The sequence below is a fragment of the Oncorhynchus keta genome, chromosome 8 (assembly GCF_023373465.1).
Source record: "Oncorhynchus keta strain PuntledgeMale-10-30-2019 chromosome 8, Oket_V2, whole genome shotgun sequence".
In the NCBI taxonomy this organism is placed as follows: Eukaryota; Metazoa; Chordata; class Actinopteri; order Salmoniformes; family Salmonidae; genus Oncorhynchus; species Oncorhynchus keta.
Genome location: NC_068428.1, coordinates 22,974,666 through 23,046,754, shown reverse-complemented (window position 1 = coordinate 23,046,754; position 72,089 = coordinate 22,974,666). Strand labels below are relative to the sequence as shown.

The 72,089-nt window shown below is 41.6% G+C and overlaps 1 protein-coding gene and 1 long non-coding RNA gene across 6 annotated transcripts; one reads left to right on the top strand and one right to left on the bottom strand.

Annotated features, from left to right (window-relative positions):
* The first annotated feature begins 34,243 nt into the window (after window positions 1-34,243).
* On the top strand, window positions 34,244-38,907 carry LOC118387204 (uncharacterized). 2 transcript variants are annotated; one of them, XR_004826371.2, is made up of 6 exons: window positions 34,244-34,343; window positions 35,566-35,908; window positions 36,205-36,258; window positions 36,484-36,564; window positions 36,719-36,793; window positions 37,369-38,907. It is a non-coding gene; the product is annotated as an uncharacterized LOC118387204 (long non-coding RNA). The 2 variants fall into 2 exon arrangements; XR_004826370.2 differs by lacking the exon at window positions 34,244-34,343 and adding an exon at window positions 34,352-35,036 and having other exon boundaries at window positions 37,369-38,905.
* Window positions 38,908-41,326: 2,419 nt separating this feature from the next.
* Window positions 41,327-53,890, bottom strand: acp1 (acid phosphatase 1). Of its 4 annotated transcripts, none has more exons than XM_035775130.1 (6): window positions 53,621-53,890; window positions 52,446-52,519; window positions 51,093-51,206; window positions 47,981-48,042; window positions 45,994-46,099; window positions 41,327-41,639 (listed from the first exon to the last, which is right to left on the bottom strand). In XM_035775130.1, exons 1-6 carry the CDS (start codon window positions 53,661-53,663, stop codon window positions 41,562-41,564), a joined length of 477 nt encoding a protein of 158 aa, XP_035631023.1. In that variant the 5' UTR covers window positions 53,664-53,890; the 3' UTR covers window positions 41,327-41,561. The 4 variants fall into 4 exon arrangements, with proteins under 4 accessions (XP_035631023.1, XP_035631024.1, XP_035631026.1 ...); XM_035775131.2 differs by lacking the exon at window positions 51,093-51,206 and adding an exon at window positions 51,275-51,388 and having other exon boundaries at window positions 53,621-53,823; XM_035775133.2 differs by lacking the exon at window positions 51,093-51,206 and adding an exon at window positions 51,275-51,388 and having other exon boundaries at window positions 53,549-53,660.
* Between the last annotated feature and the right edge of the window lie 18,199 nt (window positions 53,891-72,089).

Genomic DNA, 72,089 nt, shown 5'->3' with positions numbered 1-72,089 from the left:
GAGTCAGGAAGCAGGTGCAGTTAGTGAGTTTAACTTCTGATCATTTACAGTGCCTTGCGAAAGTATTCGGCCCCCTTGAACTTTGCAACCTTTTGCCACATTTCAGGCTTCAAACATAAAGATATAAAACTGTATATTTTTGTGAAGAATCAACAACAAGTGGGACACAATCATGAAGTGGAACGACATTTATTGGATATTTCAAACTTTTTTAACAAATCAAAAACTGAAAAATTGGGCGTGCAAAATTATTCAGCCCCTTTACTTTCAGTGCAGCAAACTCTCTCCAGAAGTTCAGTGAGGATCTCTGAATGATCCAATGTTGACCTAAATGACTAATGATGATAAATACAATCCACCTGTGTGTAATCAAGTCTCCGTATAAATGCACCTACACTGTGATAGTCTCAGAGGTCCGTTAAAAGCGCAGAGAGCATCATGAAGAACAAGGAACACACCAGGCAGGTCCGAGATACTGTTGTGAAGAAGTTTAAAGCCGGATTTGGATACAAAAAGATTTCCCAAGCTTTAAACATCCCAAGGAGCACTGTGCAAGCGATAATATTGAAATGGAAGGAGTATGAGACCACTGCAAATCTACCAAGACCTGGCCGTCCCTCTAAACTTTCAGCTCATACAAGGAGAAGACTGATCAGAGATGCAGCCAAGAGGCCCATGATCACTCTGGATGGACTGCAGAGATCTACAGCTGAGGTGGGAGACTCTGTCCATAGGACAACAATCAGTCAAATATTGCACAAATCTGGCCTTTATGGAAGAGTGGCAAGAAGAAAGCCATTTCTTAAAGATATCCATAAAAAGTGTTGTTTAAAGTTTGCCACAAGCCACCTGGGAGACACACCAAACATGTGGAAGAAGGTGCTCTGGTCAGATTAAACCAAAATTGAACTTTTTGGCAATAATGCAAAACGTTATGTTTGGCGTAAAAGCAACACCCTGAACACACCATCCCCACTGTCAAACATGGTGGTGGCAGCATCATGGTTTGGGCCTGCTTTTCTTCAGCAGGGACAGGGAAGATGGTACAGAAGAAGAAGATACAGGACCATTCTGGAAGAAAACCTGCAAAACACCTGAGACTGGGACGGAGATTTGTCTTCCAACAAGACAATGATCCAAAACATCAAGCAAAATCTACAATGGAATGGTTCAAAAATAAACATATCCAGGTGTTAGAATGGCCAAGTCAAAGTCCAGACCTGAATCCAATCGAGAATCCGTGGAATGAACTGAAAACTGCTGTTCACAAATGCTCTCCATCCAACCTCCCTGAGCTCGAGCTGTTTTGCAAGGAGGAATGGGAAAAAACTTCAGTCTCTCGATGTGCAAAACTGATAGAGACATACCCCAAGCGACTTACAGCTGTCATCGCAGCAAAAGGTGGCGCTACAAAGTATTAACTAAAGGTGAAATAAAAAAAATAAAAAAATATGGCTGGGGGGCAGTATTGAGTAGCTTGGATTAATAAATTGCCCAAAGTAAACGGCCTGCTCCTCTGTCTCAGTTGCTAATATATGCATATTATTATTAGTATTGGATAGAAAACACTAAACACTCTAAAGTTTTTAAAACTGTTTGAATGATGTCTGTGAGTATAACAGAACTCATATGGCAGGCAAAATCCTGAGTTGAAATCAAAACAGGAAGTGAGAAATATGAGCTTTGTATGTATTCACCAGAGTCCCCAATGAAATCCCCTTGAGATATTAATGATGTTGCACTGCCTAGGGGTTCCACTAGATGTCAACCATCAATAGACATTTTAATGAGACTTCTATGGTGTTGTGGGAGTGAATGATAGCAGAATCTATCAGATGTCTGGCAGTCAGCCATTTTCTGATCACGCGCATTCCTCATGGTATTCACTTGCGTTCCATTGCTCAAGAAGACAAGAAGGAATACTCCGGTTGGAACTTTATTGAAGCTATATGTTAAAAACATCCTAATGATTGATTCTGTACTTAGTTTGAAATGTTTCTTCGACCTGTAATTTAATGATAACAAACAAAACAAGAAAAGCGTCTGACATGGAAACACAAACAATACTACCTGATGACTGACAAAACAGAGTGCTAGATAAATGACCAGGGACGCTAAGGAATGGGAAGGGGAAAGAATTTCGTAGAGACAGAACAGGGCATCGGCTTTGATGTATGTTTTACCTGGGTGATAAGTCATTGTGAAATCGAATCTGGTGAAGAAAAGGGCCTACCTGGCTTGGTGCAGGTTCAGTCACATCGCTGTCCAAACGTACTCCAGGTTGAGTCCTGGGCACCCTACAGCCAGTGTCTCTTCACCGCCAACTTCACCGCCAGGAGCTCCCGATCGCCAACATCATAGTTCCTCTCTGCAGGAGACAGCTTTTTAGAGTAAATGGATACAATTCCTGTGCATTACCCTTGACGTTGGGACAGGACAGCCCCCACACCTACTTCTGAAATGTCCACACCTATTTCTGAAGTGCCCACCTCCACCGCGAAGAGCAGCGTAGGATCTGTATGTTTGAGCAAGAGGAAGTTGGGGTGGAATCCTGCAGCTGACGAAGCCTACCACCTACTGAAGGGTCAGGATTCCACCCCAACTTCCGGAGACCATCCTTGAGGAGATGCGATAGAGCTAAAGTTCTTATTGAATCAGCGGGTGGAAGTTGGCAAATCTCCAAAAATGATGTAACCCCTTTATGGTGGTTGGGACTGGCCATGACCTGACAGCATCCACCTTCTTCTCATCCATTATGACTATTTGCGGGCATATCTGGTAAACCAACATGGCATTTCCTCACTTTGACGTACAGGTGGTTGGCCAGGAGGGGGTTCCAGGAGTCCTCGGACGTGAGCGACCTGATCCTCCAAGGTAGTCGAGTAGACCAGGATGTCATCGATATACACGACCACCTGGCGTCCAAGCATGTCCCAGAAGACCTCATTGACGAATGCCTGGAACACTGATGGAGCACCGGCTAATCCAAAAGGTATCACCATGTACAAGTAGTGACCTGACATTGTGCTGAAGGCTATCTTCCATTCATCCCCCTCCCAGATGCGGATCAAATTGTAGGCACTCCCCAGGTCCAACTTGGTAAAAAACAAACTGGTCCAGCAGAGTTGTTTGATCGTGGCCGTCACCAACGGGAGAGGGTAACAGTACTTCTTGGTAATGGAATTAAGATTTCTGTCATCGATGCACGGGCGCAACCCTCCATCCTTCTTGGCCACGAAGAAGAAGCCTGCCGAAGCAGGGTAGGTATACGTGCAAATCAAATCATGCTGGAGAGTCTCCTCGATGTAGTCCTCCATAGCCTTGGTTTCAGCCACCAACAGAGGGTAGATGCGGAGGCGTAGAGCCTGCAAGCAGGTCGATGGCACAATCCCAGGGGAGATGAGGAGGGAGACAGGTGGCACTGGTCTTGGGAAAAAAACTCCCGAAGAGCCTAGTATACCTCTGGGATGTTGGGATGAAGCCCAACCACAGGACTCTCGACCGACGTGGAACCACAGGGAAAGGAAAAGACGTTCTTGCGGCATTCGGGTGCCCAGTCCGTGATTTACATCCTCGGCCATGAGATGGTGGGGATGATCTTATGTACGGGTGCACTGATGAAGAGGAAGGGAAGGCTTTCTTGATGTATGGATTCCACGGTGAGGGTGAGTGGTGCTGTGATGTATGTGATTGTCCTGGATCCTACTGGTTGACTATCCAGTGCTGATGATAGGGTGCAGGTGTGCGTAATGATGGTTGCCAGGTATGCGTAAAGATGGGTTGCCAGGACCAGTGGTTAGTGGACAGGTATGTGGAGCGGGAGAGCAGGAGTAGACGTAACATAAGCTGTCTCTCATACACTGTTCTACTGTCCTGTTTGAACTTGACATCTTCCAGCTAGTGTCCAGTGAAAATCTAACTTTTAAAAGCTCATCATGTTAACTTACACCCAAATAATGTTGTTGACTCATCCTATACTTGTATTTGTGGCCAAAGCATACATTTCACTCATATTGTAATTAATTATAGGTTCAATTTCAAAGAAATCTGGAAACACTGGACAGTTACTTTAAGCTCCTGTCTTGTGCTCCCCTCTCATCCTGTATGGGGAGTACTGTATTCAGTGCAACCAGGGTGGTGTTGTGTCTAGATCCAGCCCAAACAGCTGCAGGATGGAGGGGTCTCTATGTTTACCGTCTAACCCCCCTGTGGACATCACCCCTGGGTCTCCAACGTGATCGAAGAGCACCAACACCACCCTTCAAAACTTCCACCCATCCACTCATCGCAGCACAATAATCGCAGACTGTCCCCAGACAGGACCTGTTACAATGACATTTGCTCCCACTCAGGATGGGCCTATGAATCATGGTGTATCCAGAAGACAAGCAGCTTGTCGAGTTAAAAACCAGTGTAATGTAGATGTCTTGTTTTGCTCATTGGTAGTGTTTGTTTGAAATAACAGGGGTGTCACATTAATTGGTTGGAGAATGGTGCTACTGGTGTCTTGGCAGTGAGCTTGTTCTCTGTGGAGACTATGAGACTTGTAGGGACCTCGACACAAGCCAATGCTAGCTAAATAACTCAAATACAATGAAAGTAGTAATGTCTTGCATGCTTAGAAAGTTATCTGTTCAAACAAAGATAGATTGAATCATCCCTCAAAAACAAAAGTCAATATTTCAAACATCATCGTGACACCTAGATTGATGTAGTATGCATTATTATCAGTACCAGGGAGGGTACAGAGGGTAAGGAGAGATATGTCTAAAGTGAATGATATGGGCTTCTCTCACTCCCTCCACCTCTGACTGGACCATGAGGAAATGACACGCACAGAGGAAATTAGTCGTATCTGATCTGAACGGACAGGGTTCCATAACTCCTCACAATCTGAGGAATGAGTCGTGCGTTTCAGACACAAGCCCAAATTGGCGTAAGTAGAGGCACAGACTCTCACTCTCAAGTAGACAAAGTGTCCAGACCGACACAAATGTGTTGGAATGGAGACTAACAAGCTTATTTCATTCAGCAAACCTGTCACTCTATTTTTTACTTTTCTGTCTTCCGGTTCCCTTAACTTAACCTTCATGCTTTTCAAACAAGCATGACTGGTGATACGATCGTTCACTGAGTTTCCCTGTTGAGAATAAACTCAGATAGACTTTAGAGTACACAATGTACAGCATTTAAATGTAAACTTACTAAGTATTCAGTTTGTCTCGTAACTTATTTGTCGCCATCTACAGTATTTAGTAAGAACAACAACTGGAGACCTGAACAGATTTAAGTGGGGTTGCTATAAGTTAGTCAAGCAATTCTCCCAGGCAAGATAAAGGTAACGGATGAGCCCAGAGTCAGACATAATATTGTGTGAGGTAAGGGTGTAAGTGTCTGTGATTAATGGCTCACGCCTCACAGACATGTTTGATTCAGTGAGTTCTGTGATCTGATCTGGGTCGGAATTGAATACACTCCCTTTTGAAACACATCCAACACAAATGTTGATTTGTCTGCATCATTACGTGTCAGGGGCACTCTTCAACACCCAGGAGAAAAACTTTTATGTGCTTTTGTATTTTGAAGTATTTAATTTATCATATTTTTACACTGACTTCTGTTCTTATCGCCGACTTGAGATGTATCACACAATCCAGCTATCCCTCCATCTGTTTGTCTTCTGACCCATGGGAGATAGGAACCTGGCCAAATTCACATGGAGCTACGCAACTCTGTACGCATACCCGTCTGGGATTGTCCTGAAACCACACCCAGGCAAGAAAAACACCCCATTGCACACCCTTAATTAAATGTAAAAAAAAAAGGTTTTACCTCTCTCTTTCTCTATTCTCCTTTCTTTTTCTCTATTTCTCCTTTTCCATTGCTCTCTCTCTTCATCTCTCCCTTATCCTTCTCTTTCTTTCAAGCCATCTCTTTTTCCATCTCTCTCCCTTCATCTCCCTCTCTTCCTCTTTTTCTCTACCTCTCATGCTCTCTCTTTCCCTGTATACATCAATCTCCCCCTCTCTCTCCAACCATGACATATTTACCTCCCCTGCACTTCTTCTGAAGAGATCTATTTCTTGGCGTGAGACAACAGTGATCTTTCAGAACATTTTGTCCAGCCGTGATACAAACGTTTTTACAGATGTTATATGAGGAAACACTGGTTCTTCGAAAGCCAACCATATGAATTTGAAAGCCATCCAAGAATGAAAAGAGAGGGAGACAATTATAGCAGTAATCATATCTTTTTAAAGCAGCACCATGGTAGACTAATATAAAAATCAATTACTTGTTCCGTGGTGACACTTAATTGTTTTCATACAGCCCTCTTACCTTAGACATGAAAGCACTCAATACACTATAAGACTGGTCATCAGTGTTAGGACATTTCTAATTATTCTAAGTTTGATCTTTCACCTGCACCTATCAAACTAAGATGTTTACATTGTCACTGAAATATGCACATTTTCATAGAAAGACATCTCTATTAGACTAATGTGAATGAAACCAGTCTTGAAATCAATAGTTTGTGAGACTCATCATCGCGTGACAGTGACTCAGTGAGGGACTATACAAACACGAAGATCTATCAGCAAGCTCGTCACTGACATCACTGACATCGTCAACTTCTCACAATGCCCCTCTCCTTGTCTGAGGGAGACCAGCTACTGCTGACCTTTAGGATCACAGGGGGAGAGGGGGCGTCACAATTAGTCACCCTGCAGTGCCAATGACGCTATCGTTCACACACACACACACACACACACACACACACACACACACACACACACACACACACACACACACACACACACACACACACACACACACACACACACACACACACACACACACACACACACACACACACACACACTATTACAAAGTGAAACCATGTTTTTAGACAACAATATCATGTTTCCATAAGTAGTCACACCCCTGAGTCAATACATGTTGGAATCCCCTTTGGGTAAGTCTGGGTGAGTCATTAAGTGCTTTGCACACTTGGATTGTAAAATATTTGCACATTACTCTTTTTTAAATTCTTCAAGCTCTGCCAAGTTGGTTGTTGATCATTGTAAGACAGTCATTTTCAAGTCTTACCATAGATTTTCAAGTCGATTTATGTCAAAACTGTAACTCGGCCACTCAGGAATATTCAATGTCATCTTGGTAAGCAACTCCAGTGTATATTTGGCCTCGTGTTTTAGGTTATTATCCTGCTGTGAGGTGAATTTGTCTCCCAGAGTCTGTTGGAAATCAGACTGAACCAGGTTTTCCTCTAGGATTTTGCCTGTGCTTAGCATTCTGTTTATTTTTATCCCAGAAATATCCCTAGTCCTTGCTGATGACAAGCATACCCATAACATGATGCAGCCACCACCATGCTTGAAAATACATGTATGAACAGTGTACTTAGTGATGTGTTGTGTGTATTTGCGCCAAATATTACACTTTGTATTTAGGACATAAAGTTCATTTTTTGCAGTTTTATTTAGTGCCTTATTGCAAACAGGATGCATATTTTGAAATGTTTTATTCTGTAAAGTTTTCCTTCTTTTAACTCTGTCATTTAGGTTAGTATTGTGGAGTAACTACAATGTTGTTGATCCATCCTCAGTTTTCGCCTATCACAGCCATCAAACTCTGTAACTGTTTTAAAGTCACCAATGACCTCATGAGCGGTTTTCTTCCTCTCCCGCAACTGAGTTAGGAAGGACACTTGTATCTTTGTAGTAACTGGGTGTATTGATACACCACCCAACATGTCATTAATATTCAACGGCCTGCTTTTTTGTTTTTACCAATCTACCAATAGGTGCCCTTCTTTGCGAGCCATTGGAAAACCTCCATGATCTTTGGAGTTTAATCTGTGTTTGAAATTCACTGCTCTACATGAACCTTGTATGTGTGGGGTACAGAGATGAGCTAGTCATTCAAAAATCATAGTAAACATTATTATCGCACATAGAGGGAGTCCATGCAGCTCATTATGTGACTTGTTAAGCACATGTTTACTCCTGAACTTATTTAGGCCATAACAAAAGGGTTCAATACTTATTGACTCAAGACATTTCAGATTTTCATTTTTTATTAAGTTGTAAAACTTTTTGTAAAAACATAATTCCACTTTGACATTATTGAGTATTGTGTGTAGGCCAGTGACACAACATATCACATTTTATTCATTTTAAATGCAGGCTGTAACACAACAAAATGTAGAAAATGTCAAGGGTTGTGAATACTTTCTGAAGGCACTGTATCTCTAAATCTGTCTTTCTCTATGTTCCTTTATCCCCTTCCTTTATCCTTTATCTATAATCCTTCAACCTGCTACTGCTGACCTTTAGTATCACAGGGGGAGAGGATGTCACAATTAGTCACCCTGCAAAGCCATTGACGCTATCGTTCACACACACACACACTAACACACAGACAAACACAAGTGGAAGTGTGAAATGTTAAGGACATGAAGCATTTTAAAGTTTCCGCAAAGGAAGGATAGGGTGCTAATGGTCTCACCTGATAATAGGTGTGTTAAGACTCAGTGATCGACTGACATGAGGCTTGCTGTGGTGGGTTCTACTGATGTTTATTCATATTGTCAGGAACCAACTTTGATCAAAGCTATTATTGATGATCTCTGGGGTCATTGTTGATGTTGGTCACATCAGAGTCACAATGTTTTGTACTGTAGGTCATGCTATGATGTGCTTGTTTGTTATATTTTTACCTGAAGAATACAGCATTATACACTGAGTGTACAAAGCATTAGGAACACCCTCATCGGGGCATGGACTCAACAAGGTGACGAAAGCGTTCCACAACGATGCTGGCCCATGTTGACTCTAATGCTTCCCACATTTCAAATCAAACCAAAATGTATTGGTCACATACACATATTTAGCAGATGTTATTGCGGGTGTAGCGAAATGCTTGTGTTCCTGTTGTAGCTCCAACAGTGCAGTAGTATCTAACAATTCACAACAATACACACAAAGCTAAACGGAAAAGAATGGAATTAAGAAATATATAAACATTAGGATGATCAATGTCGGAGTGGTATTGACTAAAACACAGTAGAATATAATACAGTATATACATATGAAATGAGTAAAACAGTATGTAAGCATGAATAAAGTGACCAGGGATTCCATGTCTATGTACACAGGGCAGCAGCCTCTAAGGTGCAAGGTTGAGTAACTGGGTGGTAGCCGGCTAGTGATGGCTATTTAACAGTCTGATGGCCTTGAGATAGAAGCTGTTTTTCAGTCTCTCGGCCCCAGCTTTGATGCACCTGTAGGGGATGAACAGGCCATGGCTCGGGTGGTTGATGTCCTTGATTATCTTTTTGGCCTTCCTGTGACATCAGGTGCTGTAGGTGTCCTGGAGTGCAGGAAGTGTGCCCTGGTAATGTGTTGGGCAGTCCGCACCACCCTCTGGAGAGCCCTGCCATTGCAGGCTGTGCAGTTGCCGTACTAGGCGGTGATCCAGCCCGGCAAGATGCTCTCAATTGTGCATCTGTAAAGTTTGTGAGGGTCTTAGGGGCCAAGCCACATTTCTTCAGCCTCCTGAGGTTGAAGAGGTGCTATTGTGCCTTAACACTATCTGTGTGGGTGGACCATTTCAGATTGTGTACACCGAGGAACTTGAAGCTTTTCACCTTCTCCACTGCAGTCCCGTCGATGTGGATAGGGGAGTGCTGAAGTCCACAATCAACTCCTTCGCTTTGTTGACATTGAGGGAGTTGTCCTTCTGTAGCTCAGTCGGTAGAGCATGGCGCTTGTAACGCCAGGGTAGTGGGTTCGACTCCCGGGACCACCCATACGTAGAATGTATGCACACATGACTGTAAGTCGCTTTGGATAAAAGCGTCTGCTAAATGGCATATATTAGGGAGAAGTTATTTTCCTGGCACCACTCTGCCAGGGTCGTCACCTCCTCCCTGTAGGCTGTCTTGTCATTGTTGGTAATCAAGCCTACTACTGTTGTGTCATCTGCAAACTTAATGATTGAGTTGGAGGCATGCATAGCGACGTGCTCATGGGGGAATAAGAAGTACAGGAGGGGGCTGAGCACGCACCCTTGTGGGACCCTGTGTTGAGGATCAGCGCAGTAGAGATGTTGTTTCCTAACTTCACCATCTGGGGGCAGCCCATCAGGAAGTCCAAGACCCAGTTGCACAGTGCGGGGTTCAGACCCAGAGCCCTGAGCTTAATGATCAGCCTGGGGTGTACTATGGTGTTGACGGCTGAGCTACAGTCAATAAACAGCATTCTTACATAGGTAGTTCTCTTGTCCAGATGGGATAGGGCAGTGTGCAGTGTGATGGCGATTGCATCATCTGTGGATCACACCTAGCTCGATTATTAGAGTATTCTTAGTAAAGGTTGAATAGTCTATTGTTCAGCTATTAGCCCCCCTCCCCAACTTGCAACAAATTGTTGTTGTTCCCATCTCGTTCCTTTCTCTCTTCCACGCACCATCATTCTGTGCCTGAGAGGCTCGCTTGTGGGCGTGCTGGCATGATATTGTAGCATTTTCGGTTGTGCGTCAAGAATTCTGCATACAGTAGAGAGTTTGTATGAAGGTTATTCACAGACAAATTGTTATGCTATGGAGGTACATTGGCGTCTTTTTGTCGAGAGCAAAACTTTTTTTTATTTTCAATCAAAAATAATTATTCTGAAAGCAACCTTTTTCCGACACAAAGGAAGTCATAGCGGACACCTACGAAGAAAGACTGTGTGATGATGGCATCTCAGGTAAGCAACACTGGGCGTTCTTCCATCCACCTTTTACATAGCTAGTAGTTAGCTCCTACGATTCAGTGTCGGTTCATAACATTCTACTATATAACATACATACTGTAGAATGATAAATCATGCAATTATTATTCTCAAGCTAACCAAAAGCATTTAGCTACGAACGCCTGTTCTTGCCATTTTTAGTTGAATTAATCTAATCTTTCTTTCATGGCAAATCATAAGCAGGCCATGTCATAGGTTTCATAGTCAATATATAATCATATTTCATGACCGTGTAACGGCTAGCTTTTTTACAGAAGGATGAAAAAACACAATATGTCTGTCACGAAGATTTAGCGAGTCTTTGCAGTGCGTAGATGGCATATTTCTCATCACCTAATGAACAAGCACAATACCAGCCTGGTGTTAAGCTTTCTACGCTGTATTGACATATCCTGAAAATGACATCTGCTGCTTTAGATTGGTCATATCTGTTATTGTTTTCATAACTACAGAAAAATAAGCTTTCTTCTTTACTTTCAGAGAGCGAGCTGATCAAGGGGTCAAAAATGTAGATATTGCCAAATGTTCACAGTCCGAGGAACAGGCCATGGAAGCTTTATTGCTGGCAAAAGAGTCCATAACGAAATGTGTTTTTCATAGTTTTGATGTCTTATCTATTATTCAACAATGTAGAAAACAGTAAAATAAAGAAAACCTTGGAATGAGTAGGTGTGTCCAAACTTTTGACTAGTACCTTATGTACAGTTGAAGTCAGAAGTTTACATACACTTAGGTTGTTGTCATTAAAACAGATTTTTAACCACTCCACAAATGTTTTGTTAACAACTATAGTTTTGGCAAGTCGGTTAGGACATCTACTTTGTGCAGGACACAAGTAATTTTTCCAACAATTGTTAACAGACAGATTATTTCACTTATAATTCACTGTATGACAATTCCAGTGGGTCAGAAGTTTACATACACTAAGTTGACTGTGCCTTTAAACAGCTTGGAAAATTCCAGAAAATGATGACATGGCTTTAGAAGCTTCTGTTAGGCAAATTGACAACATTTGAGTTAATTGGAGGCGTACCTGTGGATGTATTTCAAGGTCTACCTTCAAACTCAGTGCCTCTTTGCTAGACACCACCCATACGTAGAATGTATGCACACATGACTGTAAGTCGCTTTGGATAAAAGCGTCTGCTAAATGGCATATATTATTATTATTATTTATCATCGGAAAATCAAAAGAAATCAGCCAAGACTTTAGAAAAAACATTGTAGACCTCCACAAGTCTGGTTCATCCTTGGGGGCAATTTCCAAACACCTGAAGGTACCACGTTCATCTGTACAAACAACAGTACGGAAGTATTAACACCATGGGACCACGCAGCTGTCATACCACTCAGGAAGGAGACGCTTTCTGTCTCCTAGAGAGGAACGTACTTGGTGCGAAAAGTGCAAATCAATCCCAGAACAACAGCAAAGGACCTTGTGAAGATGCTGGAGGAAACAGGTACAAAAGTATCTATATCCACAGTAAAGCGAGTCCTATATCGACATAACCTGAAAGGCCGCTCAGCAAGGAAAAAACCACTGCTCCAAAACCGCCATAAAAAAAGCCAGACTACGGTTTGCAACTGCATATGGGGACAAAGATCGTACTTTTTGGAGAAATGTCCTCTGGTATAATGAAACAAATATATAACTGTTTGGCCATAATGACCATTGTTATGTTTGGAGGAAAAAGGGGGAGGCTTGCAAGCCAAAGAACACCATCCCAACCGTGAAGCACGGGGTGGCAGCATCATGTTGTGGGGGTGCTTTGCTGCAGGAGGGACTGGTGCACTTCACAAAATAGATGGCATCATGAGATAGGAAAGTTATGTGGATATATTGAAGCAACATCTCAAGACATCAGTCAGGAAATTAAAGCTTGGTTGCAAATGGGTCTTCCAAATGGACAATGACCCCAAGCATACTTCCAAAGTGGTGGCACAATGGCTTAAGGACAAGAAAGTCAAGTTATTGGAGTGGCCAGCACAAAGCCCTGACCTCAATCCTATAGAACATTTGTGGGTAGAACTGAAAAAGCGTGTGTGAGCATGGAGCATGGCCTATAAACCTGATTCAGTTACACCAGCTCTGTCAGGAGGAATGGGACAAAATTCACTCAACTTATTGTGGGAAGCTTGTGGAAGGCTACCTGAAACGTTTGGCCCAAGTTAAACAATGTAAAGGTAATGCTACCAAATACTAATTGAGTGTATGTAAACTTCTGACCCACTGGGAATGTGATGAATGAAATAAAAGCTGAAATAAATTATTCTCTCTACTATTATTCTGACTTTTCACATTCCGGTCAACTGTGTGATCACGCTCTCCGTAGCCATTGTGAGTAAGAACTTTAAACAGGTCATTCACAAGGCCGCAGGGCCAGACGGATTACCAAGATGTGTTCTCATAGCACTGACCAACTAGCAAGTGCCTTCACTGATATTTTCAACATGTCCCTGACCGTGTCTGTAATACCTACATGTTTCAAGCAGACCATCTTAGTCCCTGTGTCCAAGAACACCAAGGTAACATGCCTAAATGACTACTGACCTATGGCACTCACGTTTGTAGCCATGAAGTGCTTTGAAAGGCTGGTCATTGCTCACATCAACACCATCAACCAAGAAACCCTAGACCCACTCCAATTCGCATACCGCCCCAACAGATCCACAGATGACGCAATCTCTATTGCACTCTACACTGCCCTTTGCCGACAACACAACAGTAGTGGATAAGAGCGTCTGCTAAATGACTTAAATGTAATGTAAATGTAGTAGGCTTGATCACCGACAACGATGAGACAGCCTATAGGAAGGAGGTCAGAGACCTGCAGTGTGGTGCCATGACAACAACCTCTCCCTCAATGAGATCAAGACAAAGGAGGGCCGAGCACACTCCCGTTCTCATCAACAGGGCTGTAGTGAAGCAGGTTGAGAGCTTCAAGTTCCTTGGTGTCCACATCATCAACAAACTCTCATGGTCCAAACACACCAAGACAGTCGTGAAGAGGGCACGACAACGCCTATTGCCCCTCAGGAGACTGAAAAGATTTGGCATGGGTCCTCAGATCTTCAAAAAGTTCTACAGCTGCACCATCGAGAGCATCCTGACTGGTTGCATCACCATCTGGTATGGTAACTGCTCGGCCTCCGACCGCAAGGAACTACAGAGGGTAGTGCGTACAGCCCAGTACATCACTGGGGCCAAGCTTCCTGCCATCCAGGACCTCAATACCAAGTGGTGTCAGAGGAAGGCCCTAGAAATGGCCAAAGATTCCAGCCACCCTAGTCATAGGGAGCTTCTACCTCCAAGCCATAAGACTGCTGAACAAGTAATCAAATGGCTATCAGGACTATCTGCAATGATTGACCCCTCCCCCTGTTTTTACGCTTCTGCTACCTGCTGTTTATTATCTATGCATAGTCACTTTACCCCTACCTACTTGTACATATTACCTCAATTACCTAAACTAATGTGTACCCCGGCACATTGACTCGGTACCGGTAACCCCTGTATAAAGCCTTGTTATTTTATTGTATTGTTCTTCTCACATTTATTTACTTTAGTTTATTTAGTAAATATTTTCTTAACTGTAATTTTTCTTAAAACTGCATTGTTGGTTAAGGGCTTGTAAGTTAACATGTCATGGTAATGTGTTGATGAGATTACCTGTTGTAATCGACAAATGTGACAAATACATTTGATTTGATTTGGCTTAGACCTATTTTTCTTAATGGTTTTCTTAACTATTGGTGATGTCACCAGACAAGCCGACTCTCCATCCCACCAACAAAGGCAATCTTTTCAAACAGCTTTTATACTAAAAGGGCTTTATCATAATTTTCACAATTTCACAGTATTATTCCAACCTGTGGAAATATACACTGAGTATACAAAACATCAGTGGTGTATAGTACGTAGGTAAAAGTGATTTAAAGTACATCTTCGACAGGATGCTCACAATTGAGAGCATCCTATTGGGCTGTATCACAGCCTGGTACGGCAACTGCACCGCCCTCAACCGCAAGGCTCTCCAGAGAGTGATGCGGTCTGCACAACGCATCGCCGGGGGCAAATTACCTGCCCTCTATGACACCTACAGCGCCCGATGTCACAGGAAGGCCAAAGAGATCATCAAGGACAACAATCACCCGAGCCACTGCCTGTTCACCCTGCTATCATCCAGAAGGTGAGGTCAGTACAGGTGCATCAATGCTGGGACCAAGAGATTGAAAAACAGCTTCTATCTCAAGGCCATCAGACTGTTGAACAGCCATCACTAACTCGGAGAGGCTGACCACATTGAGACTCGATCCCTGGACACTTTAATAAATGGATCACTGGTCACTTTAAATAACGCCACATTAAATAATGTTTACATATCTTACATTACTCATATCACATGTATATACTGTATTTTATACCATTTGCTGCACCTTCCCTATGCCGCTCGGCCATTGCTCATCCATATATTTATGTGTACATATTCTCATTCACCCCTTTAGATTTGTGTGTATTAGGTAGTTGTTGGGGAATTGTGAGATTACTTGTTAGATATTACTGCACTGTTTGAACTAAAAGCACAAGCGTTTTGCTACACTCGCATTAACATCTGCTAACCATGTGTATGTGACCAATACAATTAGATTTGATTTGACTTAAGTCGTTTTTGGGGAGATTTGTACTTTACTTGACTACTTTTACTCCACTAAAAATTCCTGAAGAAAAGGCGTACTTTTTACTCCCATACATTTTCCCTGACACCGAAAATGACTTGTTACATTTAGAATGTTTAGGCAGGACAGAATTATGGTCCAATTTACGCACCTATTAATATAACACATTGTCATCCCTTCTGCCTCTGATCTGGCAGACTCACTAAACTCAAATAAATAGCATTGGAGTGTTCCCGTTTGTCCATAAAAATTTAAAAAATAAACAATCGTGCCGTGCCATCTGTTTTGCTAAATATAAAGACTTTTATGTATTTACTTTTACTCAAGTATGACAATTAAGTACTTTTTTCCACCACTGTACTTAAGTACATTTAAAACCAGATACTTTTAGACTTTTACTCAAGTAGTATTTTACTAGGTGACTTTTACTTTTACTTGAGTCGTATTCTCTTAAGGTATCTTTACTTTTACTCAAGTATGAGTACCTTTTGCACCATTACAAAACATTAAGAACACCTGCTCTTTCCATAATATAGACGGACCAGGTGAATCCAAGTGAAAGCTATGATCCCTTACTGATTTCACTCATTGAATCCACCTCAATCAGTGTAGATGAAGGGGAGCAGACAGGTTAAATAAGGATTTTTATGCCTTGAGACAATTGAGATAGATTGTGTATGTGTGCCATTCAGAGGATGAATGGGCAAGACAACAGATTTAAGTGCCTTTAAACGGGGTTTGATAGTAGGTGCCAGGTGTACCGTTTTGTGTCAAGAACTGCAACGCTGCTGGGTTTATCACTCTCAACAGTTTCCTGTGTGTATCAGGAATGGTCCACTACCCAAAGGATATTCAGCCAACTAGACACAACTGTGGGAAGCATTGGAGTCAACATGGGCCAGCATCCCTGTGGAACGCTTTCAACACCTTTTAGAATCCATGCAACTCAATATTAGGAAGGCGTTCCTAATGTTTGGTATACTCAGTGTATATAAAACACAGGAATATCATGTTTTTGACTGCACTTGTTCTTTAAAGAAAATGACAATGGAATGAATCTCTTAGTCAGAAAGTGTTCACTCAGCCTGAACGTTGACAGTGATGCTGCTGTATCATATCCCAACTCATCCCTCCCACCAAGCTAGCATTAAACAATGGCAGAACAAAGAAGTGTTGGCTCAAGCACAAACAAACTGGCACTTAGAGAACCCCCAAGCAGTTCATAACAGATGGCGGAAACATTTGGTTGATATTCATTATTAAAGTACATGCTCATACAAAGGGGAATCATTGTAGTTTTCCACAACAAGTTCTTCCAAACCAGCTTCAATTTGAGGGTATTTTAATCCATATCAAGTGAACCGTTTTGTACATAGTCCGAATATTTTAGGGCACGAAAAGTAGTGGGACAAATTCACTGATATGTTTATTAAAGTAGTAAAAAGTTTAATATTTTTTACCCATATTCATAGCCCGCAATGACTACATCATGCTTGTGACTCCACAAATGTGTTGGCGCATTTGCTGTTTCATTTGGTTGGTTCAGATTATTTTGTGTCCAATAGAAATGTCTACACTTTAACCTTATAGTCATCGTTTGATTTCAAATCCCAACTTTTGAAGTATAGAGCCAAAAGAAGAAAAAATGCTTAATTGTCACAATAAATATTGAGGGCACTGTATACATATGTGTATTAAAGTCGTCAAAAGTTAAGTATTTGGTCCCATGTTCATACCACACAATGACTACATCAAGCTTGTGACTCATTTGTTGGATGCATATGCTGTTTGTTTTGGCTGTGTTTCAGATTATTTTCTGGCCAATAGAATAGAATTGTAAATAATGTATTATGATAAGTATTTTCCCAATTGGTTTGGAGCTCACTGTATGTTCAAATACTTTCAAACACTTCAGCTGTGCTTGAGTTGGTATGTTTGGTAAAATAGAACCAATGGAATAGTCCCAAAAGTGCAAAGTGCATGTACTTGACTCAGGTCTAGATACTGTTCTATGTACGGTTCAGGAAGAAACCCTTATTTGTGACTTCAGCATTCTTCCATAACTGTAGAATCTGGGGGAAGACAGTCAGAGGAATGTTCTTTTTATTGTCATGGTGATTTTGGAGTTTAAATGCAGCGTTGTGGAATGGAATGAAGGGGCTATTTCACTTCTGGAATCTCTCTTGCTCTCTGCTCTCTCTCTTTCTCTTGCTCTGTCTCTTGCTCATTCTTTCTCTCTCCCTCTCTCACACACACAAACACAGACACACTTTATCCCCCCCTTTGATGCTTGCTGTTTCCACCCTCCTTAGATTCTGCGTCAGTGCTGATTTGGTAGGGGCAGACAAATATTGTTCATGTTGGGGGGCTGAAAGCAGAGCTGGTAAGCCTCCTTAACCTCAACCCTTTAGCAACAGGAGACGGGCAAGACAGAGAAACAGTCTGGCCTCTAATCGACTCATCCAATTCTTCAGAACACACAGTATATAACAGCATCAGACAAAACAAACAGGAATCAGGTAAAACAGGTGCTTAGTGCTCACACACATAACTATCGCATAAACATGCTTCCAATCTATGTATGTTTTAGGAAAGGAAGACAGGACTTGACAGGGGTTAAGATATGGTTTGATTTCCAGGGTTATTATCAAACCAGATTTTTATTTACAGTCAATCTGTTAAAAAAAAAAAAATTAAAACAAGGAGAAGATACAATTCAGACTTCACGTGGACTAAAGATTATTTTTAGACTAGTTAACGGCCTTTCACAACATACAACTCATTTACTTATAACTCTTGGAATGTCTTAAGCTTTTGCTTGTCTTTTCATTTTCAGTAAACACCCAAGAGTGTAAACTTCCAAAACTTTTGGACAGGGAGACAAAATGACCAAAAACCAACAAATCCAGACTGTTGTCTGATTTGTTGCAGGATTGTTTTACTGCACCAGTAACCAGTCTCCCCATTCAGCAACCCTTCATTCCTTACTCAGCTCCAACCACTGTCTCCATCTTCCATGCAGATGTGAGAAAAACTTCAAAGACTCTACAAAATAGCGTGCAAACACAAAAGATGTCCGCCAATGACTGCGTCCTAATCACGTCTTCTTCATCAAAGCTTGAGGAGGCTCTGACACCTGAGGCCCTGCATGACAGGCAACAATGTTCTGATGACTAATACATCTTAAGAGACATTATAAACAACACAGTCACATAATCATATTACCATGATCAAAAGATTTAGTCAGTTGATTTTGGGCAGTATGATGAAAAACAATGATGACTGAGTACACAGGCCCGATTTCCCAGTATTTGAACGCACAGTTTCCTGTATAAAACATCATGTGGTCTGTCTTTTAGCTTTTCGGGTGGAATTTATATCCTTTAAGTTTTTCTTGTGTCTGTATTTCTGTTTCTCCGCACCCACTGTGTATTTATCATGAAGCCTAATGGACTCTGTTTTTGCAGAGTCATTTGTCCTCACATTTGCCAGTTGGGACAAGAAGACAATATTTAGGGGGGAAAGGCTGCCAAGGCTTTCTCACATCTATCTCTCTTTAAAAGCCTCATGATTGTTTTTCTTCGCTCAACACCAATGCTGAATTGAAATCCCTTTCATTCTTGTAAACAAAACTTTTTGTTTAGTCTTTGCGGCCGCCCCCTGTCTCTTAGATGGTAAGTGTTGAGTTGAATTGACAACATGCTGTCGTAACACATGTTTCCTTTTTAACTACACGCCTCTGTGTATGTTTCTGCATATTCCAGGTCACTAAACTAAAGCCGCAAAGCCCTCAATAATGACATTATCACAGCCTTTGTGTCCTGTGTGCATGCTGATGCTGTCAGTGGCTCATACCAGGTGAGTGACTGTGTGTGCGTGTGTGTGCGTGTGCGTGCGTGCGTGCGTGCATGCGTGTGTGTGTGTGTGTGTGTTAGGAATTGAAAACTGGTCAAGGTGTGGAGAATTGCTGAATGCAAGAGATAAGATGTAAACTTATACTAAACAAAGATGTGCACAGGGAGACAATCTGCCACCCTCCAGAGGAAGGGGCGGACCTAAATACTAATCTGTTTGTTGTTTCATCCTTCAGTGCCTAGTTCCAAAGCATTGAATCAAGGCTGAGACCTTGGGGTTAAATAGACTATACATTTGAAACATCTTAATCGCTTAAGGACACCCATTGACGATTTTATGGCTCAAGGGCCCAGATATCAGTTTCTAAGACCTGGTTTATGGTGACCTCTGGCCTTTAGAGAGGGTACCTGGAGGCCAGAATTCCAATAGGGAATAATCATCTTGAAATTATTCTTAACAGTGTGTGTGAGGGGGTCGAGTTCACACAGGTTATAACCAGGAAGTGGTGAGAAAGTACTGGTGTTGACAGGACCACTGAAGACCTCTGGAGTAACTGGTCTGTTAGACAGGTGTGTTATGGAGATGAGTTAAGCCTTGTTCACATTAGCAGTTTGAAGTGAATCCATTTTTTTTGCATATCCGATTAGAATCTGTTATTCTTCCTGCAGTCTGAACTGCCAAAAAACACATGGAATTGGACATTTGAAGCCACATTTTAAACCACCTTCGTAGGTGGTTTGAATTCAGATACAAATCTAAGTCCTGGCCATACTACTTGTGCCTGAACAGTTAAATCTGATTAATTTGACCTCAAGTGGTTTTTAGACTGTTGTTGCTTGATAGCTAGCTACTCTGTTGACAGTTTGACAAGAACATGTGGTAGCTAACTAGCTTTTTAATTGTTTGCAAACAAATTAGTGAATGTGCTAGACAGCCAAACAGCTCCCTAGTTAGCTAGTTGACTGCTGCAACTAGCCAACGTTAAAAGTTTAATCATCCTTTGAGGCTTTAAAAGTATAATAAAACTATGATTTTGAGGGTCTCCCGGGTGGCGCAGTGGCACTGCATCGCAGCCACCAGAGACTCTGGGTTCGAGCCCAGGCTCTGTTGCAGCTGTCTGCGACCGGGAGGTCCATAGGGCGACGCACAATTGGCCTAGCGTCATCTGAGTTAGGGAGGGTTTAGCCGGTAGGGGTATCCTTGTCTCATTGCGCAGTAGTGACTCCTGTGGCAGGCCGGGCACAGTGCATGCTGACCAGGTCGCTAGGTGCACAGTGTTTCCTCTGACACATTGGTGCGGCTGGTTTCCGGGTTGGATGCGCGGCTTGGTTGGGTTGTGTATCGGAGGACGCATGGCTCTCGACCTTCGTCTCTCCCGAGCCCTACGGGAGTTGTAGCGATGAGACAAGACAGTAACTACTAATAATTGGATACTATGAAATTGGGGAGAAAAAGGGGGTAAAAAAAAAAAACACAAAAAAACTAAGATTTTGAACATTCAAATCAACAGGGAAACATCCATGGTAGGCATTGTTGTCACCTCAGCTTGCGACATAACCTTTGAGTGATAGGAAACACAAGCACCAGCACCAGCACCAATTAGCCTACACCACTGCACACACAGTCACTGTTACTATGTTACTAGCGTAGCTAGTCTGAACTGCTGCTGTCTGAACACACACAAATCCGATTTGGTCAATTGTAACTTGCTGTTTGGACAGTCAGTATTCCAAAACGAATTTGAAAAACAAAACTGATTTGAGTATTAAGGCCTGCATTGTGAACAAGGCTTTAGAGAAAGAGAGAGAGAGCATTAGATCACATTAATGTTATTTCACTTCTGAAGGAGTAACTGATGGTTAAACCATTCATTTAGATAAAGGAGATAGATATTTTTAGGAGTCTATATTTGACTTTGACTGGACTAGACTAGATTGAGAATAGAATAGAATGAAATAGAAATCTAGAAACCAACTGGAGAACTGTAAAAAAAAAAGAAGAAAAAGACGTATGAAATCAAATCTTAATAATCATTTGTTTGCTGTGAAAGGGAGATCTGCTGTGATTGGTCAGACTTTTGTGGTATACACTGGCCTGTGGATTTCCCCATTGCAATTTAGGGAGGTACTCTCTTCACAGCTATTCCCCATATGCCTCTTTGTCATCATTAGAAACAGATAGAGAATCTGTCAAAGGGAAATAGTAAAAACACTCACAGAGAACATAGAAAGAAAGAGAGAGAGAGAGAGACCACCAACAGAGTGATTACACACACACACACACATTTAGACAAACTGTCAGCCCTTCTCCTCAGTTTCTTCTAACAGAGCCGGTCGGTGCGATGGGACCAACTCAAAGCCAGTTCCCATTATATCTTCCTTCCTAAACACAAACCTCTGTTTTTGTCATGTAACATTTCCTCTAGATGACATTAATGTTGAAGATTTCTGTTGGGAACAAACCATTCCAATCCAATGAAGAATAGCCAAGGAGTGTCATCGGGCTAATACTGAGGAGCATGTTCTGAATCGGTCCAAGCTAACCGGGATCCAAGGGACGTCCCTACCCCATTGAAGTTGACATTTAAAATGTTTTAGGTAAGAGTTAAGGTTAGGGTTAGGTAAGGTTTCTGGTTAAGGTTAGGGTGGTGGATCAAGTTAGGGTTAAAGGTAGGGACGTCCCAAGGATCCCAGATAGCACATAGAGTTCTGAATCCCATCGAGGCATTACGCTAACATGGGGATGATACGACCTTCAATAATAATACAACAGAGAGCTGGGACTGGCTGTATCTACACTACAGAATCATCTCAATCACTGTTCTGTTCTGGTTTCAAAGTGTACTGTCTGGAAACTATTACCTCCTTGACTGTCATTTTAACTGGCGTTCACTGCTCCAAGTACAAGCCAAATAAAATGAAGCAAAGGATTTGGACTTGGATTTTGTTTAAAAGAAAAGCAGATACTAGTGGCATGCTCACTGAGGGAATTATCACCTGTCAAGGTATAAGCCTGATGAATTTACATCTCAGAAATGACTTCCACTTTACTTTCTGAGAACTTGAACTGTTCACCTTTTAGCCCCAGGCCAGCCCTATCTTGGTTTGTGGGTTGCTTGTGTGGGAGAGGGATTGTGTGAGGTTGGTATGGGGGCGTTGAAACTGTGAATAACAGCAGATTTAATTTATCTCAGAGTAAATCGTGCTTTAGACAGGCTGCGGTGGGTTTCGTCGCCTGAAAACAAAGATGTCATGACCGAGTGAAGGCTTGTCTCCACCTCCTAAAGGTGACCCTGTGCCAGAGGTCACCGCAGCCATTACAACGCACACAAATTCCAATTCTACTGACACTTACAGCCACAACACCATCCGTGATATGTGAGCTTGGTCGATTGGAGGAGAGATTGTAGTCGCTTCCACATTGATAACCTCTCTTTATAAAAATCAGTAGTGCCTTTCATTGCACATAAAAATCCCCCAAAAAGGATGGGCCATGATTACAGCATGATACTGTGTGTGTTTACAGCATGATACTGTGTGTGTTTACAGCATGATACTGTGTGTGTTTACAGCATGATACTGCATGTGTGCATGTAGTTTACAGCATGATACTGTGTGTGTTTACTGCATGATACTGTGTGTGTTTACAGCATGATACTGTGTGTGTTTACAGCATGATACTGCATGTGTGCATGTGTTTACACCATGATACTGTGTGTGTTTACAGCATGATACTGCATGTGTGCATGTAGTTTACACTATGATACTGTGTGTGTTTACAGCATGATACTGCGTGTGTGCATGTGTTTACAGCATGATACTGTGTGTGTTTACACCATGATACTGTGTGTGTGCATGTGTTTACAGCATGATACTGTGTGTGTGCATGTAGGTTACTGCATGATACTGCTTGTGTTTACAGCATGATAGTGCGTGTGTTTACAGCATGATACTGCATGTGTGCATGTGTTTACAGCATGATACTGTGTGTGTTTACAGCAGGATACTGCATGTGCTTACAGCATGATACTGCTTGTGTTTACAGCATGATACTGCGTGTGTTTACAGCATGATACTGCATGTGTGCATGTGTTTACAGCATGATACTGTGTGTGTTTACAGCATGATACTGCATGTGTGCATGTGTTTACAGCATGATACTGCATGTGTGCATGTGTTTACAGCATGATACTGCATGTGTGCATGTGTTTACAGCATGATACTGCATGTGTGCATGTGTTTACAGCAGGATACTGCATGTGTTTACAGCATGATACTGCGTGTGTTTACAGCATGATACTGCATGTGTGCATGTGTTTACAGCATGATACTGTGTGTGTTTACAGCATGATACTGCATGTGTGCATGTGTTTACAGCATGATACTGCATGTGTGCATGTGTTTACAGCATGATACTGCATGTGTGCATGTAGTTTACAGCATGATACTGTGTGTGTTTACAGCATGATACTGCATGTGTGCATGTAGTTTACAGCATGATACTGTGTGTGTTTACAGCATGATACTGTGTGTGTGCATGTAGGTTACAGCATGATACTGCTTGTGTTTACAGCATGATAGTGCGTGTGTTTACAGCATGATACTGCATGTGTGCATGTGTTTACAGCATGATACTGCATGTGTGCATGTGTTTACAGCATGATACTGCATGTGTGCATGTGTTTACAGCATGATACTGCATGTGTGCATGTGTTTACAGCATGATACTGCATGTGTGCATGTGTTTACAGCATGATACTGCGTGTGTTTACAGCATGATACTGCATGTGTGCATGTGTTTACGGCATGATACTGTGTGTGTTTACAGCATGATACTGTGTGTGTTTACAGCATGATACTGCATGTGTGCATGTGTTTACACCATGATACTGTGTGTGTTTACAGCATGATACTGCATGTGTGCATGTAGTTTACTGCATGATACTGTGTGTGTTTACAGCATGATACTGTGTGTGTTTACAGCATGATACTGCATGTGTGCATGTAGTTTACACTATGATACTGTGTGTGTTTACAGCATGATACTGCGTGTGTGCATGTGTTTACAGCATGATACTGTGTGTGTTTACACCATGATACTGTGTGTGTGCATGTGTTTACAGCATGATACTGTGTGTGTGCATGTAGGTTACTGCATGATACTGCTTGTGTTTACAGCATGATAGTGCGTGTGTTTACAGCATGATACTGCATGTGTGCATGTGTTTACAGCATGATACTGCATGTGTGCATGTGTTTACAGCAGGATACTGCATGTGCTTACAGCATGATACTGCTTGTGTTTACAGCATGATACTGCGTGTGTTTACAGCATGATACTGCATGTGTGCATGTGTTTACAGCATGATACTGCATGTGTGCATGTGTTTACAGCATGATACTGTGTGTGTTTACAGCATGATACTGCGTGTGTTTACAGCATGATACTGCATGTGTGCATGTGTTTACAGCATGATACTGCATGTGTGCATGTAGTTTACAGCATGATACTGTGTGTGTTTACAGCATGATACTGCATGTGTGCATGTAGTTTACAGCATGATACTGTGTGTGTTTACAGCATGATACTGTGTGTGTTTACAGCATGATACTGTGTGTGTTTACAGCATGATACTGTGTGTGTTTACAGCATGATACTGCATGTGTGTGTGTTTACAGCATGATACTGTGTGTGTTTACAGCATGATACTGCATGTGTGCATGTAGTTTACACCATGATACTGCATGTGTGCATGTGTTTACAGCATGATACTGCGTGTGTTTACAGCATGATACTGCATGTGTGCATGTGTTTACAGCATGATACTGTGTGTGTGTTTACAGCATGATACTGCATGTGTGCATGTAGTTTACACTATGATACTGTGTGTGTTTACAGCATGATACTGCGTGTGTGCATGTGTTTACAGCATGATACTGTGTGTGTTTACACCATGATACTGTGTGTGTGCATGTGTTTACAGCATGATACTGTGTGTGTTTACAGCATGATACTGCATGTGTGCATGTGTTTACACCATGATACTGTGTGTGTTTACAGCATGATACTGCATGTGTGCATGTAGTTTACGCCATGATACTGTGTGTGTTTACAGCATGATACTGTGTGTGTTTACAGCATGATACTGCATGTGTGCATGTGTTTACACCATGATACTGTGTGTGTTTACAGCATGATACTGCGTGTGTTTACACCATGATACTGCGTGTGTGCATGTGTTTACAGCATGATACTGTGTGTGTGCATGTAGTTTACAGCATGATACTGCGTGTGTTTACAGCATGATACTGCGTGTGTTTACAGCAGGATACTGCATGTTTACAGCATGATACTGCATGTGTTGACAGCATGATACTGCATGTGTTTACAGTATGATACTGCGTGTGTTTACAGCATGATACTGCATGTGTTTACAGCATGATACTGCATGTGTTTAAAGCATGATACTGCATGTGTTTACAGCATGACACTGCATGTGTTTACAGCATGATACTGCGTGTGTTTACAGCATGATACTGCATGTGTGCATGTGTTTACAGCATGATACTGTGTGTGTTTACAGCAGGATACTGCATGTGCTTACAGCATGATACTGCATGTGTTGACAGCATGATACTGCATGTGTTTACAGTATGATACTGCGTGTGTTTACAGCATGATACTGCATGTGTTTAAAGCATGATACTGCATGTGTTTACAGCATGATACTGGGTGTGTTTACAGCATGATACTGCATGTGTGCATGTGTTTACAGCATGATACTGCATGTGCTTACAGCATGATACTGCGTGTGTTGACAGCATGATACTGCATGTGTTTACAGTATGATACTGCGTGTGTTTACAGCATGATACTGCATGTGTTTACAGCATGATACTGCATGTGTTTACAGCATGATACTGCATGTGTTTAAAGCATGATACTGCATGTGTTTACAGCATGACACTGCATGTGTTTACAGCATGATACTGCATGTGTTTACAGCATGATACTGCATGTGTTTACAGCATGATACTGCATGTGTTTACGGCATGATACTGCGTGTGTTTACAGCATGATACAGCATGTGTGCATGTGTTTACAGCATGATACTGCATGTGTTTACAGCATGACACTGCATGTGTTTACAGCATGATACTGCATGTGTGCATGTAGTTTACACCATGATACTGTGTGTGTTTACAGCATGATACTGCGTGTGTGCATGTGTTTACAGCATGATACTGTGTGTGTTTACACCATGATACTGTGTGTGTGCATGTGTTTACAGCATGATACTGTATGTGTGCATGTAGGTTACTGCATGATACTGCTTGTGTTTACAGCATGATAGTGCGTGTGTTTACAGCATGATACTGCATGTGTGCATGTGTTTACAGCATGATACTGTGTGTGTTTACAGCAGGATACTGCATGTGCTTACAGCATGATACTGCTTGTGTTTACAGCATGATACTGCGTGTGTTTACAGCATGATACTGCATGTGTGCATGTGTTTACAGCATGATACTGTGTGTGTTTACAGCATGATACTGCATGTGTGCATGTGTTTACACCATGATACTGCATGTTTTTACAGCATGATACTGCATGTGTTTACAGCAGGATACTGCATGTTTTTACAGCATGTGTTTACAGCATGATACTGCATGTGTTTACAGCAGGATACTGCATGTTTTTACAGCATGTGTTTACAGCATGATAATGCATGTGTTTACAGCAGGATACTGCATGTTTTTACAGCGTATGTTTACAGCATGATACTGCATGTTTTTACAGCATGTGTTTACAGCATGATACTGCATGTGTTTAAAGCATGATACTGCATGTGTTTACAGCATGACACTGCGTGTGTTTACAGCATGATACTGCGTGTGTTTACAGCATGATACTGCATGTGTGCATGTGTTTACAGCATGATACTGCATGTGTTTACAGCATGATACTGCATGTGTTGACAGCATGATACTGCATGTGTTTACAGCATGATACTGCGTGTGTTTACAGCATGATACTGCGTGTGTTTACAGCATGATACTGCATGTGTGCATGTGTTTACAGTATGATATTGCATGTGTTTACAGCATGATACTGCATGTGTTTACAGTATGATACAGCATGTGTTTACAGCATGATACTGTGTGTGTTTACAGCATGATACTGCATGTGTTTACAGCATGATACTGCATGTGTTTACAGCACGATACTGCATGTCTTTACAGCAGGATACTGAATGTGTTTACAGCAGGATACTGCATGTTTTTACAGCATGATACTGCATGTGTTTACAGCAGGATACTGCATGTTTTTACAGCATGATACTGCATGTGTTTACAGCATGATACTGCATGTGTTTACAGCATGACACTGCATGTGTTTACAGTATGATATTGCATGTGTTTACAGTATGATACAGCATGTGTTTACAGCATGATACTGCGTGTGTTTACAGCATGATACTGCATGTGTTTACAGCATGATACTGCATGTGTTTACAGCAGGATACTGCATGTCTTTACAGCAGGATACTGCATGTGTTTACAGCAGGATACTGCATGTTTTTACAGCATGATACTGCATGTGTTTACAGCAGGATACTGCATGTTTTACAGCATGTGTTTACAGCATGATACTGCATGTGTTTACAGCAGGATACTGCATGTTTTTACAGCATGTGTTTACAGCATGATAATGCATGTGTTTACAGCAGGATACTGCATGTCTTTACAGCGTGTGTTTACAGCATGATACTGCATGTTTTTACAGCATGTGTTTACAGCATGATACTGCATGTGTTTACAGCATGACTGTTTGCACAGTTTAATTTGTTCCATTTTGCATATGGTCTAATAAAAAGCATGAGCTGGCGCACACCCAGATACATTTATTTAGTGTAGAGGTACTGACTAACAGTGAATGAACTGTAAGCTTCAAAAAATAAAGAGAGTTACACACTCTTTATATAAACTCCCAGTTATTTATTGTGTAAAACACCAACGTTTCGGCATCACTGTGCCTTGTCCAGGGTATTTTGCATATGGAACAGGCTATTGCACATCATATGAAATGCAGTTGTATAAAGTGTTTATCATTTACGTATGTTTCTCCTGAGGCTGCTTCCTTTTTGTTTTACACACGGGCAGAGTTAGTTCTGCATAGTGGATGAGAGGGTACAAGGCTGGATCCAGACAGGGGGGACTGTGGCTCATGGCATCCAGTCGCCCTAGCCTCCAGTGCAGGTTGCTGTTCCCGGGTTTGTATGAGGACACCAGGGCGCATGTGAAATGCATTATGGCCAATTCACCCACATCCTACACATTCTCTAGCTTTTTCTCTCCCGGTCTCCAAATCCTGATAACAAACATGTGTGTTTAACATGGAAGAAAAGCATTTGTTTCATGTCAAGTTTTCTTTTTTGGGGGTGGGGGGGTGGGGGATATATATGTTTTCCATTAATTCCTTATCGGATACATTGATCATTCAATATATCATATTGAGCATTATCCTTCGATTTCTTGAATTCTTCTCCCAGTGTATTATTCTCCAATATACACTACATTACCAAAAGTATGTGGACATTATATGCTGTAGTGTTAAGATTTCCCATCACTGGAACTAAGGGGCCTAGCCCGAACCATGAGAAACAGCCCCAGGCCATTATTCCTCCTACACCTAACTTTACAGTTGGCACTATGCATTGGGGCAGGCAGCGTTCACCTAACATCAACAAACACAGATTCGTCCGTCGGACTGCGGGATGGTGAAGTGGGATTCATCACTCCAAAGAATGTATTTCCACTGCTCCAGAGTCCAATGGCAGTGAGCTTTACACCATTCCAGCCGACGGCTGCACACGGTGATCTTAGGCTTGTGTGCGGCTCCTCGGTCATGGAAACCCATTTCATGAAGCTCCCGATAAACAGTTCTTGTGATGACATTGCTTCTAGAGGAATTTTCGAACTCAGTAGTGAATGTTGCAACCAAGGACAGTTGATTTTTATGTATTTCAGCACTCGGAGGTCCCGTTCTGTTATCTTGTGTGGCCTACCACTTTGCGTTCCTAGACGTTTCCACTTCACAATAACAGCACTTACAGTTAACCGTGGCAGCTCTAGCAGGGCAGAAATCTGATGAACTGACTGGTTGGAAAGGTGGCGTCCTATGACCGTGCCATGTAGAAAGTCACTGAGCTTTTCAGTAAGGCCATTCTACTGCCAATGTTGTCTATGGAGATTTCATGGCTGTGTGCTCAGATTTATACATCTGTCAGGAACGGGTGTGGCTGAAATAGCCAAATCCACATATTTTGAAGGGGTCTCCACATACTTTTTGTGATGTAGTGTATTAAAGTTAACATTATAAGTACTTATATGATCATACATGGAGAATATTGGATGTGACCTTTACAGCAGTGAAGTATGTCTTCAGCAGTGAAGAGAGAATATGCAGGGTCACAAGATTCTATAGTAATACTCAGGACCCTGTTAAAAATAAGTTATCAATCTGGATTTCGCCTATCAGATTAAATGCATATACATGTAATTAATAGAATGGGAGTCCCCATTCAGGACAATTATTTGTCCGTTCTATTAATACTTTCTATGCATTTAATTCAATCTGATAAGCGAAATCCAGATAACTTTGAAAAACTGGGCCCAGGTGATTGACTGTTCAAATGCCTAGTTGGGGAGCCCACAACCCCCTACCCTCAGCCTTCATGCACACTCATCTAGTACTCCTGCACATTGATCTGGTACTGGTACTCCCTGTATATAGCTCCACATTGATCTGGTACTGGTACTCCCTGTACTGTATATAGCTCCACATTGATCTGGTACTGGTACTCCCTGTATATAGCTCCACATTGATCTGGTACTGGTACTTCCTGTATTTTGCTCCACATGGATCTGTTACTGGTACTTCCTGTATATAGCTCCACATTGATCTGGTACTGGTACTTCCTGTATATAGCGCCACATTGATCTGGTACTGGTACTTCCTGTATATAGCTCCACATTGATCTGGTACTGGTACTTCCTGTATATAGCTCCACATTGATCTGGTACTGGTACTTCCTGTATATAACGCCACATTGATCTGGTACTGGTACTTCCTGTATATAGCTTCATTCTTGTGTGTTTTATTCCTCTTGTGCTACTATTTTTTATATTGTAATTTTTAAACACTGCATCACTGGAAAGGGCTCGTAAGCCAGCCCATTGTATACGGCACATGCGACAAATACAATTTGATATCTACGAATCTAACCCCCCCCACCCCCACTACCCTCCCGGGGCGGCAGGGTAGCCTAGTGGTTAGAGCGTTGCAAGGTTGCAAGTTCAAATCCCAGAGCTGACAAGGTACAAATCTGTCGTTCTGCCCCTGAACAGGCAGTTAACCCGCTGTTCCTAGGCCGTCATTGAAAATAAGAATTTGTTCTTAACTGACTTGCCTAGTAAAATAAAGGTAAAATAAATAAAAATGTGATTCAACTGCTTAAGATGTGAAGAAAATGTACATCAGAGGAAAGCGTAAGAGTGAACGGTGTGCGTGTAAGCACACCACACACACACAAATCAAACTCCTAAATAGCCTGAGATGACAGTGCCAAAGACAAACCCTCCGGAAGAGGGTTTGCACATCATTACAACACTGTGTATAGACATAATATGACATTTGAAATGCCTTTGTTCTTTTGGAACTTTTGTAAGTGTAATGTTTACTGTACATTTTTTATTGTTTATTACACTTTTGTTTATTATCTATTTCACTTGCTTTGGCAATGTAAACATATAATTCCCATGCCAATAAAGCCCATTAAATTGAAATGGAATTGAGAGAGAGAGAGAGAGATGGCTGGCTGGCCCAAAAACATTTTCACCTAAGCGGAGGACCAAAGCAGGAATTAAGGAGAGATGATGGGATCCAGAAGGAGGAGTGGGAACGGTTATCACAGTAAGAAACCAACATCTGGGGGTTATGGATGATTTTAAGAGAGGATTACTAGTGTGAACAAGGAGTGGAAAATGTATGAATAGATAAGATGTAACGAGAGAGAGAGCGCGAGAAAGAGCTGTGTGGAGGGTGAGGAAGGGAGACAGAGTGTGACTGTGAGGGAGGGAGGGAGGGAGGGGGAGGGAGGGAGGGAGGGAGGGAGGGAGGGAGGGAGGGAGGGAGGGAGGGGGAGGGAGGGAAAGACACAGCAACAGGAGTCTGTATTATATCTGAACAGGATTAAGACTGACCAGAAACACATGCAGAGAAGGTCTTGTAATGGTTTACAATGGTGTGTACAGCAGTTTGTAATTTGGGATAGGAAATGGGGCTAATATTTAAGATAACAGGCGTACGTGTGGAAAGGGGGAGGAAGACATCCCAAAAGCACACATATGTTTTAGGGTGGATGCCATTCTCCTTCCTGCATTTATCAGAGCTTAAGAGCCCTTTTCAATAAAAACGAGGGGGGGGGGGTTCTTTTTTGCACTGAATTACTAAGAGGATGAATGTGTAATTTGTTATCTAGATTAATTTCTGAATTACTGTTTTGCTTTTGTAACAGTTTCGCTTCTGCCCTGAACCAGGGACCCTCTGCACACATCAACAACAGCCACCCTCGAAGCATCGTTACCCATCGCTCCACAAAAGCCGCAGCCTTTGCAGAGCAAGAGTTACAACTACTTCAAGGTCTCAGAGCGAGTGACGTCACCGATTTAAAACGCTATTAGAGCGCACCCCGCTAACTAGCTAGCCATTTCACACCGGTTACACATTCACACGTTTTCAAATCAGTCTGGAAATCCAGTTACCGGTTTTTGAGTTGGGCCCTAACGTAACAGTTAGTGGATTCCAAAAGCCAAAATCTAAAAAGTGTCACCAACCCGCACAACTGAAGATATTCCAACATTCCTGATTACGACAACATGGGTTCCTTTGCTGTGGCGCCAAGTGCAGAGGACATCCCATTCATTATTCTGACAAAGAACAGAGAATCATCTCAAATATCACCTCGAGGAAGTAAAAACCAACTGACGGGACACCCTGAGGAGAACGGTGCATGACAGAGGTATAATGTATAATATCAAATGTATTATATCATCACCCAGGAAGAACACACACAGCACAGAAAATAGAGAGGGGGAAAAGGAGAAGAAATTAGAGACCTCCCACAAAACCCACCAGACAGAAAATCAGGTGACCAGCAGAGGTCACATATTGTGAGAACGGAGGTTAATCATAGTGATTTATACATTCAGCATGTTCTGGACATGTAGGTCATCACTTTAAAAGAAGATATAAAAATCATTCATCACTGTGGTGTGCACACATTTGTGGGCAAGTAAGGTGAACAATGACTAATCCTCATGCCCCCCACTTCTAAAACCAAAGTTGTGCCCCTGCTAATTCCTATGAGTCAGAAGAATGTTTAATAGTTTAACCTTAACAGGGTTAAATAGGGTATTTCACTACAGGCAAACACTCCATGATAGGCTACTTTTATTCATTAAAATCATAGGAGATTGAGACACCAACTGCCTAAATTGACCTCTATATTCCATCTCTTTATGCATTGACAAAGACCTTGTGACTGAGACATGGCATGTGGCTGGCTGTATGTGTCGTTTTTACTCCTTATCACTCACTCTTCATCAGGACAGGTAGTTGTCACATTGTGATATGTGGTGGGTCTGTCGCCTGGCCAAAAGTTCCAGCGGAATGTGACATGAGATGTGGCGTTATCAGCGCGTGTAAGGCATATTTGTGGAGGGGATATGAATACGACATTTTGTTATAAGGAAAGGCACGAGGGCTCACACAGAGAAAGGCTAAACGCACTCTTCTTCGATTGATTGAGTTGACTCGCTGTGGTTGTTGGTGGTGGTAGATACGCCCAGTATGCAAGGTGTTTCAGGATCGCATGAGAGCATTCAGCGTTTCTGTTTCAACGCCCGCCTTCGTTTATTATAGACCTCACTCGCTAGTCACAGACTTGACACAGCGTTCACAGCAGTAGATTTTAGTTTTAGTTTAGAACCGATTAACGTTATATATTAATGTTACCTCCACAGATGCACTCTCTATATCTCTGACACACACGCTCTCTCTTTCAGAACTCTCCTTCCCTCCCTAGTAGATCGATAGCCTGTATCTGTATGCCCCAAGAGATAATTCCGGTGTGTGTTAAAGGTCTAGTGTTGATGTCATGCCACTGAGTAAGCTATAGGGATGAAGACGAACGGAATGGACACTCAGACATGTTTGATTGATTTACATTGTTGATAATAGGCAGAAAGATTGAAAGTGATAAATTAAGTGAAATATAATAATAACAATATAATAATAACAATATATTATTATACACAACCCTCTAGCCAATTGTATGATTACACACCAGCCCCCACTCCCTTCTGGTGTAGCAGCAGCTACTCTCGAAGGTGCGCACTGCAGGTGAGCGCTGTCCTTTCAGCACCACACCGTCCTTATGCACGGCAGTAACATTTAACCTGGGCGTTGCCTTTATCAAAAGACACCAGATATCGTGTCAATTATCGTTATATGGGCCTGCTATCATTTGAACATCCGATAAACGAAGGAGTCTTGGCAACATGTGTTACCGGCTGTCATGAAGACCCCATAAACACAAATAAAGAGACACATGGGGAAAGTTTCAAACAGGGGAAGGTTTTGCAACAAGTTGATAAGTAGGCTATTGGTCATCATCTAACAGATCTCAAATTCCATCCAACAGATTGAAACCAATTATGAGCGTTCAGGGGGAGGTAGGTCAGTGAAACCAAGCCAATTACACAATGAGGCTTTGCTTAGATGGAGTTGTACCAACGAAAGTAAACAAAACGAATCTTAACCCGGGCGAAGGCTTCAGTTCACTTGTTCCTCTCAGTCCGTTGGCACCTATTCATGAATCGATGTTGGAATTACGCAAATAATATAATAATTACGAAAGCTTGTGTCATGGTGGGTAATTGTTTTGTCTTTCAGTTGATTTGTTATTGATTTGTAAAGTGACGAGGTTATTGGAGGTTATTATGAGTATATTCAAGACGAGATGCGGTTATCTGCAAACGTTCACATCAGTCATTTGGAATTTCAGTTCAAGGAAACAATTAAAAAAAGCTTCCTGGTAAGCGCGTATTGCAAATAGGCTATAAGTGGAGTGACGAAAAAGGGAGAGTGCAAAGAAATTGACAAGGCAGAGCGGATGATCGGGAAATTTGAGTGATATTTCCTATTTACGAGTGTTCATAACGCCATTCTAATTGAAGACATGGTGATCCTCGAGGGACAGCTCCTTACGTATGAGAGCGAGAATAAAAAGTGAGTGGCACCCTGGCAAACAACCTGAGACTTCATCAAGGCGCACACAGAAGTTAGCCTCTAGGCTATATGGAGCAGACCTTTTAATTACTTTTCCATTCTCTCCCATCAAGTCGGTCAAGGAAGGATCAGAAGATGACCGCACTTGCAGCCCAAATACACTTCTTATAAAAACTGACGATTCTCTCCTTTCCTCTGTGGTCGTGTTTTAAATCGTGGAATGGTATGGGGCAGAACAGTGCCGAAGACTGAGTTATCCGGCGCGGTTCAATAGCGTTGACATTAAAACGTCGACGGATTTACTGGAGGATATTAGAAACGGAGACAAAGCAGGTAATTTCAGTTTTCCATCGGACTTCTCTCTGACACTTTCTCAAGTGGACAGCATTCTGATTAACTATAGCACTTTATTTCATAAAGGCAACATTACTGTCCAACATAAGCAGAACTATTGGAATTGCTTTAAGGAATTGTAAGAAAAAGTTAACTTGTTTGGAACTAACCTACAAAGTTGACCGTCTATTTTGTTTGAATAAACAAATATCGATCGATTTGATCAATGAAAGTTGGTTCGTCGCCTGTTAATCTCCTATAGAAAGTAGATGTCGTATTTGCTTGCATGAATGGGTGTGAATAGGTCATATATAGTATAATACAATTGTATTTTACATGCTTCTTCAACAACAGGTGTAGACTAACATTGAAATACTCTGTCTAAGAGGACAGGATATATAGGCATGGTAGATGTGGGGTTATACAATGTAATAATTTATGTTGGAGAAATGCTGAAGATAAGAACACAATGTAATGGTTCTGTGCGTCAGAGGGCTTCATTTATGACCCCAAGTCTTAACTCTTGCAGGGGTCTCGTTAAACTCACCGCAGCGTCAGAGAGGGAGATCCCTTTCCTCAGCCCGCGGTAGCAATGAGCGGACTGTGCAAGCCTGTAGTTATGGGACTCATATTGCTGATCTGCAGTACTACCAGCCACTGTGAGGAGAGCGCGCCATCCACGGCTCCCACGGTCGCGAGGAACGACAAGAGCCTACTCAGGCGGATTGCAGACATAGTGAGGCACGTGGAGGAGAGCCGCGGTGAGAACGGCACGAACGCAGCATCACAGTCGACTTCTAGGAGAGAATCCCCAGTTGAGACAAAAAGGGATTTACGAAACCTCAAAACAGATAGTGGCGATCAAATTATTGGTGAGTTCGCACATTGACAGCTGGGCGTTACCATGAACTCCAAAATATGTTGTATAACATAACTTAAGTGGTGGAGTAAAAAGACCACCACGGAATGTAACGCGCTATGAGGGTACTGGGTGCACATCATTCAGATATGTTATGCCTGGGGAATTTTGAAGTTGCTGAATCTTAAGAAAGTGATTTACATTTGACATTTGAGTCATTTAGCAGATGCTCTTACCCAGAGGGACTTACAGTTAGAAACGCACTTTGATCTCCTGTACTCACCCCCTGCCTTCTTCTTTGTCTTTCAGAAATATTTCCTAGAGATCTCAGAAAGAAAGAAAAGTTTTTAAAACACTTAACAGGTGAGATATACATCATATGATGTGTGAGAGAGAGAGAGAGAGAGAGAGAGAGAGAGAGAGAGAGAGAGAGAGAGAGAGAGAGAGAGAGAGAGAGAGAGAGAGAGAGAGAGAGAGAGAGAGAGATTTGAGTGCGGTGGGTCAGGATGTAAAGGACAAGAAAGGGAGAGAAAGGCGATAGTAGTTGGACTGCTCAGCTTTAATTCAAAGGCTTTCTCTGTCCCTCAGGTCCTCTGTATTTCAATCCCAAATGCAGGAAGCACGTATACAGACTATATCACAACACCAGAGACTGCACAATACCTGCATGTAAGTTCCTCAACCTCTTCATATGACAAAGAATACATTTTCCCTGGATTTAAAGCAGTGTTTATAGGCACATCACGTGTTATGTATAAGGGGAGGCATAGTACTGTCTCCCAGGCATTCATTCATCCCTCTATTTCTTTTCTTTCCTTTTAAGACTTCAAAAGATGCGCACGGCTTCTCACACGCTTAGCAGGGAGCCCACGATGTACAGAAGGGTAGCAGAAATCAAGTAAGTGTGCATATAATTTTTGTAAGAGTTTTTCCTAGTCAGGTCACATGGTCTGGTAGAGCGCAGAGCCCTAAGTATTGTGTATGTTTGTTTATGGAGGTCCTTGTCTATTCAGTGAAACCAATAACAGTCTAATGGGCTTTACATATGTCAAACAGAAAGTGTTAATCAAATACACCTGTTACATGTATAATAATATGCATTGTTAAACCTGACACAAATCAATAGTACTTTTCCCACATAAAAATACTTGTTGCAAAAGTGAAATGTAACCTAAAACACCTGGTAAAGGTGAACTGCACCTCACATGGTTTCAATTTACTGCGTAGTGTCATAGCATTCAGTTGAAAGGAAGAAGTTAACTAATGTTAAAATGTCTTTCTCAGCCTTATAGGTAGATCTAATCAGTGCCATGCACGCTGTCCACACAGTTTTTGGAGCACAGCATGAAATACAGATCTGTAACAAATCATGTTTCTTTCTCCATTTTTCATGGTACTTTTGGAGAGGAAAGAATTTCTGGGCGCTGCCAAGTACGAGAGAGCACTAAATTTCACTTCCTCTCTCTCTCGCAGGTTGAAGCCAAACCAGAGCTGTCCAGAAGACAGAGCCCTGAAAAAAAGTGCCTTAGACAACAACAGGGAAACCAAACAAAGTGGAACCAGTCACGTCCACCATTACGCAGTGTCCGTCACCAGAGTTCACTATTTTACAAAGGCATGGATTACCACCCACAGGCCTGCCTGGACCCGACAGTCTGTGGTCACTGCGGGTCTTGACAAGAGACTATACAGAAGATACAGAAGGTGAAGGGGGAAAACATGGCAGCAACCACAGATTTCAGGGTTATTATTGTCCTGCTGGCTGGACAAACTCTACTTTCTTCTTTCTTTCTTGGTTTTTACCAAAAGAGAAAAGGGATTGCTTTTGTTTGTTTTTAACCCCCCTCCCCTAAAAAAACAACCATCAACAACAATTGGAATCAATCAAATCCTTTGGTTGGGTTGCAACATGCCTTTTTAGGTTGTATTTCTGTTGTGGTTCGGCGTCATATCTTTGTCAGCAGCACTACCTATTAGTGGATATAAGGCTTTCTCGGACATTCTCTCACCTACCTGTGACCACACTGAAACGTATGATTAAATTATTAACTGCGTGACAATTTCCTTGCCTTTTGTCTTTGTAAGACATGTATTAAAACAAGAGACGCTATATATTAGGCACTGGTTGCAGTCAGAAGTTGTGTGTAAGAAGAAACCCTCCTGTGAGTCTGAGTGTGGTACATAGTATATTTATATATTCAAGTTGTCATATGTTTTCCTCTGTATACATACAGTATGTATAAACATTCTAACCTGAGTGCAATATGTACATATTGTAAAAAGCATAAAAGGAATCCACATAACAACCATAAATGAAAATGTTTGACGTATATTAACTTGGTGTTAAAAAATATATATCAAAAAAACATGAAATATATTTAAATAAATTATAAGATTGGTACAAACATGAGCGGCCTCTCTCTGTTGTTTCTTAAAGTACGTGGTGTTGTTCATCACTGACTATAACAGGCAATTTGATTCAATTGGAATCTATAGGAATCCAGTAGGTTGCACAGGTCTCTGGCTTCCTTACCTGACTAGATTAATACACAGAACTCAAATATAAATGCAACATGTTAATTAAGTGTTGGTCCCATGTTTCATGAGCTGAAATAAAATATCACAGAAATTGTTGTGCACAGATTTGTTTACATCCCTGTTAGTGAGCATTTTCTCCTTTGCCAAGATAATCCATCCACCTGACAGGTGCGGCATATCAAGAAGCTGATTAAACAGCATGATCATTACACAGGTACACCTTGTGCTGGGGACAATACAATTAAAAAATGTGCAGTTTTGTCACACAACACATTGCAACAGGTGCCTCAGGTCTTTAGGGAATTTACATGCTGACTGCAGGAATGTCCACCAGAGCTGTTGCCAGAGAATTGATTGTTAATTTCTCAACCATAAGCCGCCTCCAAGATCATTTTTCAGAAATTGGCAGCATGTCCAACCGGCCTCAAAACTGCAGACCACCTGTAACCACGCCAGCCCAGGACCTCTCCATCCCACTCCTTCACCTGCGGGATCGTCTGAGACCAGCCACCCGGACAGCTGAAGAAACTGTGGGTTTGCACAAACAAAGGATTTCTGCACAAACTGTCAAACCGTCTCCACGAAGCTCATCTGCGTGCTCGTTGTCCTTGACCTGACTGCAATTTGGTGTCATAACTGACTTCAGAGGGCAAATACTCACCTTCGATGGCCACTGGCACGCTGGAGAAGTGTGCTCTTCACGGATGAATCCCAGTTTGAACTGTACAGGGCAGATGGCAAACACAGTGTTTGGCGCCATGTGGGCGAGCGGTTTGCTGATGTCAAAGTTGTGAACAGAGTGCCCCATGAGGTTGGTAGGGTTATGGTGTGGGCAGGCATAAGCTACGGACAATGAATGCAATTGCATTTTATCTATGGCAATTTGAATGCACAGAGATACCGGTGACGAGATCCTGAGGCTCGTGCCATTCATCCGCCACCATCACCTCATGTTTCAGCATGATAATGAAACAGCCCCATGTTGCAAGGATCTGTACACAATTCCTGGAAGCTGAAAATGGCCCAGTTCTTCCATGGCCTGCATACTCACCAGACATGTCACCAATTGAGCATGTTGGGATACTGTGGTTCGACATGTACGTGTTCCAGTTCCCGCCAATATTTAGCAACTTCGCACAGCCATTGAAGAGGAGCGGGGGAAATAATCCACAGGCCACAGTTAACAGCCTGATCAACTCTATGTGAAGGAGATGTGTCACGCTGCATGAGGCAAATGGTCACACCCAATACTGAATGTTTTTTCTGATCATATTAAAATCTTTGAAATGTTTGCATGTTGCATTTATATTTTTGTTCACTGTAGATTAAAAGACAAATAAAACACTTTGCAAAGTCAGTTATCTAAAATTCACATTATGTACTGTAATAGTAATGGACAATGAGCATTAAAGGGATACTTTGGGATTTTGGCAATGAGGCCCTTTATATACTTCCCCAAAGTCAGATAACGTTGTGGATACTATTTTTTATGTCTCCGTGTCCAGTATGAAGGAAGTTAGATGTAGTTTCACAAGCCAATGCTAACTAGCATTAGCATGCAAGTTCCTCTGACTCTGGGGAATTAAAGGGCCTCATTGTCAAAATCCCAAAGTATCCCTTTAAAGCTAAGTAGTTTTTGCTTAATGAGCATTGAGTGAACTTGCCGTCTGGGAAAATGTATTCTGTCAATGGAAGTTCTCTTTACCTAAGAGAGAGTAAATATTTGTCTGAAAATGTCTATTTGTTTAAGTTCAAATGACAAAGTCACCAAACAATCAACCATTTGTTGTACTGCAGGATTTATGCATTGTGGATCTCATTCCCCCGTGCCAACATATGTTTGTACAAGCTAGCAGGCAAAGTGATCAACTCTAAGTAACTTTTTTTTCAGCCTGATACTACAGTAAGAGTCCTACTCAATCAAAATCAGACGCTCAACTTTAGATTCATTCAAATACTCTCTTGTGCAATGCTGAATAAATAATTCACCATGCTTTGGCTTTACCCTAGTACGGCAAACTTCTGCTTGCTGGTTTGGATTGAGCACAGTCCTAAGAGGATAGACTGGACCACTAGCAGGGAACAGTGTGTGGAGGGACATTCCTTTGGTCGTTCCACTCTAGCACGATATATCAATGCCTTCATCTACTTCATCTGGTTTATTATGTATTACCACTCCCAATTTCTGCCAATCACAGCCTAGGAACTAAATCCACAGTGAAATACACCTGAAAACATACAATTCAGGGTTATTTTCACAGGCAGCATTCTGCACTACCTTGGGCTGCCATGGTTTGGGATTTTAATAATCTTTGACATAAGGAGTATGTGAGGGTCCAAATCAGACATAACGGTAGAGGTGCCAGTGGTAAGATAAAGAGGATAAGTAGCATCATTAGTTAGTTATGAGAACAAAATCACTGCAGACTATTTTTGTCCTCTCATTTCTCTAAAATACCAATAGCTGAGCTAAAGCAATTACACTCATTAAAAGTGATTTTATAGGTTGTTTTATCAAAGCCCTGATGTTCGAATTAGGATGTCATGGGAGTACAAATGGAAGAATGACTCAATTTGAAAAAAAAAAAACATTGTGACATGAAAGTAACTAACTAAACCCGTGTCAAATACCCAACAAGATTATCATTTGGGCAAGCATTAACTTTGACCCTGGTCTCAACCTTTAACCCTTCCCCTCAGAACCCTAAAATGTCTGCTCATGCCATAATGCATCCATATTAATCTCTATAAACGTTGATGGCTATGTTAGACTACATTAGACTAACCATTTACAAAATGTAAAAGAGAGAGAAATAAGATAAAGATAGAATAGTGCATTGTTAGTTCTGTTGAGTATGTATTGTTTATTTGAATGGACCAGACAATCTGCAAATTCCTCAAAAAAAGCATTTTATTTAGGACACAGTACAGTAAACCGTTCGTTTTACAGACATATTGTAGATTGTGACAATCAACTGATTGTTACACCATATTGATGGGAACTACTGTTAGTGTGACCTGGCAGATGTGTATTGGAACTGCACAACTATGGACGATAACGGAGGATCGTTTCTTTACTATCCATCTAGTGTTTGGGTGAATGTTCACCGGTCAGATCTTGGGTCTGGTTACGAGTTGTTTTCCAAAAACACTTTGCAGCATCTCACACATTGTTCGTACACATTTTCAAAGTCTTCTTCATGCCCCTATAAAACAGGAAAAAGGGAAATCAATGAATTTTGCCCCTAAAAAGCTATAAAATAAAAGTTGATGTGTTCACCAAAATTGTTTTTATAAGGCATTTAAATAGTGCCATCAAAATAAAACAGCAGGAAAGAGCCGTATCCTTGAGCAATAAAACAGTTCATCTTTCTCCAAATCTGGATCAGAAAGCCTCTAGTTACTAGCTCAATCATTTCCCAACCCAGTAGAATATAGAGCTGACATTGGATGGGGGGTTTCTTCAGTGACGTTTCCCCCCCCAAAACCCACACAGTTCTGGCTAATTGGCTCGTGATTACATTAGCCAATAAAAGAGAAGAAAACAGCCCAAGCCAACTTTCCAGGCCCACCATAAATAACGTTACACCTTTCAGAGACCTGTAACACCAATCCAAAGTGCCAAAAGGGCATGTTTTGTCCTTTGAAATGTTCACCATTTCTCTCTCCTGTTGTTGTGGCAAACTAATTTAAAACTCAAATTTACACTGTGTGAATGGTAATGTTAAAACATCAAGAGGAGACTCTTTCCAGAAAAATATACCAGAGAGAGATGCAATAAAAAACAACAATAGATGTAATATCTGTCCACATGCATTGGTGAAACACAGACAGTCCATTGTAGAGTCCGGTTGGGGACTCCTAAAGCGATGATCTCATATTCAGAAAAAAATCATATCTGTAACAACCAGGGAAGATGGCCGACAACGGCATGTAACACTAACTTTAAAAAGTTAATCCAAAAATGAAAGATATTTTCTTTCCTCAGAAATGGTCTAGGAGTAGAGTGCACATGCCGTTTTGTAATACATTTTAAAGTGTTTTTTACTTGTTCAGGCCATTGTAAAAGGTTAAAAAAACGTCTGGAAAATTGTATTGTTTTTTATAAACGGACTGCTCGTTTTATACCATACTGGAACTCAAATCAAAAGCAGAAACGTTCAGAAATGAGTCCCTGTGCTAAATGTACTTGGACACATTTGACAGTTAGCCTTTTAATATACTCCTTCGCTGGCAGGAGAACAGCCAACCACACCTGAAGACTCTTAACACCCACCCAGTTCCTCCACCCCCTCCAACCCCCAAACCCAGTCTCTGATCCAAACAAAAAGGCTCCAAACGAAGTCTTTGGAAACCCATTCAGCTACGTCCTCCTCAGAGCTTGTCATCGGCTCTAAGGTTGGACTGAATTTATGTCTCAATTTATTTAAAAAACAGCCGTCTGGTTCTAGTCCTTTACTGTGCTTCTCTGCCATGCGTTGTGGCGACAGATGACGGACCACAGCCCAGTGCTGTCAACACGCCAAAATATTTATTTACTCGCCTCTGAAACCATGTTTAAGGCTAAGCTCCCTCTGGCTACCACACACTCACAGCTGGTGTTAAAGGTCCAATGCAGATATTTCTATCTCAATAGCTAATCATTTCTGGGTAACAATTAGATACCTTACTGTGACTGTTTCTAATTGAAATGATCAAAACGAAACAAAAATTGCTTCTTAGCAAAGAGTCATTTCTCAAGCAAGAATTTTTCTAGGACTGTTGTAGTGGTCTGAGTGGGGAGGGGAAAACTGAAAACTAGCTGTTATTGGCAGAGAGGTTTAGAACTCTTATTGGTCTATTAACTCATTTACTGCCTGGTGAAGCCAAGACTCCATCCCACCAAAACAGGCTGAAATTCCAGGCGTTTTCTTTTTTTTTTCCAAACAGCTCTTACACTAAAAGGATATTGTCATTTTCACAATATTTTTACAACCTCAGTGTGGAAACATATATAAAACATAGGAAAATCACATTTTTGACAGCACTGGGATTTTAACACACAGGGACAGACAGCCAAGAAGAGAGACACACATGATTGAGCCAGAGTGCACACAGACACTTAATTTTGGTCAACCACAACCATCGCAACATTAATACTTTACCGTCATTATTCTATCAAAAGGGTATTTCCTGAAACCCTAATAGAAACATCTCAATTACCCACACATGACATTATGCGATCAGAGGTCTACCCGTAACATGCATGTCCCTAGTCAAGACCACACAACAAATTCATTCATTTATTATTTTAACAAGAATATAGGACAGGGGATATGATTTATGTAGCATTCCTCATCAAACCAAACATGCAGTTTGCCTGCATTTTCACATTCCTGAAACATTTCCCTCCTTTTTTCTAATTATCTTCCTTCGCAACCATCAGCAGAGACAGTAGTAGACCAACTGCAGAGACCGTAGTAGACCATCAGCAGAGACAGTAGTAGACCATCAGCAGAGACCGTAGTAGACCAACAGCAGAGACCGTAGTAGACCAACAGCAGAGACCGTAGTAGACCAACAGCAGAGACCGTAGTAGACCAACAGCAGAGACCGTAGTAGACCAACAGCAGAGACCGTAGTAGACCAACAGCAGAGACCGTAGTAGACCAACAGCAGAGACCGTAGTAGACCAACAGCAGAGACCGTAGTAGACCAACAGCAGAGACCGTAGTAGACCAACAGCAGAGACCGTAGTAGACCAACAGCAGAGACCGTAGTAGACCAACAGCAGAGACCGTAGTAGACCAACAGCAGAGACCGTAGTAGACCAACAGCAGAGACCGTAGTAGACCAACAGCAGAGACCGTAGTAGACCAACAGCAGAGACCGTAGTAGACCAACAGCAGAGACCGTAGTAGACCAACAGCAGAGACCGTAGTAGACCAACAGCAGAGACCGTAGTAGACCAACAGCAGAGACCGTAGTAGACCAACAGCAGAGACCGTAGTAGACCAACAGCAGAGACCGTAGTAGACCAACAGCAGAGACCGTAGTAGACCAACAGCAGAGACCGTAGTAGACCAACAACTGGACTTCAACTATCAAACTGCCTGTCTCCTCCCCCAGTATCAGTCCCCCCCCTCCCTATCTCGCTCATCACATCCATGTAAAATTCCATCTACTCTGCACAAACCAACTGGCTTCCACTTCCGATGCCATTTGGCAGGACTTACGAATGCATAGGAAGCATTTAAAGCTGGGAAAAGTTAACAAAGCCATTAAACATGTTGTGAGATGGTAAAGGAGGGGCTGCAGAGAGACTTGAGGACACAGGACATTAGTGATGGGGAACAAAAATCGATAGTTACAGTACCAGTCAAAGGTTTGGACATACCTACTCATTCCAGGGTTTTTCTTGTCTCATTGTTCAGTTGAAAAACAAATGATAGTCCCACTAAGCGCAAACCAGATGGGATGGCGTATCGCTGCTGAATGCTGTTTCCATGTGTGTTATTTCATAGTTTTGATGTCTTCACCATTATTCTATAATGTAGAAAATAGTAAAAATAAAGAAGACCCCTTGAATGAGTAGGCGTCCAAACTTTTGACTGGTACTGTACATATCAGGATATTATTTTTGACGATATATCGTAATACTATTTTTGCGCTAGTTGGCTGTAACTGCACCAAAACTCCAGTATTTTTCCTTCATAGCTTGTTCTCCATATTTGTAAGTAGGGAGACAATTTGTTTTTAACAGTTTTATTTCCATAACTGATCAAATCTTTCTCATGGCTCTCTTGTCCCGCTGCAGCAGACATATGTGAGCAATAATGTTTGGAACATCAAATTGCAATAAAATCAAATTATCGAATCACAATACATATAGAATTGTGAGAATCACAATATATATCGTATCGGCACCAAAGTATCGTGATAATATCGTATCGTAATAATATCGTATCTCAGGACATGAGGGGAAGACAATATCTTGCTACTGTTTTCCCATCAGAAACCAATTGTTCCATACAGTGGTTTTAACTGGGGATTACTTAAAAAAAAAAACATTTTTTACACTAGGCAAGTTAGTTAAAAACAAATTATTATTTACAATGACGGCCTACGGCGGCCAAACCTGGACGACGCTGGGCCAATTGTGCACCGCTCTATGGGACTCCCAATCAAGGCCGGATTTGAACCAGGGACTGTGACACCTCTTGTACTGAGTTGCAGTGCCTTAGAGCGCCACGCCACTCGGGAGTCCAGAGTGAGGCTTAGGCATAGATAGTGCTGGTGTGAAGACACAAGAACTCTGAATTATGGGACTTAACATGGAAACTTACCCTGCAGAGAACAGGACATTGTTCTACTGAATGTGTTACCTTTTCTCGCTGTAAGTGTATGGATTCATGTAGCCTACAGTAACTTTAGAATAATTTGGTGGGTTAAGCCATATGCAGTCATGTTTCTTTTTTGTTCACAACGCGAGCAGCAGAATCGTTTGTCTAAACCTAGTAACCCAGTTGTGATAGGCCCCTTAGTACTGGTGGGAAAACGCTGTCAGTGCAGTAGACTTACGTAGTATGGATCTTTGATGATCAGTTGTTTCTCTGGGTCGTACGAGCCCAGCAGCTCAATCTTGGCTTTGCTGTTTTTCACAGAGTTTGCCTTCTTTTTCAGGTCACTGTAAAGAGAGAGAAAAGTCAGAGACGGTTAGGATGTGTTCCTGTGACAATACTAAAATCAAATACCACCAGTGCTATTTTGGACCATATATCTGGCAGACTTTTACAAATGTAACCACCCATTTCATAGAACAACTTTTATTGTGGTATAAATGGCCATCTGTCCATAACAAATTGAACCAAATAAAAAAGGTTTAATAAGTCTTAAGACACCCATTTTGTTGGTTTGGTGTTTCTGTTCCACGCAAGAGCCTATCACAGACAACACATCTATTCTATTCCAAGTTTTCGAAATGGCTTACTGTGGTATTTGCTATCAGTGCAAAACAAGTCAAACTCTGAAACCAAAAATCAATATATGAGAATTTATTTGTGACTAAATTGTTTTGACAGTTACTAGAACAGTTACTTAAAGGCTACACAACTTCTTCAAACACGTCCTCACAATCCAACTGTGGAAATGAGTCTTTTATTGACTTTACTGGTTTCTTTTATTTTGATGCTTGGGTAATTGGGCTTATAAATACAACAATACACTCAGACGGTAATAAAAGCAGCTAGGAAGGATCCATGCACCAAGCCTGGCTTGAAACCAGACCACAGGGGTTTAGAAATGTAGGGGATGGATATAAAAAAACTATTACTAACCCAGGCACTAAAACAAAGCGGTTGCCAGGTCCTTCCCATTGTAAGTAGTGTAATGGCTCAAATGAAATGGCCAGCCATACTGCTTGGACCGAGAGGGGACTAAAACAGGGAAGTACCGCCCCACTGCCACCTCCCGTGCCTAACCCTGTGGTAGAGCAACGGCCCCCTGATGCTTTCATTGGGGGGGTTAAGGTTAGTTCTATAGCACTGCATTGTAAATGTAGAATGCAGGGGAGCTGAAAGGGCTCCTGGTTCCCACTGACTCAACTGAAATGTAAAAGCACTATAATCCAACACAATAATAACACATGTAAAACCTAACTGGTGATGATTAATTAGGTCATTGGTAATAATTGGCGGGGAGTTAAGGTTAATCTCTTTCTCTCGCTAGCCAACCAAATACTTGGAGAGAGAAACAGAATGGAGGAAGGGAAAAGTCGCCCCCAAACAGAAAAGACGAGGCATCCAAAGACCTCAGTAAGCTGCTTACAGACCACACCGCCTTAGGCATGTGATCTCTAAATGATCCCTGAACGTTCAAAGTAGCAAGAAATATCCCTCCCCCTGCCCAGGCTTCACATGCAAACAGCTTAGGGACACTCACTTGTTAGACAGACTTTACCCCTACACGTTACATAGACCTTGAGGTGTACATGTCTGCCTGTATGTCACGTGTGCATCTGTGTGTGTGTACACAATATACTTCTCCACAATCGCCAAGGTATTCCCTTACCTGACCCGTTGCAGGGATTGCCTAACTTTAACATACAATGACATTTTGAATGGACGACAGCAATCCCCGAGTTCCTGATATAAAATTTGGATCTGACAATTACCTCGTTCCTATTGTACTTTTATTGCTCGGTCTGTTCTGTCTATCTCAATATCCCGGGCCATTTCTACACTCCGCATAAGCTCTTCTCTGACTTAGTTTGTGACCCCGGTAATCATGTTTGGGTAAGTGCCATAAGGTCATAGAACAAGTAAACCCCAGGATGTTAGTTACTTAAACATGTTTCTTTTTACTCCAATCATTTTGAATGGCAGCCCGGAATAGAACAGACTTGTCATGATGTCATGGCACAGAACACCGTTCTGTGAGTCAAGAGTGTCCGTGCAGATGTTGCAAATTGTGTTCACCCTCCTCTTGAACAAAGGAAGCAGACCGAGCACACACACATATATATACGCATGGACGGACACACACGAATATAGGGTTAAGATGCATATACCTCAAATTGCTCTCATCCATGCACAGAATGTAGTCAAATGACATAAAATCCTCCTTTGTCACCTAGAAGAAAAAAAACACAGAAGACAAAATGTTAACATTGGTACTGGTGTGTCTTGACAACAAAAGACTGGCTGTTGTGATTTCTCTATAAAGTTTAACTGTCAGGCACTAGGCCCTATATAACTTCTGCCTGGTATATGTGTTCCATTACAGTGGTAAAGACCTCTCCCTGGTTCTTGTTGAGTCAAATTGAGAGGTTCCAGAGAACTCCGAGAGAGAAGAGGAAGGAGAAAGAGAGGGGGAGCGAGTGAGATGGAGAGGAGCGGTGTCTGGATACCTCCATGTTCAGGGTTATGAAAGGGATCAAAGCAGTACATCTTCCAAGTACAGTGCATTGGAAAGTATTCAGACCCTTTGACTTTTTCCACATTGCGTTACGTTACAGCCTTATTCTCAAATTGATTAAATTAATCATTTTCAATCTACACTAAATACCCCATAATGATAAAGTGTAAACCAGTTTTAAATTTTTTGCAAATGTATAAAAAATATAAAACAGAAATACCTTATTTACATAAGTATTCAGACCCTTTGTTATGAGACTTGAAATTAACCTCAGGTGCTTCCTGTTTTGGTACCATCCCTAAGGTGAAGCATGGTGGTGGCAGCATCATGCTGCGGGGATGTTTTTCAGCGGCAGGGATTGTGAGACTAGTCAGGATTGAGGGAAAGATGAACGGAGCAAAGTACAGAGAGATCCTTGATGAAAACCTGCTCCAGAGCGCTCAGAACCGAAGGTGAAGGGTTGCCTTCCAACAGAACAATGACCCTCAGCACACAGCCAAGACAATGCAGGAGTGGCTTCGGGACAAGTCTCTGAATGTCCTTGAGTGGCCCAGCCAAAGCCCGGACTTTAACCCGATCTAACATTCTGGAGAGATCCCATCCAACCTGACAAAGCTTGAGAGGATCTGCAGAGAAGAATGTGAGAAACTCCACAAATACAGGTGTGCCAAGCTTGTAGTGTCATAACCAAGAAGATTCGAGGCTGTATTCGCTGCTAAACGTGCTTCAACAAAGTACTGAGTAAAGGGTCTGAATACTTATGGAAATTAAATATCTGTTTTTATAATTGTAATGCATTTTCACAAATTTCTGAAAACCTGTTTTTGCATTGTCATTATGGGGTAGTGTGTGTGGATTGATGAGAAGTAAAAACAAATTTAATCAATTTTAGAATAAGGCTGAACGTAACAAAATGTGGGGGGAAAAAAATCAAGGGATCTGAATACTTTCTGAATGCACTGTATGTGCATCTTGCAACACTTACTCAGCAGCCATGACTCAGGAGAGAGTGAGGCCATGCCTCACTTATGGTTTGAAAGGGTTTCTAGGGTGTGACTTGGGAATGGAGAGGTTAAAAGAGTGAAGAGAAAGAAGTAGAGGGAGTAAAGACAGAGAGAAAGAGCAATTTACATGAGCTCGCCAAAACATGGCCATTCCAGATTTGTATAATAAGAGTATAATAACTAGGTGTTGTGTATGTAGTATCCTTGCAAAATCAAAGTTAAGTTGGCAAAATGTCAAATTCCATCCACTGCTATTTCAACTCTGTAGTTCCCCGCTTGGGCTTTACAGCACAAACACACACACACAATATTTGTCTTCTCTCTTTGCAATAATCTCTGGTCAAAATCCTCATGTGAACCCCCTGCACGATGCAGCGATAGAGCCTGGTTGGATTTCTGGAATTTTTGACTGACAGTCAGGGAGGCTGTTATATGAGGAACGAGTAGGAGGGGAGAGATATAAGGAGAAATAAGGGAGAACGATGACCTGGTCTGAGGGCAGACAGATAAAAAGTTCAGAAACCGTGTGGAGTTGTTGAGTTATTGTATGACTCTTGGTGTGCAGTGAGTGGAGCAGGGAATTGTCTGCTTACAAGAGCTCAGTCTAAAGCTACAGTAAGTAAAATGTGGTGATGGGAATTGGGATGACACCCAGACTGAAAACAATTATTATTATTGATTCTGACAATTTGCATTCAGGGCAAAAAATCAGTTCGCTTCCAACCCCTTGCAGGGGCCCCTCCAATCAAATCAATTATCTGGGATTTCCAGTGTTAAGACTAAAATAACTTAATCTTTCTCTGTGACGATGCACTTATGGATTCATTAACTCAAAAAAACAAAAAACGAATAGTCCCCATTCTATCCCCTTGCGGTCGTCTCTCAATAAAACAAACAAACTCCCGTTTTTGATTCAACAGAGCACCCTCTGTCTCTAAACAGTATTTTCTGAGGCAAGCCGAGACATTATATTAGAGGCAAGAAACAGTGAGTTAAAGTTCACTGAAATTAGCAGGGAACGGAGGGGGGGACAGAGAGCGAGAGAGAGAAACTCAGAGCTTGTCAAAGTTCATTGCGTGGAGACATGGGTGGCTCAGAGCCAGGGCAGCGTTGAGCTCCCATCCCTTATTTCTGGAGATTAGAACGGGGTTGGCCTCTGTCCGTTATGAGAGACAAACCAACATGACGGCAGCTCCCCTTCCCAGCATTGGGTCAGGGAGGGCACCAGAGAACTGGCAGGAGAGACAGGGAGAGCTGGAAAAACTTTGGAGAGAAAAAGACCAGCAAAACATGAGGCCCACTAACACAGTTGGCAAATATGGTTGGGGTGAAATCCATTTAAATTCCAGTCAATTAAAAAAGTAGACCAAATTACACATTTTCCAAAATGAAAAGGGTTGACAAGAATTGAAATTTCAGTGTACTTCCTAAATTGACTGGAATTGAAATGGAATTAACCCCAAGCTTGTCTCTTTCAATAGACTGAGTAGATTTGGAGAGCCTAGATACCAGACTTCATAACATCTTGGTTTGATTTAGCAGCATCTATCAGGATGCAATACTAAGCATTGGCAATAAAAGTTAGTACGGCAAGGAAAGTCATTGTGCTCAAGTGTTTTATTCATGGGATTTAGGCTAATACAGCCAACTCACACACACTCTCCCCCACACACACACACACACTATCCATGCCACACACATTTTTATACAGTCTCCAAAGTGACCCAGCAAGGACCCCAGGGTGACTGATGTATCATATACCTGTCGGGCCCTGTGTTTTGTTTCAATGCCATGTGTCCTCAGGCAGGCCAGACCACGGGCGTCCGGGGAGCTGCCTGTGTTCCAGTCAGTCGTGGCACCACTGTCTATGACCCACTGCAACAACAGAGAACACAAGAGCTAGCTAGCTAATGCTAACAGGAAGGATAAAGGGTTGGTCGTACCTGCCTGGCTACATGCCTCATGGGCACCCCGTGTTTCTTCATGCAGGCTTGACCACGGTGGTCTGGAGGGTTGCCTATCTCATAGGTGGAGGTGGCAGCACTGTCTATCCTCCACTATGCAGAGCAGGAGAACAGCAACAACAAAGCAAAATGTATTCATATGCACACAATGACTCAGCACATTAGAGCAGTCTAATAATAGGTTGATAGAGTTCAGTCTAATTTGTTTGTTTCCTTAGCCTATACTGTTAAAAATGCATCTCCATCTCTAGAAGCAGAAGACTGCAGAGCTGGTCATCTCCGCATACCCGTCGCAAGACCCACTGGTTGATGCTGATTTGCAAAACCCTCTTAGGCCTCACTCCCCCCTATCGGAGATATCTAATGCAGCCCTCATCCTGCACATACAACACCCGTTATGCCAGTCACATTCTGTTAAAGGTCTCCAAAGCACATACATCCCTGGGTCGCTCCTCTTTTCAGTTCACTGCAGCTAGCGACTGGAACAAGCTGCAACAAACACTCAAACGGGACAGTTTCATCTCCATCTCTTCAGTCAAAGACTCAATCATGGATACTCTAACTGAGAGTTGTGGCTGCTTCGCGTGATGTATTGGCTCTACCTTCTTGCCCTTTGTGCTGTTGTCTGTGTCCAATAATGTCTGTACCCTGTTTTGTGCTGCTACCATGTTGTGTTGTTGTCATGTTGTGTTGCTGCCATGTTGTGTTGCTGCAATGCTGTGTTGCTGCAATGCTGTGTTGTCGTCTTAGGTCTCTATTTATGTAGTGTTGTCTCTATTGTTGTGATGTGTGTTTTGCCCTATATTTGTATTTAATTCATTTTTATTTTGAATCCCAGCCCCCGTAGGAGGCCTTTTGGTAGGCTGTCATTGTAAATAAGAATTTGTTCTTAACTGACTTGCCTAATTAAATAAAGTTTTTTTTTTATATATATTTTTTTAACAGTTTGGAATATGATGCAGTAGGGGAACAAAAGTTTATCAATCAAAAGAGTACAGTAGCTCAACAAACGTACAACATATGTGGAGCAAAGTCTACACAAAACAAGTTATATAATATATGCATTACTTCTACCCATTACTTCTATGTAACAGAGCTGTCAATATGTTCCTGTGAAGATCTACCCACACATATACATTTAAGTCTTTACCTTGTCAACAACACCAGCATCTGTCGCCATTTTCCTGAAGACGGCTTCGGCGATGGGGGACCTGCAAATGTTCCCTGTTCAAAAAAATGACACATAATAAGCTGACGACAACAGTGCTTGGCTAAATTAGGTCACGCTGCTTGCTTCACCAGTACCACTTCCTCATACTGAGGCTCGAACCTAGGACCTCTGCCTCGCAAACACATATGACCACCCTCCTGAAGCGTCTTACCCAGTCGAGCTACAGAAAAGTTAGCTATTTGGCAGCGCTAGTGGAGATACCCATCTGCTACACTTGCATCAGCAAAAACTGATTATCTCACAATATCCCCTGGAGTCTTGGTGAATATCTAGCCTATATTTCTGAATGAAAAATAATAATTTTACTTGTTGAGACCCAAGTGAGTCAACTACAGTGTTTGATTGGAGGTATTACATGACAATGTGGTCACGTTTTACATTATGGAATCTGAACAATGGATCGTCGTTTAAATAAAATTTCTCAATTAACAGTTCAATATAACATATTGGAAACATGAGAAACTTTTGATAGCTGGCTGTTAATTATTAACCACAAAATGAATTCCCATAATCACCTTAGCCTGCCTGGCTATGGCACATGATCTTCGTATATAATTTTACATTGGACTCTGTCCAAAGGTCTTAGGCCGTGATAGAATCATTGAGCAACCTTTTCATTGCCTTTGCATTTCAGATAAAGAGAATCTGGTGATATATTAGTAAGGGATATTAGGCAAGTTTGATGACTAGTCACTAGTTTTTCAGATGAAGATGTGAAAGAACTGCGTGGCCCAACTGCATGAACTAATGGACAGATTCCAAACTAAATCATGGCAGTGAATGTAAGGTTTTAGTATTGCAAGTTGGATACAGAAATTGATATGTGCAATTTAGTTAGCTAGCTAACTAACTAACTACAATAGCGGTTGCAATAGTTATTGTACCAACGTTTTCAGTGGTTTAGCTAGCTAGTTACTCAGTAACCACTGGCGCTAGCATAGCACCCGTTAGCATCACTTGCCATTAATGTACAAACGGCAGTCAGTTCAAAGTGTATAGCAATTTTTTGAATGTATTATCACCTTGACACACCATTGACTCGTTATGTGCATGAAATCACAGAGACTGTGGGCTTTTTCTTGGTCGTTTCTTACCCAGACACACGAACAGAACAGATTTTCCACTGCTGGCTGCCATTTTGCTTTTAGGGTATTATGTCAGTATCACTCGATTTTGTCTAGAAGGGATACAGTTTATGTCAGAATTGATATTTCGGAGCAGGTTAGGAGAATCTACGCGGCAGGTTTACGTAGCAGTTTACGTATTAGTTTGAGATAATTGGGTTAAGGTCAGAAAAATAGTTAGGGTTAAAATCAACTTTTGACGTTATTTTGACATAGAATGTATCCCATCTAGCCTTGTTCACATCACTAGCACCTTCTTCTTCTTCTTCTTCTAGTTTTCAGGCAGACAAGACGCTTTGTTGCATATTGCTGGCGTTTACAGGTTGGAGTGTGAATTTCACATTTGTTCACAAAAACGGGAAAAGGAGAATGGGAAAAATGCATTGTACCGCCATCTAACCCTACTGTACATACAGTTGAAGTCGGAAGCTTACATATACACTTAGGTTGGAGTAATTAAAACTTGTTTTTCAACCACTCTACAAATGTCTTGTTAACAAACAATAGTTTTGGTAAGTCGGTTAGGACATCACACAAGTCATTTTTCCAACAATTGTTTACAGACAAATTATTTCACATATAATTAACAATTCCAGTGGGTCAGAAGTTTACATACACTAAGTTGACTGTGCTTGGAGGTTGGAGGTGTACCTGTGGATGTATTTCAAGGCCTACCTTCAAACTCGCTGCCTCTTTGCTTGACATCATGGGGAAATCAAAAGAAAGACCATTTTGTAGACTGTAGACCTCCACAAGTCTGGTTCATCCTTGGGAGCAATTTTCAAATGCCTGAAGGTACCAAGTTCATCTATACAAACAATAGTACACAAGTATAAACACCATGTGACCACGCATCAGTCATACCGCTCAGGAAGGAGACGCGTTCTGTCTCCTAGAGATTAACGTATTGTGGTGCGAAAAGTACAAATCAATCCCAGAACAACTGCAAAGGACCTTGTGAAGATGCTGGAGGAAACAGGTACAAAAGTATCTATATCCACAGTAAAACGAGTCCTATATCGACATAACCTGAAAGGCCACTCAGCAAGGAAGAAGCCACTGCTCCAAAACCTCCATAAAAAAGCCAGACTACGGTTTGCAACTGCACATGGGGACAAAGATCGTACTTTTTGGAGAAATGTCCTCTGGTCTGATGAAAGAAAAGTAGAACTGTTTGGCCATAATGACCATCATTATGTTTGGAGGAAAAAGGGGGACGCTTGCAAGCCAAAGAACACCATCCCAACCGTGAAGCACGGGGGTGGCAGCATCATGTTGCGAGGATGCTTTGCTGCAGGAGGGACTGGTGCACTTCACAAAATGGATGGCATCATGAGGTAGGAAAATGATGTTGATATATTGAAGCAACATCTCAAGACATCAGTCAGGAAGTTAAAGCTTCGTCGCAAATGGGTCTTCCAAATGGACAATGACCGCAAGCATACTTCTAAAGTTGTGGCAAAATGGCTTAAGGACAAGAAAGTTAAGGTATTGGAGTGGCCATCACAAATTCCGGACCTCAATCCCATAGAAAATCTGTGGGCAGAACTGAAAAAGTGTGTGCGAACAAGGAGGCCTACAAACCTGACTCAGTTACACCAGCTCTGTCAGGAGGAATGGGCAAAAAATCATGGGCCCAACTTATTGTGGGAAGCTTGTGAAAGGCTACCTCAAATGTTTGACCCAAGTTAAACAATTTAAAGGCAATGCTACCAAATACTAATTGAGTGTATGTAAACTTCTGACCCACTGGGAATGTGATGAAAGAAAGAAAATATGAAATAAATCACTCTCTATTATTATTCTGATATTTCACATTCTTAAAATAAAGTGGTGATCCTAACTAACCTAAAACAGGGAATTTTTGCTTGGATTAAATTACAGGAATTGTGAAAAACTGAGTTGAAATGTATTTGGCTAAGGTGTACGTAAACTTTTTACTTCAACTGTATATGGCACTATCCCCAACAAACCCTACACCTCTTCCCACTACTTTTGCCCTAACAGATCCTACACCAGGCTGTCGTCCCAGGAGGATGGAATCTCTTCTCTCAAAACCCCCTGTAGATCTTCTGCACTAAAATCTCTGACACCCAAAAACTTCTCAGCTGCCACCAAATCAATCTTCTGGGATCTCCGTTCCATCTGTGCGGTACAATGAATGAACATAGCAATAAATGCCAAGATGCCAACCTTACTAAAGCACAAACTGTTTGGGTCACTCTGTACTGGCCTACTACTACTCATAGGGCTCCTCTCAGGCTCTCTCACCATTTGCCCATCATCCTCTACTTTCCACACTGCCTAGCATATCAAACTGTCTCTCTTGCACCCAACATTTCTGATCCCCAGCAACATCCCAGCTAACAACAAATGTTCCAACAACTGTATAACATTCCCTTAAGCGTCTAATTCGTTCAGTAGCTAAGATTTTTATAGGAATATTCCCATGTGCATGGAATGTTTCCAAGAGACCATTCGGTTCATGTCAAATATAACTTACCCAGAATGTAGTTACCATGTTCTCAGAACTTTCATGTTCTAGACATGTTTCGTGGGAACATTGCAAGATATTCACATGTCTGGTTTTGTTTGGGTTAGGAGAATATTCCATCAACGTCCCACCAAACATACACAGAACATGGTTGCCATGTTCTCAGAATATAAAATATTGTTGTAGACACGTTAAATTAGAAAATAAATGTTTTTATTTAACCATGCAAGTCAGTTAGGATAAAATTCTCATTCACAATGACAGCCTACCCCAGCCAAACCTAGGCCAATTGTGCACTGCCCTATGGGACTCCCAATCACAGCCAGATGTGATGCAGCCTGGATTCAAACCAAGGCACTCAGATGCAGTGCCTTAGACCACTGCGCCACTCGGGAGCCATTGCAACAACATTTACATGTTCAGTTTTCTGAGGATTAGGAGAATATTCCATCAACATCCCACCAAACATTCTTAGAACATAATATATTAATGTTCTAGACTCTTTTCATGGGAATGTTTGAAGAACATTGATGTGTCCAGTTTTCTGAGGGTTAGTAGAATATTCCATCATAGTCCCGCCGAACATACACAGAACATGGTTGCCATGTTCTCAGAACATAAGATATTAATGTTGTATACACGCTTCATGGGAACGTTGCAAGAATATATACAGTTGAAGTCGTAAGTTTACATACACTTAGGTTGGAGTCATTAAAACTCATTTTTCAACCACTCCACAAATTTTTTGTAAACAAACTATAGTTTTGGCAAGTCGGTTAGGACATCTATTTTCTGTATGGCACAAGTAATATTTCCAACAATTGTTTACAGACAGATTATTTCACTTATAATTCACTGCATCATAATTCCAGTGGGTCAGAAGTTTACATACACTAAGTTGACTGTGACTTTAAACAGCTTGGAAAATTCCAGAAAATGATGTCATGGCTTTAGAAGCTTCTGATAGGCTAATTGACATCATTTGAGTCAATTGGAGGTGTACCTGTGGATGTATTTCAAGGCCTACCTTCAAACTTAATGCCTCTTTGCTTGACATCATGGGAAAATCAAAAGAAATCAGCCAAGACCTCAGAAAGAACATTGTAGACCTCCACAAGTCTGGTTCATCCTTGGGAGCAATTTCCAAATGCCTGACGGTACCACGTTCATCTGTACAAACAGTACACAAGTACAAACACCATGTGACCATGCAGCCGTCATACCGCTCAGGAAGGAGACGCATTCTGTCTTCTAGAGATGAACGTACTTTGCTGCGAAAAGGGCAAATCAATCCCAGAACAACAGCAAAGGACCTTGTGAAGATGCTGGAGGAAACCGGTACAAAAGTATCTATATCCACAGTAAAGCAGTATGTGTCCAAAGAAAAAATAACTATATGTTCATGTACATACTACTTCAATTGGCCCGACCAACCAGTGCTCCCACACATTGGCTAACTGGGTTATCTGCATTGTGTCCCGCCACCCACCACCCCTCTTTTATGCTACTGCTACTCTCTGGTCATATATGCATAGTCACTTTAACCATTTCTACATGTACATACTACCTCAATCAGCCTGACTAACCGGTGCATGTATGTAGCCTCACTACTTTTATAGCCTCGCTATTGTATATAGCCTGTCTTTTTAACGTTTTATTTCTTTACTTTCCTATTGTTCACCGAATACCTTTTTTGCACTATTGGTTAGAGTCTGTACGTAAGCATTTCACTGTATGTATGTGACAAATAAACTTTGATTTGAAATGTGTTTACACACTGAACAGAAATAGAAAGTGTTGGCCTATTGTTTCATGAGCTGAAATTAAAAATCCCAGAAATGTTCCATACGCACCAAACGCTAAGTTCTCTCACATTTTGTGCATAGATTTGTTTAAATTCTTGTTAGTGAGATCATTGCATAGGTGCACCTTGTGCTGGGGACAATAAAAGGCCACTCTGAAATGTGCAGTTTTGTCACACAACACAATGCCACAGATGTCTCAAGTTTTAATGGAGCGTGCAATTGGCATGCTGACTGCAGGAATGTCCACCGGAGCTGTTGCCAGAGAATTTAATGTTAATTTCTCAACCATAAGACACCTCCAACGTCATTTTAGAGAATTTGTCAGTACGCCTAACCGGCCTCACAACCGCAGATCCGTGTGTGCGAGTGGTTTACTAATGTCAACCTCCTCCCTGTAGGCCGTCTCATCGTTGTTGGTAATCAAGCCTACAACTGTTGTGTCGTCCGCAAACACACAGTGTTCTCAACACACATTTGACATGTTTAGTTCTACAGTAATTATTATTCAACATGTCCTCATCTGGGTTTTGAACTCACAACCTCTTGCTTCATGGTACTCTGAACTTCCTGCTACACCACAATGTCAGGTATCAATTCATCTGAGTATTTTCATCATTTGAAAGAAACAACTTTAGCAGTTGTGTAATATTGGTGGGGTATATTAGCCTGTTTTAATGACAAGACACAACGTTATTAGTCGCCACGCGATGGAAATGTGTCTTCTGCTTTTAACACACACACATGCTGTGCAGTGCCCAATGAACAGTTTAGGGGGTTAAGTTCGTTAACCCTGGCACTTGAGGATTGATGCCAGCTCCCCTCCAGTTGTTGGCTCACTCCTCACCAATTCCTCCCCTCCTGTCAGCACTGCTATTTGAATCACTATGTTCAATAAAATATTTTCTTGAATGTACTTTTAACAGAGCTGAGATTTACTTCAAAATGCATTAACCCTATTGCTTACACCTACAATATCAAGTTGTTTCAGATTTACACAATTGCCTAGGAAGGAGGTTAATGGTTTCTTCTGGACAGGGCTTAACTACATTGTCCCAATAAGCACATTCCCTAGAGATCCCATATTGGGACAGTAGGTAGGGCATTTGTCATTGGTGCTGGTGGCCTGGTTTCTAGACCTGTTAGGCGAGTCACCTTACTCTCACTGCCAGAATGTGTTGTCACTGAAAAATGCTATTGCCTGCAACTGTGATACAGCAGGTTAAAACAATGTACAGTAAGTGTTTATTTTGCGTTTGTGAAATTATTTTGATGTGACATGAAAGTAAAGGGCTTTATGTTTATAGAACAGTGTGGCAATTGAGAATCGATTCACGTTTAGATGGAGTATTTGGCCGTTTTAACTGTCAGAGCCAGTCTACCTCTGAAAATAACATAAGATCCTTGGACCTTAAGGAGTAAAAGTAGGCTCCTTAACTCTTAGAAAACTGGACACATTAATGTTCTTGCAATGTCCCATAAAAAGCATCTAGAACATTCATGTTGTATATTCTGAGGACATTGTAACCACTTTCTAGATAGGTTCTGCTTGACAATAAGGCAATGTTATCCTAACTTTAACACCAAATCATGCTAAACATGTTCTCAAAAGGTTTTTGCTAAAATAGATTTAATGATCTGCTAACAAACTGAAAACTGGACACTCAAACATTAGGGGAACATTATGGGTAACATTACATAAATGTTCTCTCTACCAATAATTGTTAGCTGGGCTTGTATTAGGGAGATGTCGTTTTGTATGGTTTGTACTAATGGCAGGTTAACGTGCTAATCCGAACTAGGCAACTCCGAAATTTCAGTTTTTCTAATTGGTTGTACAGTCGTGGCCAAAACTTTTGAGATTGACCCAAATATACATTTTCACAAAGTCTGCTGCCTCAGTGTCTTTAGATATTTTTTGTCATATGTTACTATAGAATACAGAAATATAATTACAAGCATTCTATAAGTGTCAAAGGCTTTTATTGACAATTACATGAAGTTGATGCAAAGAGTCAATATTTGCAGTGTTGACCCTTCTTTTTCAAAACCTCTGCAATCCGCCCTGGCATGCTGTCAATTAACTTCTGGGCCATATCCTGACTGATGGCAGCCCATTCTTGCATAATCAATGCTTGGAGTTTGTCAGAATTTGTGGGTTTTTGTTTGTCCTCCCGCCTCTTTGAGGATTGATCACAAGTTCTCAATGGGATTAAGGTCTGGGGAGTTTCCTGGTTCATGGACTCAAAATATCAATGTTTTGTTCCCCGAGCCACTTAGTTATCACTTTTGCCTTATGGCAAGGTGCTCCATCATGCTGGAAAAGGCATTGTTCGTCACCAAACTGTTGTCACGCCTTGGTCTTAGTATTTTGTGTTTTCTTTAATTATTTGATCCGGCCAGGGTGTGACATGGGTTTATGTTATATTGTATGTTCGTATTGGGGTTTGTAGTATTTGGGATCGCGGCTGATTAGGGGTGTTGTATAGGCTTGGCTGCCTGAGGCGGTTCTCAATCAGAGTCAGGTGATTCTCGTTGTCTCTGATTGGGAACCGTATTTAGGTAGCCTGGTTTCGCTTTGTATTTCGTGGGTGATTGTTCCTGTCTCTTTGTAGTTTCACCAGATAGGCTGTAATTAGATTTCACGTTCCGTTTGTTGTTTTGTATTTGTACAAGTTATTTCATGTGTCACTTTCTTCATTAAAGTCATGAGTAACCACCATGCTGCATTTCGGTCCGACTCTCTTTCAACAAACGAAGAACGCCGTTACAACTGTACCTGGATGGTTGGGAGAAGTTGCTCTCGGAGGATGTGTGGGTACCATTCTTTATTCATGGCTGTGTTCTTAAGCAAAATTGTGAGTGAACCCACACCCTTGGCTGAGAAGCAACCCCACACATGAATGGTCTCAGGATGCTTTACTGTTGGCATGACATAGGACTGACGGTAGCGCTCACCTTGTCTTCTCTGGACAAGCTTTTTTTCCGGATGCCCCAAACAATTGGAAAGGGGATTCATCAGAGAAAATGACTTTACCCCAGTCCTCAGCAGTCCAATCCCTGTACCTTTTGCATAATATCAGTCTGTCCCTGATGTTTTGTGGCTTCTTTGCTGCCCTTCTTGACACCAGGCCATCCTCCAAAAGTCTTAGCCCTCACTGTGCGTGCAGATGCACTCACACCTGCCTGCTGCCATTCCTGAGCAAGCTCTGTACTGGTGGTGCCCTGATCCCACAGCTGAATCAACTTTAGGAGACGGTCCTGGTGCTTGCTGGACTTTCTTGGGCGACCTGAAGCCTTTTTCACAACAATTGAACCGCTCTCCTTGAAGTTCTTGATGATCCTATAAATGGTTGATTTAGGTGCAATCTTACTGGCAGCAATATCCTTGCTTGTGAAGCCCTTTTTGTGCAAAGCAATGATGAAGGCACGTGTTTCCTTGTAGGTAACCATGGTAGACAGAGGAAGAACAATGATTCCAAGCACCACCCTCATTTTGATGCTTCCAGTCTGTTATTCGAACTCAATCAGCATGACAGAATGATTTCCAGCCTTGTCCTCGTCAACACTCACACCTGTGTTAACGAGAGAATCACTGACATGATGTCAGCTGGTCGTTTTGTGGTAGGGCTGAAATGCAGTGGAAACTTTGATCACTCTTCATAACATTCTGGAGTATATGCAAATTGCCATCATCCAAACTGAGGCAGCAGACTTTGTAAAACCAGTTTAGCCTGGGGTGGTGCTAGGTGTATAAACACTGAGTTTACAAAACATTAACAACACCTTCCGAATATTGAGTTGCACCCCCCATTTTGCCCTCGGGAACAGCCTTAATTCATTGGGGCATTGACTCTACAAGGTGTCAAGCGTTCTACAGGGATACTGTCCCATGTTGACTCCAATGCTTTCCACAGTCGTGTCAAGTGGGTTGGATGGCCTTTTGGTGGTGGTCTATTCTTGATACACATGGGAAACTTTTGCGCGTTGAAAACCCAGCAGCGTTGCAGTTCTTGACACAAACCGGTGCGGCTGGTCACCTACTACCATACTCGTTCAACAGCACTTAAATCTTATGTCTTGCCCATTCACCGTCTGAGTGGCACACATACACAATTCATGTCTCAAATGCCTCAAGGTTTAAAAATGACCTCCCCTACATCTGATTTGAAGTAAGATCTGATCTGATTGAAGTATGATTAATAAAGGATCATAGCTTTCACCTGGATGTACCTGGTCAGTGTATGTCATGGAAAGAGCAGGTGTTCTTAATGTTTCATTTACTCAATGTATACCTGTGTAATTACATTATTATGTAATCTGTAATTTGTACATTTAGTTTGAGATCATCTATGTGGGTAGAACCACCTTGAATTCATTTGAAGATTTGATTTAGATTGTTGACCCTGTTTGACTGTTTTGTGAGTCAATTATTGTCATTTTTGCCAGCCTTTTAATTATTACATACCCCTCCTACCACTACTTTTAGACTACCTAATAAGTATTAACATTTTTGCACCTTAGGCTATACTTGGCCTTCCGTCCCAAGGTGGAAGTGGTGAAAGAGATTCGTTTTTTTATTGAATTCATCAACATTTTGTAGGTAAATAAAGTAAATGTAATGTGATGCTCAGAAAAGAGAGAATGTTGCTGCACCTGTTGTGGTTCTGAGTGCCGAGATTACACCTGTTGCACCTTCTAGTGGACAGAGTATCAACTCAGTGAAATAAGAGGATATTACAGATGTAGGATCTTAACTTGATCGCCCTGTTGCAGGAGATTTTAAAATTGTGTACTGTATTTGAGGTTTAAAAAGACTTCCGGAGTCTGTTATTTCCACTTTAAAAATTATAACTTGATTTTCCCTTAAGAAAAATGTACCAACCCCTAAATAAATGTCAATTCATTAAAATCCACATAATAATTCACATGTCCTGTTGCTGCTGGATTATTTTCTTTCTGTAGCAAACTGGCTCAAATTAAGATCCTGCATCTGTGACTAGCCCATTTTTATTCAAGTCAAATCTATTTACAAACTAACCCAAATATTTTCAGTATGACTCAATCAAAAGTCACAGTGTTAAATGTTGATAGTGATAACAGAGTTGACTGAATCTGGTCAGTGGTAAAGAATGTGTTCAATAATGCATTTCCTGTGGCTGACTTTTGACTTGGTTCTATCCCAAGAATGTACTGTGAAGGAGTATAGGCGAGTCTACCTTTACTCCTTAACATCCAAGGACCTTATAAATTATGTTGAGGGAGACTTGCTCTGGCTGCCAAAACAGCCAAATACTCCATCTAAACGTGAATCAATTCTCAATTGTAATACGGTTCGAGAAACACAAAGCCCTTTCATTTCATATCACGTCAAAATAATTTCCCACAAGCGAAATATACACTTACTGTAGACAGTTTTAACTGGTTTTGACACAGTTGCAGTCAACAGTCTTTTTCAGTTACAGCACTTTTCTGGCGTCCTTCTGTTACATATAAGTGTTCTGAGCATACTAGATAGATAATTAGCACAAGTGGGTGCCTCTGTCTCCCGTCTGTCTTCCGTAAACAAGCGATGTAATATGGAAATATGGCCTTGCGGGAAACCTAACCCTATAAGGTGTGTAGTAATTTAGTATTTTGTTTTTTGAAGAAAACAAATCTTGTGAAATTAAAGTTAAGTTCCAAATATTTCAAAAACCGTATTGCAAGCGAGACGTATTGATGTTTAGACAGAGCTTCAGGACACCGTCGGAGTGTTGGGGCTCTGCCCTTTGTGAATAGACGTAAATGTTTAGCATCACCATCTATGAATGGGCAAACTTGGTTCATGACCCAATAGTAAGAGTCACTGTAAGAGTCACTGTGATTATTCATATTCTATTGATTGATTAATAGGAGTATATCCCACTTCTCAAGAAAATAAGAAGATGTTGCCAATGTAGTCTGGATGCTTACATTTTCACATGTAAAGATACTTGTATACTACAGTAGGGTGAGAAAGGTCAGCTAGAGCAAATCATCTTTTGTCACCTCCTGTGAGTCTTGTTCGGCCAGTCTGGATAAGCTTTGCAAGGCAACCAGGCTCCTTTCCTCTAAAAATCCATGTTTGCAAATATGAACCCAGTTTAAACACATTCCAGATCCGTATGTGACGTCCAGCTCAAGCACGGACCAATCCCACTCTTCTCCTCAGGTTCACCCCAGATTGCAATCTCCTTTCGCATACCTTTTTATTTTCCAATTTTTAACGCCACTTTATTTCCCTGAAAAGTTATGCTTGCTTGAGGTACAGTATGAACTATGAAATCGGTATGAACCACCTGCAGTGTCCGCGGACCGCAGGTTGGAAACGACTGTCGTAGGTGGAAGAAGGAGAGGACCAAGGTGCAGCGTGGTACGTGTTCATGATCTTTTAATTACACTGAACACTAGAACAAAAAATAACAAAACAAAACAGTCCTGTCTGGTACAGAGACAGAAAACAACTACCCACACCCATAGTGGGAAAACAGGCTGCCTAAGTATGGTTCTCAATCAGAGACAACGATAACCAGCTGCCTCTGATTGGGAACCATACCAGGCCTAAACATAGAAACACAACACCTAGACATACAACATAGAATACCCACCCACATCACACCCTGACCGAACTAAAAATAGAAACATACAAAGCAATCTACGGTCAGGGCGTGACACCACTGCCCTCGGCTGTACTTTGCCTGCCGTCTCAACGAGATGAACTTTTCATACCCAAAGGTAGGCTATTTTATTGAATTCCTCAACGTTTTGTAGATAGCGTAAATGTAACGTGATGTTCAGACAAGAGAGACTGTTGATCTGAGGTACAGTAGGAACTATGCAGGTCACAAGGAAATCCTAAGAAAGTCCTGACTGAATATGGAGTTTATTTCAACAGGCTGTTGTTCTTTCTGGCTGTTGTACAACCTGTTTACTATGAACTTTCCTCTCACATGCAGATTAGACCTATAGGCCTACTCTGTGTTATTCCCCACACACTTATAACTGTCAGATAAAAAAACTAAGAGCTCTGATTTCTGAGGAGTGACTTTTCCAAACTCTCTCTGACTCTGATACTCCATCAGGGAGTTGGACCGATTCTGAATACAATGACCAGAATGGTTTTCAAGTCTTGTAATTGGTTGTCATGAGGTTCTGCTAGACAAATGGACTATCTTTAGGGCTCTGTGATTGGTTGAGGCCATTGGGGATCTCACATCACCTCGTTTCTACCAGGCAGTCTTGTTCTGTTTGGTTAGAGAGAAATACAGCATCAGAGCCAGGGTGAGTCAACCATTTCTGAGGCTGAGCAGAAAACCAATACTCAGTGATTCATGTCATGCTGCTTTGGAGAGCCACACATGCAAGAATCTTAATGGATAAAAGTAAATATGTGCATATTTTTAAAGGGATGTTTGGCTCTTGTTGAGAATTAGGTTCACAGCTTCTCTCCCTGACAGTATTTGGCCCTATCTGACTCGGGCCAGTCATTTTCCAACACGGTTTAAATGTTATTTACTTTGATTCGAACAAGGGAAAATAAAACAGGAAATAGACCCATAACTCAAGCTACCCTTTGGTAATTTTTACAAAAAAATACACTGTATTTCCCATTTGTACTGGTTCACATAGATCAGCATTATCTTTTTCATGTTGTTTTAGAGAGCTTAGAGGTTCATGTGGGAGAATACATTAAGGGATCGGTGTCCCTTCCACGGGACGGATGAGCTAACGTAGGCTAATGCGATTAGCATGAGGTTGTAAGTAACAAGAACATTTCCCAGGACATAGACATATCTGATATTGGCAGAAAGTTTAAATTCTTGTCAATCTAACTGCACTGTCCAATTTACAGAAGCTATTTCAGTGAAATAATACCATGCTATTGTTTGAGGGGAGTGCACAATTTTGAACATGAAAAGTTATTAATTAACAAATTAGGCACATTTGGGCAGTCTTGATACAGATGTCTTTACGGAAATGCAATGGTTCATTGGATCATTCTAAAACTTTAGACGTACACTGGTGCTATCTAGTGGCCAAAATTTAAATTGCACATGGGCTGGAATAATACATTTTGGCCTTTCTCTTGCATTTCAAAGATGATTGTACAAAAAATATTTTACCAGAACTATTGTGTTATATTCTACTACATTCCTTTCACATTTCCATAAACTTCAAAGTGTTTCCTTTTAAATGGTACCAAGAATATGAATATCCTTGCTTCAGGGCCTGAGCTACAGGCAGTTAAATTTGGGTATGTCATTTTAGGAGAACATTTTAAAAAGGGGCTAATCCTTAAGAGGTTTTAATCTATAATGGTATTAATAAAACTCTAAGAACATAAATCTGAATTATCACAATTAGACCTTTCATCGCTTTTTTAAACATTTGACCAGGTGTTCATCCATCAGTTTGTCTATTCAAGTGGAATAAAGAAAACATGTGTTCTTGTCACATATATATCTTCCAATGGTCTATGCCAGCCATGCAAAGATTATTACGGTTGGCACTGATCTGTAGATTTCCTCAGCACATTCAAGTAATTATTGTTCAAGTGCATGATAATGATAGCTACCTCACTAAATTAGCTGTCTCCGGGACGTGGGCTAATTTACTGCAAAAAAAAATAAGTGTACTCTTGTCTGCCTGAAATGGCAGCCATTTTGAAAGGGAGAGTTATTCTCTTAGTTGATATTTGCTATAGCAACAAAAGCCAAACTAAATAAAAAACACTATCCTCTGATCCAGTGTTTGGACTACAATGATTGGAGGGCAACAGGTGGTCAGAAGTCATAATTGACATTGTGCAATTGTCCTGGGGCATTTTTGTGTGAAAATGCTTTGTAAAGCCAAAAGGAAATGTTTAAATGTATGTTTTGCAACTTCTTATTTTGTTTTGCTACCGTAGGCCTACAAGAAGAAACAAATAACCATTATAAAATGACTGCACCTTACATTTCAACCGTTTTTTTGCCGATTGTGTTGTTTTGCATACATGCTCTTAAATTATTCCACTGATGATGTTATTAGTTGACAATTAGTGTAAGAAGATAAACAGTGTTTATCAGCTGCTGAATGACAAGGAAGTGACCTTAGGCCTGTTAATTAGTGCTGTATGCATAACGGCTCATTAAAGATGGGTTACACGCAAAGATGCTTGTAGCAATTACATCTTGTAATTTGTGAGACGGTTTTAATGAATGACTCAAAGGGGTTCATTCATGTCTTAAAGAGTGCTGTTAATTGTTGTGAATGAATCACTAAAACCACAATTAATAGATGATGCACACAGACAGTAGCACATTAAAGGGTAGAATGTATTTTTATAACAAGCAGAGATTTGATATGAATTGCAAGAAATATAATGTTCCAGGTCAGGAGGAGAGAAGTGGTTTGGGTTGATAGACTAATGTTTGTGCTCATGACCTTACTCTACCCCTATCTCTTTCTATCTACCCCTATCTCTTTCTATCTACCCCTGTCTCTTTCTCTCTACCCCTGTCTCTTTCTCTCTACCCCTGTCTCTTTCTATCTACCCCTGTCTCTTTCTCTCTACCCCTGTCTCTTTCTCTCTACCCCTGTCTCTTTCTCTCTACCCCTGTCTCTTTCTATCTACCCCTGTCTCTTTCTATCTACCCCTGTCTCTTTCTCTCTAACCCTGTCTCCTTCTCTCTACCCCTATATATTTCTCTCTACCCCTGTCTCTTTCTCTCTACCCCTGTCTCTTTCTATCTACCCCTGTCTCCTTCTATCTACCCCTGTCTCTTTCTCTCTACCCCTGTCTCTTTCTCTCTACCCCTGTCTCTTTCTCTCTACCCCTGTCTCTTTCTCTCTACCCCTGTCTCTTTCTCTCTACCCCTGTCTCTTTCTCTCTACCCCTGTCTCTTTCTATCTACCCTTGTCTATCTACCCCTGTCTCTGTCTATCTACCCTTGTCTATCTACCCCTGTCTCTTTCTCTCTACTCCTGTCTCTTTCTCTCTACCCCTGTCACTTTCTATCTACCCTTGTCTCTCTACCCCTGTCTCTTTCTGTCTCTTTCTATCTACCCTTGTTTATCTACCCCTGTCTCTTTCTCTCTACCCCTGTCTCTTTCTATCTACCCTTGTCTATCTACCCCTGTCTCTTTCTATTCTACCCTTGTCTATCTACCCCTGTCTCTTTCTCTCTACCCCTGTCTCTTTCTCTCTACCCCTGTCTCTTTCTCTCTACCCTGTCTCTTTCTATCTACCCCTGTCTCTTTCTCTCTACCCCTGTCTCTTTCTCTCTACCCCTGTCTCTTTCTATCTACTCCTGTCTCTTTCTCTCTACCCCTGTCTCTTTCTATCTACCCTTGTCTATCTACCCCTGTCTCTTTCTCTCTACCCCTGTCTCTTTCTCTCTACCCCTGTCTCTTTCTCTCTACCCCTGTCTCTTTCTCTCTACCCCTGTCTCTTTCTCTCTACCCCTATTTCTTTCTCTCTACCCCTGTCTCTTTCTCTCTACCCCTGTCTCTTTCTCTCTACCCCTGTCTCTTTCTCTCTACCCCTGTCTCTTTCTCTCTACCCATGTCTCTTTCTATCTACCCCTGTCTCTTTCTATCTACCCTTGTCTATCTACCCCTGTCTCTTTCTCTCCACCCCTGTCTCTTTCTCTCTACCCCTGTCTCTTTCTCTCTACCCCTGTCTCTTTCTCTCTACCCCTGTCTCTTTCTCTCTACCCCTGTCTCTTTCTATCTACCCCTGTCTCTTTCTATCTACCCCTGTCTCTTTCTATCTACCCATGTCATTTTCTATCTACCCCTGTCTCTTTCTATCTACCCTTGTCTATCTACCCCTGTCTCTTTCTATCTACCCTTGTCTATCTACCCCTGTCTCTTTATCTCTACCCCTGTCTCTTTCTATCTACCCTTGTCTATCTACCCCTGTCTCTTTCTATCTACCCTTGTCTATCTACCCCTGTCTCTTTCTCTCTACCCCTGTCTCTTTCTATCTACCATTGTCTATCTACCCCTGTCTCTTTCTCTCTACCCCTGTCTCTTTCACTCTACCCCTGTCTCTTTCACTCTCTACCCCTGTCTCTTTCTCTCTACCCCTGTCTCTTTCTCTCTACCCCTGTCTCTTTATCTCTACCCCTGCCTCTTTATCTCTACCCCTGCCTCTTTCTATCTACCCCTGTCTATTTCTCTCTACCCCTGTCTCTTTCTATCTACCCCTGTCTCTTTCTCTCTACCCTTGTCTATCTACCCCTGTCTCTTTCTCTCTACCCCTGTCTCTTTGTACACTATATATCTGTCTTGCCTCTATTTCTCATCTCTCCCTCTCTCTCTCTCTCTCTCTCACCATTAAGCTATTCTTGCTCATAATCACAAACAGACCTCAGAAATCTCTATTTCATGAATCAGAGACTACAATGTGAGCCAGTCTATGGCGGGTGCCAAGACTGCTATTATAGTGAGCTCCCATGCTGACAGGCCTTATGGAGGGGGAGTGGTGGTTGGCCCAGGGTGTGTGCCGGGGTCATCTCTCAGTGTGCCACCCATTTTCATTTCACCAATATAACACACTAATGAGGTTGTGTGTTTGAATCTGTTGAATTCTTTGGACCTCTGTCCCCAAACCATTATGAGATCCAGAATGGAGGGAGTGAACGAGAGAGAGACGGAAAGAGAGGAAGAGAGAGAGCGTGTTAAAGGGAAAGGTGGACGGGCGTATAATCGGTTTGAATAGATACTTGTCACATCTGGATTTCACATTTAAGACACATCTGAGCCAAGGATCTGCTTAGGGTTCAGCAGACTGTGTCTGTACTTTGGCGTAAGTCACCCAACAAAGTGGGACCATCAGACATCAAATCAAATCAAATCAAATCCAATTTTATTTGTCACATACACATGGTTAGCAGATGTTAATGCGAGTATAGCGAAATGCTTGTGCTTCTAGTTCCGTCAATGCAGTAATAACCAACAAGTAATCCAGCTAACAATTCCAAAACTACTACCTTATAGACACAAGTGTAAGGGGATAAGAATATGTACATAAAGATATATGAGTGAGTGATGGTACAGAGCGGCATAGGCAAGATACAGTAGATGGTATTGAGTGCAGTATATACATATGAGATGAGTATGTAAACAAAGTGGCATAGTTAAAGTGGCTAGTGATACATGTATTACATAAAGATGCAGTAGATAATATAGAGTACAGTATATACATATACCTATGAGATTAATAATGTAGGGTATGTAAACATTATATTAGGTAGCATTGTTTAAAGTGGCTAGTGATATATTTTACATAATTTCCCATCAATTCCCATTATTAAAGTGGCTGGAGTGTGTTGGCAGCAGCCACTCAATGTTAGTGGTGGCTGTTTAACAGTCTGATGGCCTTGAGATAGAAGCTGTTTTTCAGTCTCTCGGTCCCAGTTTTGATGCACCTGTACTGACCTCTCCTTCTGGATGATAGCGGGGTGAACAGGCAGTGGCTCGGGTGGTTGTTGTCCTTGATGATCTTTATGGCCTTCCTGTGACATTGGGTGGTGTAGGTGTCCTGGAGGGCAGGTAGTTTGCCCCCAGTGATGCGTTGTGCAGACCTCACTACCCTCTGGAGAGCCTTACGGTTGTGGGCGGAGCAGTTGCCGTACCAGGCGGTGATACAGCCCGACAGGATGCTCTCGATTGTGCATCTGTAGAAGTTTGTGAATGCTTTTGGTGACAAGCCGAATCCCCTTTATTTATTTAGGATACGCTCACAGTGCAACACATCCCTCATATGTTGCATCCACCCCTAAAAGTAATTTCTGTATATATCTATTGGCCTACGACAGTGCCAATGAGTGATGCATGGGATCTTGTCTTTTCATTAGGCCTTTCTTTTGAGATTTGTCAAATGTATTAACTGAAAGGATCGTCTGGGAAATATTGCCACGTACTGAACTTTTGTGGCTGTTGTGCAACAAAAATAGTAATTTCCAAAGAGATGAATCCCCAAAAGCCTGAATAAAACACTTTTCAATTTTCTTTTGTGTTCCAAATGCCCCCCTATTTTGTCCAAGATCCTCTATCATGTGAACCACATGTAAATCTATAGGCTTTATGTCTCCTCGTGGCATGATAAACGGTTGACATACCAAGCCTAACAAAAATCTTATGGGGGGGAAGGATGCGTTTGATTGATTGGTTATCATTTCCACTGACAGCACATCTGTGTGAGGAGGCAAGTTTAACTACATAGAGCCCATTATTATAGGGTGGTCTTATTACCAGTTTTTAGATTGGCTAGGAGGATGATGCTGTGGTCTGAGCTGCCTCCCTGCAACACGCTCAATATCCCTTTCTGGGCATCTTCACTCCAATGGCACGCGCTCATGTGGAATGTGCTTGGCTCCGCCAATGTTAGCAGAGTGGCTAACCTCTCATCTTCTCCTCTAGATTTCCAGTATTTTTTTATGTTTTAGAGGACATTGTTAAATTACAGTAGATTATGGACCGTTTTCACTCACTAAAGCTTTGTTTTTCTCCACAGGTTGTCTGGAATTTGAGGCGGTTTGTGGCTTTGCGATTGGTCTAGAACCAACCCTGTTAAATTATGTTGGGAGAGAAAGTGAGACATTTAATTTAGTTTTTCAAACATAAATAGGTTGAATACTACAGTAATTACCAACCAAAATATCTGTGCAACTGATTTTCCTGTGAAATCTAATTTCAGTAAATTGGGAGCTTGATGTGGATCCATGGGCTTATTCAGTAGGGCGATAACATTACATACAAAGTGTTCAAATATTTAAATGACAGTAAAAACCGCAAAATTACATATCCTACATATCACAATGTCTCTATTGAAGAATACATTTTATATCAAAAAGAGAAGCCAGGAGAATATAGATCTGGCTGTCAACACAAAGCCAAGAAACAACATGATATTTTTTAAATTATTATAAATGAAAGTGGATGTTATTATTTTATTCACAGTCATCACTGGATTCTAACTCTGTAATCCTCTAGATGGAATGTGTGTGTGTGTGTGTGTGTGTGTGTGTGTGTGTGTGTGTGTGTGTGTGTGTGTGCGAGCATCTATAAGCATGTTTGTGTCATACTCTATGGAGTCTCTGGCCATCTAATTCGACGGTTAACTACTAAAACA

Coding starts and splice junctions, on each gene's coding strand:
- acp1 (XM_035775130.1), bottom strand. CDS start 53,663: ATGGCAGCCAGCAGTGGAAAATCTGTTCTGTTCGTGTGTCTGG. Junction 46,100..47,980: donor ATGGATGAGAGCAATTTGAG/GTATATGCATCT, acceptor CTCTCTTTACAG/TGACCTGAAAAAGAAGGCAA. Junction 41,640..45,993: donor TCATCAAAGATCCATACTAC/GTAAGTCTACTG, acceptor CCTGTTTTATAG/GGGCATGAAGAAGACTTTGA.